Source organism: Halichoerus grypus, chromosome 9 (assembly GCF_964656455.1).
Source record: "Halichoerus grypus chromosome 9, mHalGry1.hap1.1, whole genome shotgun sequence".
Taxonomy (NCBI): Eukaryota; Metazoa; Chordata; class Mammalia; order Carnivora; family Phocidae; genus Halichoerus; species Halichoerus grypus.
Window position 1 is genome coordinate 144,123,518 of NC_135720.1, and position 71,718 is coordinate 144,195,235.

Below are 71,718 nucleotides of genomic sequence, written 5' to 3' on the forward strand. Positions count from 1 at the left end.
TCTCAGCTAGGAAGGCCACATTCCCACTCAGAAGACAATGTTTATGGTTTTAGGATCAGAGAGGTAAGGTCCTCTCCCTTGGAGAGGGACCTTAGGGGTTGGTCAGAGCTTCCCCCAGGACCAAGAACTGAGCTCACTCTTTAGCTCAGGCTGGGATATTCGTAGGAAGAGAAGACACAGAATCAGAAAGACAGCTTTTGCTCTGGAGCACTGGTCCTCAACCTCTAAAATGCACCTCAGCACCAAATGTCTTCTTTAGCAGAAGACGGGTCAAAGACATCCAATTAAATTGTGATAGATCAGTGGATGGATTGAACACTGTCTCTTACAAATAATATAAGAATGTGGGATAATGAGTCATTATATGTTCAGTCCTTAGAACAGGTCCAACCAGATAGCAAGGGCTATCTAAGTGTTTCCTTTAGCTTGACCACCATGGGAAATAGTTTATGCTATAGTGCTAAATAAAAATAAAATGATACAGGGGGTCAAGAGCTCCCCTGCCACCACTAACATGGAGACTTTGTACCGAGTCCTGTTCTTAGTGCTCAAACGCCCCAACCTGAAGCTGAAGGAACCACCCTGGATGCACTTGCTGTGGGCCATGATTGTGTATGCTCTGCTGGTGGTATTCTTACTCCCTCATCACCAGAAGAATCACTGATGATGTTACTGTTGAACCTCCAAGTGTTGGCTCTATGACCGATCAACGTGGGCGTCAGAGACCAGTAGCTTGCTTGGACAATATATTATGGAAGGACACACATCCAGCTTCCTGTCTACAATGGGAGGCTTAGGGTGCATAATCCTGGACGGATCGAATGTACCAAACATTCCAAAACTCAATAGATTTCTTTTTCTATTTATTGGATTTGTCTGTGTCCTACTGAGTTTTGTCATGGCTAGAGTATTCACAAGAATGGAACAGCAGGGCTATCTGATGAGTTAAAATGCCTTTCGAGAAGAAATCAGTGGATATTGAATTTGCTCCTCTTAAGTTTTAAAGGCTGTACCAGTCCTCTGATGTGAAATATGGAAAAGAATGAAAAGCAGAAGAAAAGTGAACACTTCCTCTAATGAAAACATAGGAAGGTATTAAAGCTTGAACTAGGATGTCTTCTTGGTATCAAAGAGACAAGCTTATCACGGTATTTTTTCCTGCTGGCCTATACTGATACACCAACGATGGTAAGTGGTACTTACGTCTTAGTTTTTCATTTCTTAAAGAAAATATACTCCAGGGATGCCTGGGTGTCCCAGTCAGTTAAGCCTCCACTCCATCTGGCTCAGGTCGTAATCTGGGGGAATTGGGATTGAGTCCCGTGTGGGGCTCTGTGCTCAGTGGGGAGTCTGCTTCTCTCCCTCTGCCTGTGACCCCACCATCCCCTGGTCTCTCTCTAAAATAAAGAAATAAATATTTTTTTTAAAAAAGGGAAGACGTGAAGAAATTTGGGGCACACCAATGAAAAATTAAAACCTTAAAAAAATATATACTCCATTTCTACAACTATAATATTGAATAAAGTGATTATTTTCTATAGCCCCCTTAACAATTTTTGGACATGACATTTCTGACTTTCAAAAATTAATGTAAAAGTCAGGAAGCCAGATCCCATAAGCTGAGAACTCTGGACAGATGATCAGCTGTACCTGTGGTCATTGCCTCTACACAGAGTGGGTGACAATACATTATTTCAGATATGTATGCAAGACTGTTTCCTGCACAATAAGATGTATTAAAGGAGCAGAGATGAAAAATTTTTCTAATTAAAAAATAACACATAAATGCATATATATGTGTGTGAGTGTATAGTTACGGACATGCCCACTCCAAAAATACTCCAATGAAAACCTTCACAGAACAAAGTCTGAAATGAGCTACGACACAAGTAAACAGTGGATGTGAGTATGAGACTTTAGAAAGTGTTCGAGTAATTATCACGTTGTTTCCTGCATTTCCTTAGCCCGTGTTGCAGCTATGATTTGAAAAACAGTTTTATTTCCGAAGGAAATACCAGCTCTCTGAAGGCTTCAGGGTAGTAAAGTACTTTACCATCCTTAGCTTGGAACCCAGCAGCGAAGGGCCGGCGGGCAGGTGGCACCTGCGCGGGAGGAAGGCCCGCGGGGATCCCCAGCTGGACCCGCCCTGAGCCCAGCGGCTGGAATTCACTCCCCCAGGTCGGACCCCCGCGAGGGTAGAACAGGTCCAACTGCAGTCGTTTGGACCAACGCGCCCTTCCTTCAAATACGAGTCTGCATGTGGACAGGCGGCGGGGAGCGGAGCGGAGCTGCGCTCCTTGGCCTCCAGCAGCGGCCGCGGGGAAACGGCTCCAGGTCCGCGAACACCGGGGATCGCCGCTCCCGGCCCCGCTCGTGGAAGGCTTGCTCGTGCCGCTGAGTTCCCGCAGCCGGAGCAGCCTCCCGCGGTGGGGGTACAGTCACGTACCTCCGCGGCCGCGCATCCGCACGGCTCCAGTGGCGCAATCGGTTAGCGCGCGGTACTTATAAGACAGTAGCTGGTGGGCGATGCCGAGGTTGTGAGTTCGAGCCTCACCTGGAGCAGCTTTTACCGCCCCTCCGACCCGTACAAATTCAAATGAGGGAGAGAGGGGGACCCCTCAAGGAAGCTTACGACCTAGCCGGAGCCCGCTTGTCTTTCGTCCTAGAACTTCCTGCTCAGGGTCCTGCGGAACAGCCCCGCGTTTTTGGCGCCTGCCTTCTCCGCACACCGGTTGCCAGGACGACTGTTCACAGCAGTCAATTCAGTGAGCAAAGGACCATCAGACAGAGACTCAGGCCCAGAGTTCAGGTATATATACAAATTCTAAAAATTACTGAAAAATTACTCCTATGCCTGATTTGTTAACTCCATGAAATGTGGACAATCTTGGTTTTTCCTAAGTATTGCAGTGGAAACTCTCCTGTCTTTAACCTGCCTCCCTCACCTCAGTCTCTCCACTCCCCTGGGCTGCGTCTGGGACCCTCATCACTCAGGTCTGCGATGCCGGTCGTTGCGACGAAGACACAGGTGGTCAGTCTCAGAAAACGAACTGACCCTTTACCATGTCCGGCTTGAGCGGGAAACTTGGGTCTAGTCAGCGCTACCGGAGGCATCCTGGAGACAGACAGAGCTCTGCAGCCCCCCAGGAGAGGGGAAATCGTCCGCGTGCAGGTGCCCGGCACCGTCAGGTCTTTTCCAGATGCTGCGCCCCGCCCTGAACTGCCCACCATGAACTGTAGGTTCAAAACGAGGTTCACAGACCAACTTAGGGGAACACTTGGTAAGGAAGTGATAATGAACACTTTACTCACCCAGATTTACAATGGACATATGAATAGAGGTTATTCACGGAGTTGTTTTCAGTTACAAAGGAGATAATCAATGATCAATTAATTAATGGCCCCAAATTCCTCCCACCTCTCTGCATGTCCCCTTGCAATGTGATTTTGCAGTATCTTCCATCAAGAGCTGGGGTCTATTTCTCCCCCTCTTGGATGTGAGCTGATCTCGTAATTGACGAAATGCAATGCTGTGGAAGTGATTTTGCAGGAGTTCCAAGATAAGGCCTGGACAGGCCTTACAACTGCCCCTCTTGCCCTTTTGGGACCCTGAGACCCACCATATGAAGAAATCCCGTCTAACCTCCTGCAGGATGGAGGAGCACACATAGAGAGAGAGAGAGAGACCTTGCCATCCTAGCCATCCCAGCCTTGCCATCAGACACCCCAGACATGTGGGTGGGAACATTTTGGACCATCCAGTCCCCGTCAGACTGCCAGATGCCTGCAATCACGTGAATGACCACAGGCAAAACCAGCAAGAGAATTGCCCAGCTGAGTGAAGCCCAAATTGTTAACCTGCAGAATTTAAATGAAAGAAACAATTATTGTTTTTAATCCACTAAATTTAGGTGAGGTTTGTTACAAAGATATAGATGACTGCTAAAAGCATTTAGCACAGAATAAGAGCCTAAGACAAGTTAGCAGATTATTACTTTGGGGGATCTTCTCTTTGTCCTAAGCATTGGGTCCTCTCTGTTCTTGCCACAGCATTGAGACTCCAAATCAAGGGGACCTTGGGCTATTTAAATTTATTCCAGGAGTAAGCTGTCTCCTTGGGTCCTTGCACCAAGCCCAGAGTTGAAAGGCCCAGAATTTCCGAATCTCTAGAGTGAGTAGAGGTATGAATGAATAGGCAGTGTCCACATTCCTTGCCTGCTTTTGCAAACAGACTAGGCTGTAGGATCCATATTTCTCCCCAGCTGCATCTTCCCAGTGCTGGCTGTCCTTTTGTTAAATGTCCTGGTTTGCCTTGTCACCCATGACAAGGAGACAAAGGGCTGATATCCACATTGAGAAACATTTGCATATTGAAGTAATTTAGAGATACCAAGCACTCACATCTGGTAGCTTGTTGCCTAATATTTTTTCAAGGAAATCCTATAACAGAAATTCATATGGGTAGTGTACTTGTTGTCATGGTGGCTGGAAGTTACATGTACAGTTCTTTTTTCAGATAGGTCTCCGGGATCTTCCCACTGGGTTAACCACCAAGATACCAGAGGTAGGCCAAACTTTTGCTTATACAAAAAAGCAATTATATAAAACAAACATGCATAATGTATTATTGGACCTATAACAGAGAAATGTAATATATTTGCCAATAACACAGAGAAAACAAAAAGTAAAAGGGTAGATATAAATACGACTATATCAAAAATAACATAAATTGTGAATGAATTAAACGACCAATCAAATGGCAGAGATTGTCATAATGGATTTTAAAAAAAAGATCCAACTGTATGTGGTCTACGGGAGATACACTTTAGATTCAAAGATAGGAAAGATTGAAAATAAAAGAATGATAAAAAGATGTATCATGCACACAGCAACCACAAGAATGCCGGAGTGTCTATGTCAACATTACACAAAATGGACTAAAACAAACAAACAAAAAAGGTTCTAGAGATAAAGAGCAACGCTTCATAATGATGAAAGGATCAATCCATCAGAAATATATAACAATTATAAATACATATGCACCCAATGAAAGAGCACCCAAATACACGAAGCAAAAACTTAAAGAAATAAAGAGATGAATAGACAATTCAACAATAATGGTTGGAGATTTCAAAATCTTACTTTCAATAATAGATGGAACTAGACAAAAGATCAACAAAAAAATAAAAGATTTGAGCCATATTATAAACCAGACTTAACAGACATCCATCAACAAATATACATTCATCTCAAATGCACATGGTACCTTCTCAAGGATAAACCATATACTCAGCCATAAAACAAACCTTGATAAATCTAAAAGGATCAAAATAATACAAAATATATTCACCAATCACAATGTATAAAATTAGAAATTAATAACAGAAAGAACTTGATAGAACTTACAATTATGTGAAAATTAAGCAATACACTCTTAAATAACAAATGGGTCAATGAAAAAAACCAAAAAAGAATAGAAAATACCTTAAGGTAAAGGAAAACAAAGGCTTAACATACCAAATCTTATGTGATGCAGCTAACACAGGGCTTAGAAGAACATGTATAGCTATAAATTCCTATGTTAAAAAAGAAAACCAATCTCCAATCAGTAATGTAACCTTCTACCTTAAGGCACGGGAAAAGAAGAGCAAACTAAATCTAAGCAAGCAGAAGTAAGGAAATAAATATTAGAGTGGAAATTAATGAAATAGAGACTAGAAAAACAATAGTGAAAATCAATGAAACCAAAAGCTGGTTTTTTGAAAAGATCAACAAGATTGACACACCTTCAGTTGATTGACTAAGGAAAAAAGAGGATGGACTGAAACTCCTAGAATTAGAAGTGAAAGAAGGGGCATTACTACAGAACCTACAGAAATAAAAAGGGTTACCAAGGGATACTGTGAATAATAGTACACCAACACATTAGATTATTTAGATGAAGTGGACACATTTCTGGAAAGACACAAACTAATGAAACTAATTCAAAAAGATTAGACAATATAAATAAATCTATAATAAGCAAACAGATTGAATTAGTAACCAAAAGAATACCCACAGAGACAAGACCATTCCCAGACATCTTCACTGCTGAATTCTACCAAACATTCAAAGAAGAATCAATATTAATTCTTTATAAACTTTTATTTTTTTAAGATTTTATTTATTTTTAAAAAGATTTTATTTATTTATTTGCTAGAGAGAGAGTACAAGGAGGGGGAGTGGCAGGCAGAGGGAGCCCGATATAGGGCTTGATCCCAGAACCCTGAGATCATGACCTGAGCCAAAGGCAGACGCTTAACCAACTGAGCCCCCCAGGCACTCCTACAACTCTTCTAAAAAATACAAGAGAAGGAAAGACTTCCTAACTGATTTTATGAGGCCATTATTACGACATCACAAGAGAACTATAGACCAATGTCTCTTATGAACATGGACACAAATCCTCAACAAAATACTAACAAAATCCAGCAACACATAAAAGGAATTATATACCATGACCAAGTGGGATTTGTCCCAGGAAAGCAAGGTTAGTTTAACACGCAAAAATCAATTATTGTAGGGTGCCTGGGTGGCTCAGTTGGTTAAGCGACTGCCTTCGGCTCAGGTCATGATCCTGGAGTCCCTGGATCAAGTCCCGCATCGGGCTCCCTGCTCGGCAGGGTGTCTGCTTCTCCCTCTGACCCTCCCCCCTCTCATGCTCTCTCTCTAATTCTCTCTCTCTCAAATAAATAAAATCTTTAAAAAAAAAATCAATTATTGTAATATACCACATCAATAGAATAAAAATAGGTAAATCATCTCAATAGATGCAGAAAAACACTTGACAAAATCCAACACCCTTTCCTGATGAAAACTCTCAACAAACCGAGAATAGAAATACACCTCCTCAACCTGACAAAGGACATCTGTGAAAAAACTCCACAGCCAACACTATAAATGCCACTTTTCCTTCATTATGGTGTCTGTGGATGAGCTAACTTAAGAAATTTTAATGCTGTCAAATTTGTCAATCTTTTTCCTTACTGCTGTCATGTTTTGCATGTTTATGAACTTCTTCCCTACCCCAAGTTTACAAATATATTCTTTTTTATAATTTTCTAAAATTTCTATATATTTGTCTTTTACATGTAAGTCTTTAACTCAAACAGATTTTTTTCTGTATGATGAAGTACAGGTCAATACATTTATGTTAATTTTTTTCTAGAACTATTTACCTAAAAATTCACTCCACCCCCCATCTCTAGTGTATCCTCTGTTCTCTATCAGGTGTCCACGTGAGCATAAGCTCTCTGTTATGTTTGATTTCTCTATTTACCTATCCTGGCCAATGCCATGCTTCTTTTAATTACTGTTGAAACTTTGAATGAGTCTTTTTTTTAAAGATTTGTTTATTTAAGAGAGACAGTAAGTGCATGAGTGAGCATGGGGTGAGGGGCAAAGGGACAGGGAGAGAGAGAATCTTAAGCAGACTCCATGCTCAGCACAGAGCCCAAGGCAGGGCTTGCTTGATCTCTCAACCCTGAGATCATAACCTGAGCCAAAATCAAGAGTCAGATGTTTAACAGCTGAGCCACCAGGCGCCCCTCTTTTTCCACTTTAAATATTATTTTTCTGGGGCACCTGCCTGTCTCAGTTGAGAGAGCATGTGACTCTTGATCTTGGGGTTATGAGTTTGAGCCCCATGTTGGACATAAAGATTATTTTAAAAATTAAAAAAAATTGTGTGATGATAAAATGAATTAATATTTTTAAAAAATAAATATTATTTTTCCTTGTTGGAAAAGACTGAAGCAAATGGGCATTAAATGGCATTGTTTTCTTCTGTCAGAGGTAATACTGCTATGGTGGCTTTATCTCTTCCTCGTTCTTTTCTGCTATAAACTTCTTAAAAGCATGTGGGGCGCCTGGGTGGTTCAGTCGGTTAAGTGGCTGCCTTGGGCTCTGGTGGTGATCTCAGGGGCCTGGGATCAGGTCCCACGTGGGGCTCCCTGCTTCTCCCTCTCCTTCTCCCCTTCCTCCTCCCCCGGCTTGTGCTCTGTCTCTCTCTCTCTCTCAAATAGATAAATAAAATCTTAAAAGAAAAAAGCATGTGTACACCAAATACCACACTTAGTGTGTGGGACAGTCATAGGGGAATTGTAGCTGCAAAGGTAGGAGTTCTGTTTATTGACATCCTTGAAATTAAGCTTCTCAAGGCAGAGACTATTGAAATTGTTCATTTTTATCCCAAGTAACAAGAAGGGCGTATGGAATTTAAAATACATCAATATTTGTTTAATTAATAAGTGATTTCTTCCTAGAAGAGGCTGAGGTCTACATGAGATCAGCCCTCACTCCACAGCCATTTATATCATGAATTCATGTTATGATGGGTTCTGAACATCTCATTATCCCCTGGGACTTTGCTCCTGAATTCCCTGCATTTCCTTCCTTCCCACCCTTTCTCCTGAACTTCGCCTCTATGTTCTGCCCTCATCCATTACTCTCTTCATGTCTTCCGTAAGTCTTTATTATTGAATAGTGAAAATAAATTGGGTTTTGGAACACTTGGGATTATTAGGAAAACAAACTGAGGCATATTATTAATTTTCTCTCTGTGTTGACTTCCTTATTGACATAATGGGCACACTGATAGCCACCGGCTCATTAGTGAAGACTAAATGTGATGTGTTTGAAGATGGCTGTCACGTGGCAGGCAGCTTGTGAATGTTAGTATTCTTTTCTTCCTGCATGCCTTTTTCTTGCCTTCTCCCCCCCCACCTCCTTCCTTTTCCTCTCCTTATTCCCCTCCTCCTCTGCCCTCTCCCCTTCCTATCTCCTAGTCCTAGACTCCCACAACACCTTCTGTCCCCATTGACTCTCTCTTGACCAGGATGTGAGCCAGAATGGATGCCTTGGCCCTGAGAGACTGAGAACTATAGGATCTGACACGTCACTATTGGCCTTGAAGTCTTTCAGTCGTAGCCTACAGGCTCCCATGAGTAGGTAAGGACCTACGTGAGTAGGCAAAGCTCTTCTAGCCTCTAGTTTTTACTCTTACCCTGGTTGCAGTATGGATGTGTCATGCTTTCAGGTGGGAGTTCTGAACTAAGCCCACCATGTTTTCTTTTGAATTTAGATTGTTTGCTCTTCTCACGCTGGAGGCGTGCTCCAAAGCTACTTTGAAACTCAGAGATCTGGGAAAGCTGAGTCTTTAGGCTACTTAGATCTGACCCGTGAGATGGGGCCCATAAAGAAAGAGTTTCCTTACCACTCAAGAGCCAATTACTACAAGGTGAGCAAAGGTTAATAGTCCTAGATGGTTAGGAATTAGTAACAAATGTGAGGGGCGGAATGATATCATAGATAGAGCCCTAAAGTAGGAATATGGAGATTAGATTCCTTCCATTGCTATTAACCACATGATTTGGTATATCAATTTCCTCTCCTGAGCTACAAACACATAATGTAAATGATAAATACAATTTATTGGTGCAGGCCAAATGTCGTGCCTCATGCTCAGTGCTTTATAGATGTGTATTAATCATATTTTTTATTTTCTGTATTTCTGATGCTTTGACATCTTGGGGCCTTGCCAACCCTAGAGAAAGACTGTCCCCGTCCCCGAGAGCTAATCAATTCCCAGAGGTAGGAAACAACCCCATGCAAACCAACCAGTCCAGAGTTCATGCTGGGCCACTATTCTCCTGCCCTAGTCATCCCAGGGCCAGGTACCAGATCACTAGGGACAGCCCTGAACCATTCAAACTGCCCAGTCCTAAGCCTGTTTACCCTGCCTCACTCATTCCTCCCACAAAAACCACAACGAAGGCTCTTGCCCAGTTCCTCCCTCACTCCCTCTGCCTCCTGCCTGACCCTGGTACTTCCCCAGATGCCACGGCTTCTGTTTCTGGGGATCTGTGAGTACAAAAACGTCTTCTTTCATGACAGCCAAATTCTGTGTGTTTCACCATATCCGATTAAAACAAACCAAGCGTATATTTCAAAACAATATGTTAACGTTTCATCTCCTGAGGCAGGTCTCCACTAGTGCGGGATTGAATGCTGTAATGTCTATGGTGACAGCCGAAGACTTTTGCATGACTGCCCTAAAGGGCTTTGGGGCTTTTGAGGCACAATTCAGTGTCCTTGTGCTATTATTCTCAGTTGAGAAGCCCTGAGAAGAGCTCAGAAGTCTAGAGAAAGAAATGGTTTCTATCTTCAAGAAAAGCTTTCAAAGTCACATAATCCACCAGCCCTGGCTCAGGATGGAAACCAACTCTGCCTGGAGTTCAGTTCCAGAAAGGACTGGAGGCACGGGGATGGAGGGGATGGGGTCAGACAGGCAGGTAGAGCAGGGGAATTTCAGCAAAGTAGAGCTGCTTTTGGTTTGGATTGTATGACATGCTCTCAGAGCTCCTCAATGAAGACTGTCGACGACTGACTAAAATAAAAAATGAGGGATGCTGGGTGGCTCAGTCAGTTAAGCGGCTGCCTTCGGCCCAGGTCATGATCCCAGGGTCCTGGGATTGAGTCCCACATCGGAATCCTTGCTCAGCAGGGAGCCTGCTTCTCCCTCTCTCTCCCTCTGCCTGTGCTCTCTCTGTCAAATAAATAAAATCTTTAAATAAATAAATAAATAAATAAAATAAAATAAAATAAAAAATGAAAACTGTGTAATAAATAAAGTTTGTCTATCAGATTCCTGGGCTTCTGTGGAGTAAAAAAGGAAAGGGCTCACTGGATATCCACGTAGCGGAGGTATATTCTCCAATCCTCTCATTTTCTCACTGTATGTAACATATCCTTCATGGTTCATCTCTTCATTTATACAGGCCATTATAATACATTACCATCTATTAGATCTTACAAGCTATTATGTTGTAATAGATCTATATAATCTAATAACTTACCTTTGTATGTAATCATATCATCTGAGAATAAGGACTGTCTTCTTGCTTCCTTTCTAGTCATGTGGCCTTGTATTCCTTTTTTGAGCATGACTAAAAAAGACAATGAGGCACACAGAAATCCATAATCTTTTTTTTTTTAAATTTTTTTATTGTTATGTTAATCCCCACAGAAATCCATAATCTTGAATAGAAGTGGTAAGAGCTAGGATCCCTTATTTGTTACCAATCTTAAACAGACTGTTTTTCATTATTCTGCATATATTTAAGATTTATGTTGACTATAATTTTTCAAAGATGCCAGGTTAAAGAAATTACCTTCTATTGCTAGGTTGCTTGGAGTTTTGATTGTGACTGAATGCTGAGTTTTAGCAAATACTTTTTCTGTCTCTATTGAGGTGATCACATGGCTTATTTCCTTCTTAATGTGCAAATTGGAATGATTTATTTTCTAATGGTAAACCAGCCTTGCAATCTTGGTATAAACTCAAGACCAAAATGACTTATAATTAATTTTAAATGTGACTGTGTTCAGTTCCTTAACTTTCAAGATAATTTGTATCTGTGTTCAAGAGTGAGATTGACCCTGATCTTCCTTTCTCATAATGTCCCTATCGGGTTTGGTATGAAGGTAATACCACCCTCAGTTTGGCAGTTTCTTTTTAAAAAATTAAATATAAAATCTTTTAAAAAAATAAAAAATAAATAAAAATAAAAAATTAAATATAGATCTACCGTATGGCCCAACCATTCCACTGGTAGGTATTTACCCAAGAGAAATGAAAGAATATATCCACACAAAGGATTATACACAAATGTTCATGGCAGCTTTATTTATAACTGGAGATAATATAAATATTCATCAACAGACAAATGGGTAAACAAATTGTGGTGCATCCATACAACAGAATACTATCTAGCAATAAAAAGAAATGAATTACTGATACGAGCATCGTGGGTGAATCTCAAAATAATAATGTCGTTGAAAGAATAAAGAGAGCCCATATTGTATGATTTCATTTACATAAAGTTCTAACTACAAGCACAAACCGTTTCATAAAACCACAGACATGACGACAGGAGGCAGCGGTTGTTGGAGGGGGATGAGCCTGTGTTCCTTATATCTGTTGCAGGGGTAGCTGCATGAGTTTATACCTGCGTCAAACTCATACCTGTGCTTAAATATATGTAGTTTATGCTAAGAAAACTGTGCCTCAATAAACCCATTTAAAAGGTACATTAACTGGGGGGAAAATCTCATGATGGCATCCTGCAAACCTAATTGTGTGTCTTTTCTTTCTCTTATTTTCCTACGCTGTGGAAGTGTTACCTACCTGGGCCCCGGGCTCGCCAGGCAGCGGAGATGGACGGGAGGCCTCGTGGGAGTCCCAGCAAGGCGTCACAGGGACTCCTGCCCCGCACCACGGAGGCCGCCGGAAGGAAGGCATTCTCGGGCTGGCTCCCCAGGGGAGGTCAGGGAGGGTTTTTACGGAGACTTAGGTGGGGAAAGGGGTCAGCACGAGCAGGTGGAGGCGGGGGTGTATCCGCACCTGCGCGCGTAAAGATCGCGCTCCTGCCCGTGTGGCAGGTCTACTTCACACGTTAAATCTGCACCCCAGGTGCGACTTCCAACGTCACCAGGAGGGAGAGTCCGCGGAAGTGCAGCGCTGGGGCCCGTCCCGGTGCAGACTGGTTTGGTCCGGCGCTCGCCAGCCGGGGGGCAGCACCCTCGCCCGCAGTCCTGCAGGGTAGCTGCTCCGGACGCGCAGAGGTTTGTGCTAATGGAGACAGCTGCGGAAGGCGGGGTTTGCGCTCGGGGTCGCGAGGACCCCAGTCCGGTCCCTCCCTGCTCTGTCTCAGAAGTTACGTCTGATCAGACTGGTTTCTTTGTTTTAAAGAAGTGTCCGGTAAACGACGGGACACGGGATTTTCTCAGTAGGAAGACTTTTGAGAACTAATTCAAATATTTCGTAGTTTAAGACTATTCATAATTGATCTTCCTTCTTGAAACTCACTTGATATGTCATATTGTTCTAACATTTTGTCCATTTCATCTTAGTATTCAGCTGTATTTGGCCAGATTCTTACACTTCTGCAGAACTGCTCGCCCTGGGCCCCGGCTCGCTGGGCTCGCCTCCCCTGGGGGCCTGGGGTCTCCGCGCGGGCAGGCGGCGCCTGCTGAGCCGAGGTGCACAGGGCGGCCGGTGGTCCCGCGGCCGCGGGGGCCGGGGGCGTCAGCCCGAGTCCGCAGATCACCACCTCTGCTCTGGCTCCCCTAAGGCAGGAGCGGTCTCCTTTCGAAAGGGGCGGCATTTAAACTGACTTCAAAGAGACAAGTCGCTCAAAATACAGGTTTTCTGTGCGTCTGAGGCACCGGGAAGGGGGAGGAGGGTCATTGCCGCCGAAGCGACCCAGCAGGACCCGCGCCGCAGAGGCCGAGAGAGCAGAGCTCCTCAGCCTTCGCGCCCCTCTCCGCGGCCCCGCACACCTGCCGGGCCGCACTGTCGCATTTTCTTCCAGACACTGGGATCTGGGATCGGAGTGTCACCGGACAGCGTGAAAAAGGGAGCCGCAACCACGAAGGGATTCGAACCCTCAATCTTCTGATCCGAAGTCAGACGCCTTATCCATTAGGCCACGTGGTCCAACGGTTTTAGCATCGCGAAAAATACCACAAGTGTTGCGAACCTGGGCTCTCTGGATTATTCACGTGTCACCCTTTGTACCCCAACAAAGTTACCGTCTCCGTTAATCCCACTTCAAAGAGAGTGTGGTGGCCACTCACAAAAGCCAAATAAGTTCCCGCAGTAACAGGCTAAGGCAAAGAGCAGTTCTGATTTCCTCCACACTCCTGCCTTTTTCTTCTTTTTTTTAATTAAAAAAAAAAAATTACGTCAGTCACCATACATCACATCATTAGTTTCTGATGTACTGATCCATGATTCATTGTCTGCGTATAACACCCAGTGCTCCATGCAGTGCGTGCCCACGCCTGCCTTTAACCTGACGCCACGTCTCCTTTGTGAACAAAAGTGCCTAACTTGCACTGCCCCGCCGGCTGCATCCAGCTGTAAAGACAGGAGGAAGAGACCACGGTCCCTCTGGGATCAGGGCCAGACTCTCAGGTCACCTTTAGAAGGACCTCAAAGAATCGAGACCCCTGGGAGTAAAGGAAAATCTCCGAGGGGGACAGTAAGCCCCTCCTGCGACCTCTCAGCTTGGCCCAGCGCTGCTGGGACAGCGTCAGGTAGGGCGGGATCCAGGGCACCTCCGAGGCCCGGCCCTCCGGGAAACCGCGCAGAAGGGAGCCGCCAGTGCCGTCCAGGGACCTTTGTATGAAGCCCCAGAAGGTCCCAGACATTCCGTGCACACCCGAGAAACAGCCGTCCTCTTGAGCAGCCACACATATAAATAGCCCTAAATCATTCAATAAATTGAATAAATCGTCAATTTTTTCCCTACAGAGAAAACTCCAAACCTAGATATTGTCATCTAGAACATCCACAAAATATTCCAAGGACAATAATTTCAACTGGACACAAACACCTCCAAATATAGTAACAGAGGGAAGCCTTTCCATCTCATTTTACAAGCATGACTTTGTCCTAATGTCAAAGCCAGACAAAGACAGCATGAGAAAGGAAAATCACAGACAAGGAAATTCCTTTAACCTGATTTTTAAAATACAAAAACAATATGCAGAAAACAACACTTAAAGGTAAAAAATTCAAAACATTCTGTTTGAGACTGGGGACACCTGGAGTAGACCAGGAATTGCCATAATTGCCATTTCTATTCCCTACCAGACAAAAGGAAAAAAAAAAAAAAAAAGTGTAATGACTAGAAAGAAAGAAACAGAGCTGTCTTTAAAAAAAAAAAAACAAAAACAGATTGTATGCTTGTGTACAAGATCAACTAAATAAACAAAAATAAACTATTATAATTAGTAAAAGAGTTTTAACACATCTTCCTGATGGCAGTTACAATTTACAAAAGCAATTACATGCAATAAAGAAAACTCTAGAAACCACACAAAATGAGATAGTAACATGATAATATTTCAATAACAAGAAAATATCTCAAAACAAGATAGCATGGTTTCATTTATAGAAATTACAAACTAAGCATACTAAATAATCTATTTTTTATGGATACATAGTAGTACATAAAAGAAAGAGAATGATTATCACAAGTATTATTATACTGGTTATCTCAGAGTGAAAGAGCTATAAAATGGAAATGTTCTCTTCCTTAATTAGTGGCTTTTTCTTTTTTTAATTGAAGTGTAACAAACATGTAAGAAAGTGTTCAAACATACGTATATACAGATCACTGACTATTTACAAAGAGAGCATACCTATGAACTTCCACCCAGATCTTTTGTTCCACTTGCCACTGTTTCCATCAAATGAGACCCAGAACTAAGTTTGTCACTTGGGCTATGTCAGGAGATAGAATATCACTGGCACACCAGGAGCCCTCCTCATGCACCTTGTAATCACTTTCTTCATAAGAGTAACCACTGTCTTGACTTCTGACATCATTTATTAGTTTTGCACATTTTGTAACTTATATAAATAGAATTATATAATATGTACTGTTATGCCTGGCTGCTCTTGTGTAGCAACAGGTGAGATTCATCCATGTTGCATTTAACAATGTTCTTTTTTGTTGAATTGTACGAATATGTCACAATTTATTTATCCATTCTGCTGATGATGGACATTTGGTTTGTTTTCAATTTGGGGATATCATGAATTCAGCTATTAAGAACACCGTTGTAGGGCACTGGGTGGCTCAGTCTGTTAAGCATCGATTCTTGATTTTGACTCAGGTCATGATTCAGTGTCATGAGATCAAACCCTGTGTCACCGGCTTAAGATTCTCTGTCTCTCTCTCCTTCTGCTCCTCCCCCGCTCTCTCTCTCCCCTCTCTCTAAAAGAAAAAAAAATCCACCACTCTTGTAAATTTTTTTTTGTATATGTGGACTTGTGCACAAATTTTTTTGGTATTGTAATTAAGAGGTTGACTATTACTGATGTTTGCTGATAGCTTCCAAGACTCATCACTGCTTACTCACATCTAAACCAGCTCATGAGAAAGAGCACAAGGTCCCTCTCTTGGCACCAGTGGGAAGGTCAGACTGCACGTCCCTGGTTCCCACTCAAGAACCTTCACCCCAGCCCCACCCTCCAACCACAATCACAGCCGAAGCTACTCACCCCTTCTTGCTCTCTCAAACCATTTTTGGACCTGTTTGGGAGATTTGTCTGCTCTCCCCAGAAAGCCTCATTATATAATAAACTTTTTCATATCCTCCTGGTGCATGTGTAGTATTATCAGTCCTATGATTTAAACCAAATGGGATGGAGCACTTACTTTCAGCCGAATGATTACAGGAGAGATGTGTACTTAGGACTGGACTTGCTGAGTCATGGCAAGGGTGTTTAACTCTCCTAAAAATACTGTTGCAAGCAGCATATGTGATTTCCATACATCTGTAATTACACAGAAAAGAAATGGACAAGCTGAAAACAGCAAAGGATGAAATATGACAAACTAGATAAAAAGGTAGATGAGAAACAACTTCCCAACAAACTCAGCTGTTAAACACAAGCCTTTATTTCAACACTGTGGAAACGCCAGAGCCACGGAGGCCAGTGGAATTTCTACTCACTTGCTCAAGGACCGATTTTCTTACAATAGGATGATTGTTCCTCTGTAAGTTCAGTCCTTTCAACTGTGGCGTCTTAGCACAGACAACACAGGGAACAAAGCTCACAGCAACAATCTGAAGCAGAAGCATGGCCCACAGTCAGTTGAGAAAGCTCCTTATGTGGTGGTTGATTTGGAAGGATGGGAAAGTGATCTTTCATAGGTAGGAATTGAGTGGACAGTCCAAATGCATATTCCATAGAGAGGGGGCAAAAAACCCAAACAACAACAACAGCAACAAAAACGTATGGGCTTTCAACCCAGCCTTCGTACAAAATACATTCTCGCATCTTTTAAAAGGTAAAACTACTTGCATACATTTCTCCAACATGGTAGAACGTCAAATGACCCAAGTCTCTGGATTACGCTCCAGTCTCTTTAAGGACATCAGTTTCCATCCTACTGCAGTCAATGTTCTTGTGCATTTTGTGTAATTAAAGCAACTATTTTCCCAGATAAAAATCGGTCTCAAAAAGACAGAAAGGAATTCGATTTGAAGTAACTGGCTTGGTGGTACAGCATTCTTAAGTAGTTAAGTAGATGAGCATTTTTTTAAAAGATTTTATTTATTTGTCAGAGTGAGGGAGAGAGAGAGATGAGCACACGAACAAGGGGAGCTACAGAGGGAGAGGGAGAAGCAGGTTCCCTGCCGAACAAGGAGCCCGATGGGGGACTTGGGACTCGATCTCAGGACCCTGACATCATGACCTGAAGGCAGATGCTTAACTGACTGAGCCACCCAGGTGCCCCTCAAAATACATATCTGATAAAGAACCAATATTCAAAATATACAAAGAACTCTTAAAATTCAAAAACAAAAGAACTCGATTTAAAAATAGGTCAAAGACCTTAAAAGACATCTCACTAAAGAGATACAGATGGCAAACAAGCATACGAGAAAAAATGCTCCACATTGTATGTCACCGGGTAAATACAAATTAAAGCAACAATGAGATACTAAGTACCGCATCCCAGTTAGCATGGCCGAAATCCAGAACACTGACAACAGCAAATAGCTGGCAAGGATGTGAAGCGACGGGAGATCTCCTTCATTCTCGGTGGGAAGGCAGAACGTGCAGCTGCTTTAGAAGACAAAACTAAACATACTCTTACCATATGATCTAGCAATCACACTCATTGTTCTTTACCCAAAGGAACTGAAAACTTACGTCCATCCAAAAAGCTGCACGTAGGTGTTGATGGTAGCTTTACTCATAATTTCCAAACTTGGAAGCAATCAAGATGTCCTTCAGTAGGTGACTGGTAAAAAAATCTGTGCTGCTTCCAGACAATGGAGTATTATTCAGAGATAAAAAGAAATGAGCTATCAAGCCATGAAAAGATATTGAGGAACCTGAAATGCATATGACTACGTGAAAGAAGCCTGTCTTAAAGTCTGCATACTGCCCGATTTCAACTACAGGACAATCTGGAAAAGGCAAAACCATGGAGACAGTCAAGAGTTCAGTGGTTGCCAGGCTTTCTCGGTAGAGAGGAGGGATGGATAGGTGAATCACTGCTGCACAGCGTGCTTGTCGAGAGACGAAACGATCACTCAGAGTCCGGTAACTTGGAGCAATGAGAGGCCCGAAGGGGCTGTACCACCAGGACCAGCAAGAAGAGCCGGCAGGGAGCTGAAGCCCGAGTCTGGGCGGATTCGGTCCCATTATCATGGAATGTAAAGTATGCGGAAGCAAGGAGGAACAAACCGCTCGAGAAAGCCATGACGTGAGGGGCAGCAGGGAACTGTGTCTGTGTGCCTATTAGCACAGATCCTAGGGAGGCGTTAACTAGGGGACTGTGGGGGATGGGAGAACGGACCTCAGCAGGCCTCTCTTGTCCACCGTCACCATCACAGGCTGATGGCCGGAATAACTGGCTTTTCTCACTCACATAGAGCTGTTGCCATTCATGCGTGTTCCCATTCTTATGGTCTCTTTTACCCACTGAGGTCCTCCTTTCCCACAAAGCACCAAGAATTTTTAGGGCAGTGAAAAAGTACTCTCTATGATACCATAATGACGGGTACATGTCACATTTGTCCAAACCCATAGAATGTATAAAAAGAGCGAATTGCAATGTAAATGATGAACTTTGGGTAATAATGTGTGGATGTAGTTTCATTAATTCAAACAAATGTATCACTCAGGTGCAGGATGTTGATCACTGGGGAACCTATGCATGGCTAGGGGAAGGAATCTTATGGGAAATCTCTGTATCTTCCCCTCAATTTTCCTGTGAACCTAAAACTGTCCCCCCCCCAAAAAAGTCTTAATTTAAAAGAGTACTTTTGGGGCGCCTGGGTGGCTCAGTCGGTTAAGCGGCTGACTTCAGCTCGGGTCATGATCCTGGGGTCCTGGAATCAAGCCCCACATCCGGCTCCTGCTCGGCGGAGAGCCTGCTTCTCCCTCTCCCTCTGCCTACCACTCTGCCTACTTATGCTCTCTGTCAAATAAATAAATAAAATCTTTAAAAAAATAATAAAAATAAATAAAAAAGAGTACTTTTTCACATTTTTTTCCTGATGTGCTCTTGTCTATATGCGAATCATTTGTTCTTCATAATATTCAAATTGATGTTAAATCAAAGTAGTAAGAACTCAGTCTTATAATATGCTTGATAAGATTAATAATATTTTAAAGGGTAACATTTAAAGCCTACATAATGTTATTATCTATTGTTATTTATTTTGTGTATATATAATAAAATACATATCACACATTGTTTTATAAAAGAAGCTTGTGTATAAGAAAGGGAAGAGGGCTGGTGACCGAAAGGCAAGTGGCCATCAAGCTTTGCTTTCTGCTCTTCCATGCGGGCTGGGGTTCAGTCTCACCTGATCTGAGTGTGTCCTCTCAAAAGAGACAGTCACTTCCATGTTCCTGTACTGCGGTACATTTTATAACATGTTGTGAGCAAATAGGATAATACGGAGTTCCTCACATTTGGAGAAGCTGAAAATCCTGGTTTGCAACATTATTTTCTGTTATTTTTTTGATATATAAGCATGGATACTCTCATTAGTGACAGATAAAGCGATCGTAATGTTTGTTCTTAGGCACTTGTGCTCCTGTCTGACATCTTTTTCTCAGGCTGTTTTCTCCCCCCACAACTTCAGAGACCAGTGAGGTGCCCTTGACCTCACCCCATCTTGGGTGCTATCTAGACGGCCAGTTGGTGACACCCAAGTACCGCTCCTTCTCTTCTAGTCCACACTTGGTGCTCAAAATCAATGGAGGATGCTGGAATATGGGAACACTCCATATCTTCATTATTAACCCAACAGTATTATATTAGCTGCCCTGTTCCTTGAGCTCTGAGCCCGGGGAGGATTGTCAATTCATAGAGAAGAGGGAAAGTGCCATTGATAGGCGTATTTTTCAGGTGACCATATCCTATTTCAGGTTCAGCAGAAGTGTACCTGTATTCACGTACATCCCATTTTCAGATCAGTGGAAGTTGTACCTGTACACAAGCTCACACGGGAACTGTCAGAAAATTTACTTCTAATAAGACTTTATCTTTAGGTTTAAAATACTTTTGGCATCAGGCATCAGGCATCAGGCATCAGGCGGGCCAGGTGGCATCAGGATGGAATGCAAGACATTCGAAATTCATGTTGTCCGCAACATGCCTTTCCTTCAAGCTGCCCATCGATTGACACGTGTGGAGCGCGGTGCGTAATCCCATCTGCTGGGTCCCCACTAAAGGACCGTATTCTCCTACCGTCCAATGCTGTCACTGCAGTAAGGGAAGGACAACCACTGAATCTTCATCAGCAGGTTTCTAATCTTCTCATACTTGAGGGTAGATGCGTCGTTGTAGGGCAAAAACCGGGTCTTCCGGTAAAAAAACAACAACAACACATCATCATCATCATCATCATCGTCATCATCATCAAAGGGAAAAAAGCCTTGGAGTTTCAATGGGAAAGACTGTACCAGGAATTCCTGTTTATATTGCAGGGGGAAACTCACAGTATTATATGCTGTTCGAATTTTGTTTAAGAAATAGGAAATGAAAATGCAGCCCGATCTCATTCTGCAGAAATAGCCGGGATCCTGTAATCGTTGGTATTCTTTTTGTTCATATTTTTTGCTTTACTAAATACATGTGTATCCACAAACAATAGTTTCGTGTTTTTCAATTTACAGAAATAAAATCATACCGGAGTGAGTATTCTGAGTTGCTGTAGTTCATTCAACGTTACATTGGGAAATTAAATATTATATTCTGTTGTTACTATAATATTGTCATTGCGACTTTAAACGAATTGTTATTTAAAAGGAAACTTCCACGGTCTGGGGGCAGCGAGGGCCAGCTGCGCGCCCCGCCTCGGGCGGTGGGGACCCCGGTACGGGGAGCGGGGTCGCGGCAGAGGGAGCTGGCCCGGCGCCCCCCAGGCCCGCTCCCGCCCCTCGCGGACCCTCGCGTACTTCCTGCCTCCCCCCGCCCTGTGCCCCCGGTCTCGAGCGGGTCTCCCCCAAGGGTGTCCAGCTCGTCAGCCAATCACGAAGGAGGGACGACAGCGGGGGAGGGGGAGCGCTAGCGGGAAGGAGAGGAGTAGGGGCGGGGCCGCAGAGAGGGAGGGGAGGGGAGAGGCTGCCTGCGGATCCGGAAGGAAACGTGCGGACGAGACCTTGAGACGTCGTCCCTTCCTTGGTCCAAGGTCATTTATTCATTCGACAAACACGGCCGGGAGGCTGGCTCGTGCCCGGCACCACACAGCCGCGGTAGGGCGCGTGTGGGGTCCCCGAGGACCGGCGGGGGCAGACCAGAGCGCACCGCGTCCCCTGCGTGTCCTGGCCGCGCGGAGGCGCCGGGATTACCTCCCGCGACACCTACTCCCGATCATCAGTGTTGGTTCGCGCGTCAGAGAAATGTTTCGCAAAAACCTCAGAAATGGTGATAGCTCTTTCTTGTTTGAGGCGGACTCCACCCCTGGCTGCGGAGGGGGCGCTCTCCCCTGGGGGGGAATCTCTCCCGGGGGGTGCTCTCTCCCGGGGGAGGGACTCTCTCCGGGGTGGGGGGCTCTCTCCCGGGGAGGACTCTCTCCCGGGGGGGCCTCTCCGGGGGGGGGGCTCTCTCCCGGGGGAGGGACTCTCTCCGGGGTGGGGGGCTCTCTCCCGGGGGGGACTCTCTCCCGGGGGGGCTGTCTCCCGGGGAGGGGCTCTCTCCTGGGGGAGGGACTCTCTCCCGGGGGGGCTGTCTCCCGGGGGGTGCTCTCTCCGGGGGAGGGGCTCTCTCCCGGGGAGACCTCTCTCCGGGGGAGGGGCTCTCTCCGGGGGGGCGCTCTCCCCTGGGGGAGGGACTCTCTCCCGGGGGGTGCTCTCTCCGGGGGAGGGGCTCTCTCCCGGGGGGGGCCTCTCTCCGGGGGGGCCTCTCTCCGGGGGGGGCTCTCTCCGGGGTGGGGGGCTCTCTCCGGAGTGGGGGGCTCTCTCCCGGGGGAGGGACTCTCTCCGGAGGGGGGGCTCTCTCCCGGGGGAGGGGGCTCTCTCTCGGGGGAGGGGCTCTCTCCCGGGGTAGGGGGCTCTCTCCCGGGGGAGGGGCTCTCTCCCGGGGGGGGCCTCTCTCCGGGGGGGGGGGCTCTCTCCCGGGGGAGGGACTCTCTCCGGGGTGGGGGGCTCTCTCCCGGGGGGGCTGTCTCCCGGGGGGGGGGGCTCTCCCCTGGGGGGGAATCTCTCCCGGGGGGGCCTCTCTCCGGGGGAGGGGCTCTCTCCCGGGGGGGGGCCTCTCTCCGGGGGAGGGGCTCTCTCCCGGGGGGGGGCCTCTCTCCGGGGGAGGGGCTCTCTCCCGGGGGGGGCCTCTCTCCGGGGGGGGCTCTCTCCCGGGGGAGGGACTCTCTCCGGGGTGGGGGGCTCTCTCCCGGGGGGGACTCTCTCCCGGGGGGGCCTCTCTCCGGGGGGGGGCTCTCTCCCGGGGGAGGGACTCTCTCCGGGGTGGGGGGCTCTCTCCCGGGGGGGACTCTCTCCCGGGGGGGCTGTCTCCCGGGGGGGGGGCTCTCTCCTGGGGGAGGGACTCTCTCCCGGGGGGGCTGTCTCCCGGGGGGTGCTCTCTCCGGGGGAGGGGCTCTCTCCCGGGGGGGCCTCTCTCCGGGGGAGGGGCTCTCTCCCGGGGGGGGCCTCTCTCCGGAGGGGGCCTCTCTCCGGGGGGGGCTCTCTCCGGGGTGGGGGGCTCTCTCCGGAGTGGGGGGCTCTCTCCCGGGGGAGGGACTCTCTCCGGAGTGGGGGGCTCTCTCCCGGGGGAGGGGGCTCTCTCCCGGAGGAGGGACTCTCTCCCGGGGGGGGGCTCTCTCCCGGAGGAGGGACTCTCTCCCGGGGGGGGCTCTCTCCCGGGGGAGGGGGCTCTCTCTCGGGGGAGGGACTCTCTCCCGGGGGGGGGCTCTCTCCCGGGGGAGGGGGCTCTCTCTCGGGGGAGGGACTCTCTCCCGGGGGGGGCTCTCTCCCGGGGGAGGGGGCTCTCTCGGGGGAGGGACTCTCTCCCGGGGGGTGCTCTCTCCGGGGGAGGGGCTCTCTCCCGGGGGGGGCCTCTCTCCGGGGGGGGCTCTCTCCCGGGGGAGGGACTCTCTCCGGGGTGGGGGGCTCTCTCCCGGGGGGGCTCTCTCCTGGGGGAGGGACTCTCTCCCGGGGGGGCTGTCTCCCGGGGGGGGCTCTCTCCTGGGGTAGGGACTCTCTCCCGGGGGGGCTGTCTCCCGGGGAGGGGCTCTCTCCTGGGGGAGGGGGCTCTCTCCCGGAGGAGGGACTCTCTCCCGGGGGGGGGGCTCTCTCCTGGGGGGGCTCTCCCGCGAGAGGGGGGGGCTCTGGGCTCTCCAGCTCCGCCCCGCCCGCGGCAGGGGACGCGCCCGAGCGCCACCCGCGCTGCACCTGCCAGAGCCCCTCCGGGGGCCACTGTCCCGTGCAGGAGGCGGAGACAGCCGAATTTCCCCGGAAAACGACCTTTTGTGATGGGAAGAAGAATCGCCGAGGTTTCAGCTTAGAGTCCGGTCTTTTCTGGGGGCGGAGGAGCTGGGCGCGGGGCGCTGTCGTACCGTCATTGGGACCACTTCTCCATCCCTCCCCCGGCCACCGAGACGTTCGCTAAAAGGGGCACCTCGGCGGAGGCCCCGCCGGGAGTCGACCCCAGGGTCTCCTGTTTACAAGACAGGCGCTTTGACCAGCGAAGCCACGGAGCCCAACAAAATGCCCGCTTCAAAAAGGACCTTTTAATGCATCGTTTTTTCCGTTCCGCTTTGAGCAACAAGACCTTCTCTGGAGGCCAGTTTGAATGAGTGCCTGTCGGTGGCTGAGCCAAGGGCGCACAGCGGTTCAGGGGCTACAACGGCCCCCGTCGCTGAGCCCAGACTTGATGTGAACGTGATCCCATAAGGGTCTCGCGTTTCTATAGCGCTTCAGCATTTCCCGGAAGCTTTTTTTTTTTTTTTTAAAGATTTTATTTATTTGATAGAAAGAGAGCACGAGTAGGCAGAGCGGCAGGCAGAGAGAGAGGGAGAAGCAGGCTCTCCCCTGAACGGGGAGCCAGATGTGGGGCTCGATCCCAGGACGCCGGGATCATGACCTGAGCCGAAGGCAGCGGCTTAACCGACTGAGCCACCCAGGCGCCCCCTGAGCCACCCAGGCGCCCCATTTACCGGAAGCTTTTAAACTCACTTCCTCCTTGAACTCCGACGGCAACCCCAAGATGCGGAGCATATAAAGAACGGTCCCTGTTTTACATTCGACGCCAGCCAAATTAAGGGGCCTGTTCAGGTTCGCTCGGATAACCAAGCAGTGGAGTCAGGACGTGAACTCACTTTCTGATGTTAGCCCAGTCACATGATGGGTACAGCGTGTCCCAAGTGCTGTGAGAGCGAACCACCCCAGGAGTCCGAGCGACTTGCCAAACAAAGACCCACTTGTTGCCGAAGCTATCTGTCCATCCCGGTCTGGCCCAGGGGGGTGGAGCCGTCTCTACCTGAAGCGCGGTGGTCCCGACAGGAGAAGAAAGAGACAGCAAGTCACGGACCGTAACGTGTCAATTCTGCGCATTTCATTATCCAGGGTGAAGTGAATGAGGCAAATCTGAGGCCTGTGGAACAGGGGGAGTAATGATCTCACCCCAGGAAGTAATCTTACCCCTGGGAGTAATAATCTTACCCCAGGAAAAGGCAGCAAATACTTGTGAATAATAATCATCTACCACAAGGACCGTCCAGTATTGTCTCTCATTTGCAAAACCCAGGCATTTTCTTTTTTTAAAATTTTTCTTCATTTGCTCATCTTCTCCCTGTGTTGAACATGTTCAGTTCTGTGGCTTTTAAGCTTTATTCTCTTTTACTGGACAACAGCTGTCTTTATATAAAAGAGAAGCTCTCACGTTTTTTGGCGGGCCTTAGACCAACATCCAAGATGTGTCCTATCCCCTTCAGTGAAGATTTGTGTAGGGTAATTATGTGACCCAGTTGTGGCTGTTTAGTTGAAGGGGGAATCACTGGAAGCTTTTGGGAAAGACTTTTTCTTGCTGATGAGAGTTTTGAGAAAGGTTCTTTCCTACTTAGCTGCTGTTCTGTGAATGACACTGGGAAGGTCAGCTGTGACCTCTGATGACACACCTCAGGAAGAAGACCAACAGAGGAAGGGTAAGAACATGAAAAACCTGGGTCCCTGACAACATTTCTGGGCTACCTTTTTTTTTTCTTTAGAGAGAGAAAGACAATGGCAGGGGAGGGGCAGAGAGAGAATCTCAAGCAGACTCCCCGAGGATCACAGAGCCTGATGCAGGGCTCAATCCCATGACCCTGAGATCATGAACTGAGCCAAAACCGAGTCAGTTGCGTAACTAACTGCCACTCAGACACCCCTCTGGGTGGGCTGTTGAAATAATCTTGAGACCACTTTATCTTGCAATGTAAAAAAAATGTGTTTATGATTTAAAAGACTTTTAGTTGAATATTCTGGAGTTTTTTGTTTGTTTTTTGCCTTTGCTATGTCTTCCCTAAGGATGAGGTATACTTTCCTAATCCAGTGACACTGGGTTTAGCAACAGGGCTTGATGTGACTGCGGAATGTGGCTGGGAGGCGAGTGTGTGGCTGTAGCTGAGGCGAAGTTCTCCTGCCCACGGGCATGAGCCCACCTGCCCACAGGCATGAGCCCATCTGCCCACCTGCATGAGCCCACCTGCCCACCTGCATGAGGCCAGGAGAGGAGCATACCATATGGCTGCTGGTCTGGAATGAGAAGACATATGGAGACACATAAATAACGCAACATCTTCAAAGACAAGGGAAACAAAGGCAAAAATGAACTATTGGAACTTAAGATAAAAAGCTTTTGTACAGCGAAGGAAACAGTTGACAAAACCAAAAGACAACTGACAAAATGGGAGAGTTTTGCAAATGACATATCAGATAAGGGGCTAGTATTCAAAATCTATAAAGAACTTACTAAACTCAACACCCAAAGAACAAATAATCCAATCAAGAAATGGGCAGAAGACATGAACAGACATTTTTCCAAAGAAGACATCCAAATGGCCAACAGACACATGAAAAAATGCTCAACATCACTCGGTATCAGGGAAATCCAAATCAAAACCACAATGAGATACCACCTCACACCAGTCAGAAGGGCTCAAATAAACAAGTCAGGATCTCACAGATGTTGGTGAGGATGCAGAGAAAGGGGAACCCTCCTACACTGTTGGTGGGAATGCAAGCTGGTGCAGCCACTCTGGAAAACAGTATGGAGGTTCCTCAAGAAGTTAAAAATAGAGCTACTCTATGACCCAGCAATTGCACTACTGGGTATTTACCCCAAAGATACAAATGTAGTGATCCGAAGGGGCATGTGCACCCCAATGTTCATAGCAGCAATGTCCACAATAGCCAAATCATGGAAAGAGTCCAGATGTCCATCAATTGATGAATGGATAAAGATGTAGTATATATATACAATGGACAATTACACAGCCATCAAAAAATGCAATGATGTGGATGGAACTAGAGGATATTATGCTAAGTGAAATAAGTAAATCACAGAAAGACAATTATCATGTGATCTCACTCATATGTGGAATTTAAGAAACAAAACAGAGGATCATAGGGAAAGAGGAAAAAATAAAACAAGATGAAACCAGAGAGGGAGATAAACCATAAGAGACTCTTAATCATAGGAAACAAACTGAGGGTTGCTGGAGGGGAGAGGGGTGGTTGGATGGGGTAACTGGATGATGGACATTGAGGGCACGTGATGTAATGAGCACTGTGTGTTATACAAGACTGATGAATCACTGACCTCTACCTCTGAAACCAATAAAACCTTATATGTTAATTAATTGAATTTAAATAAAAAATGTTTAAAAAACAGAAAAGAGGGATGACTCAGTGCTTTTGATAATATAAAGTCACTATTCTTTGTTGTGAAGAAAGATTGGGATATATTAACGGGCCAATTACTACATAGGTACAAAAACCACTTACCAGGGGCGCCTGGGTGGCTCAGTCAGTTAAGCGTCTGCCTTTGGCTGGGGTCATGATCCCAGGGTCCTGGGATCGAGCCCCGCATCAGGCTCCTTGCCTGGCTGGGAGCCTGCTTCTCCCTCTTCCTCTGCCCAATACTCTGCCTATTTGTGCTCTCTCTCTGTCAAATAAATAAATAAATAAATCTTAAAAAAAAAAAAAAAAGCACTTACCAGATGGGTTAATGTCAGATTAGGTTAGATATGTGCATACTCTGCATCTTGTCATCATGAATTTGAATTTCTGGCTCATTTCTTTGCTCAGATGAGCAAGAAGCTCTCCTACCAAATTCAAAGACGTTCATAGTAATTGCCATTAGGACTTTCAATGAAATATCTTGTCACTAGGAAATTGCATTTGTTGGATATAAGTCAAAAGAAAATTGAGTTTGTTCCTTATAGTTTAAATCATCCTTAAAAAAAATTCTTATCACTCTGCTCTGCCCAACTTACTTGTTGTTTAGTGTTTTAAGTTCCTTCTTGTGTTTTAACCCCAATAATTCCACAACATTACTAACATTATTTTACAGTAGTAAATGTTTCTTTAGAGTTCCCAGGTGTTTATTATTTTCTTTATCATTCCTTGTTGAGCTTAGTTTTTCCTTCATGGTTTCATTTTATTTTCTTAATTGTGTCCTTAATAGTTTGTTTTAGTGAAAGTTTGTTGGTATCATGTCTCTCATGAGATTTGTGAAAATATTTTTATTTTCTGTCATTCTTGAACACCACAATGAGCAGTGGGTTTCATCTATATTTGGCTGATAGTTATTTTTTCTCAGCTCTTTGAAAATGTTTTTCAAGTTTTTCTGGCTTCTGTTATGGCTGTTGAAAAACCTACCATAAGTCAATTCTATTTGTTATTTTTAAATCTCTTTTAATCTATTTTTCTCACTATGATGGGTCTATGTATAAATTTAGTTTTATTTATCTTGCTTTGGGCTGGTTTTGTGGCTTGATATTGGGGGCTCAGGCCTTTCTCAATTCTAGAATATTCTTATGCTTCATCTCTTCAAAGACTGCCCACTCTTTCTATTCTCTTCTCATAAACAGACGTTGAAACTTCCCGGTCTTTCCTTCATAACGTCAGTCCTTTCATAATTTTTCATTTTTAAAATCTTTTCATCCTGTCTTCAGCATCACTTTTGTCAGATTTATATTCTATTAACTAATTATTTTATACCTCAACCTTTGAAAAGATGTCAATATTTATAACATGTGTACAAGGCATTAAAACAAAAACCACTGTGAAAGTTGAACACCAGCGTCCTCACCACCAAGAGTGTTAGGAAGCCAGCTCCGACTGGCATGGCCCTCCCGAAGTTACAACCTTCATCCCTCCCTCACCGGACACAGGGGCCTCCCCGGAGTTCTGCTCCCAGATTCTGTGGTGTTCTCCTTCTTTATATTTGTACCACAGCATCTCTCTCACTCGTGGTGTTTAGGTTTTCAGGCTTTCAAGCCTTTTTATGAAGCGTTTTGGATATGGATGGAGCAACACTTGAGAATTGCTGGGCAACCCTGCTTTCTCCTTCAACACCGCACCCTGGAATTAAACCCATGTTGACACAGCTACGGGTCACTCGTTTGTAAAGCAAACTTTATTGAGGCATACGGTACGTGCAACAAAATGCACCCATCCTAATTACATAATTTGATGAGCTTTGACAGATACAGATATATTTCATCAAACCCCCCAATTCTCAGTGATGACTCAATGTTACTACTGTATCTAGTTGTTGAATAACAGTACATTTTACTCTGTGAATGGACATTTGGGTTGTCCCGTCTTCAGCTTCACTGGGTCATGTCAAATTGTTTCCCAAAGTGGTTACACCAACACGTACAGAAAATCCACAGTATTGATCCAGATTCTTACCAACACCTGATACTTTAGTCTGGTAGGTGTAAAACAGTATTTCATTGTAGGGGCGTCTGGATGGCTGTCAGTTGACTGTCCAGCTCTTGATTTCAGGGTCCTGGGGTCGAGCCCCCCATCAGGCTCCCCACTCAGTGGGGACTCTGCTTGGGAATTCTTTCTCCCTATGCCCCGCCCCCCCGCTTGCTCGTGTGTGTGCTCTCTCTCTCTAAAATAAAAAATCTTAGGGGCGCCTGAGTGGCTCAGAGGGTTGGGCCTCAGGCTCGGGTCATGATCCCAGGGTCCTGGGATCGAGTCCTGCATTGGGCTCCCTGCTTGGCGGGGAGCCTGTTTCTCCCTCTGCCTCTGCACTTCCCCCTGCTTGTGCTCTCTCTCTCTGTATCTGTCTGTCTCAAATGAATAAATTTAAAAAAAAATCTTTAAAATAAAAAATCTTAAAAAAACAGTATTTTGGGGCTGAGTAGCTCAGTCGTTAAGCGTCTGCCTTCGGCTCAGGTCATGATCCCACTGTCCTGGGATCGAGCCCCGCATCGGGCTCCCTGCTCGGTGGGAAGCCTGCTTCTCCCTCTCCCACTCCCCCTGCTTGTGTTCCCTCTCTTGCTGCGTCTCTCTCTCTCTGTCAAATAAATAAAATCTTTAGGAAAAAAACAAACAAACAGTATTTCATTGCAATTTAAATATACATTTCCATGATTACAAATGATTTTGAGTATCTTTTTATGTCTGTTGGGCATTCAGTTTCTCTCTTCTTTGAAGTGCTTATTTTGCTAACTTTTCTATTTAGTTGCTTGTCTTTTCCTCACTGATTTGGGAGTAATTCTTTATATTTTATGTAATAATCCTTTGTCAAGTAAATGTGTTCACATATCCACTCCCAGTTTTGCTTAGTGACTTAACATTTTATGGTGTCTTAAGATAAACAAAAGGTAATAATTTAAGTAAAGCTAGGTTCATTTTTTATGGTTTGTATTTTTACATCCTAAGAAATCAGTTGCTTCTTCAAGTTAAAAAACGGATCCTCCCATATTTTCTTCTGTGAATGGACAGTTGGGTTGTTTTCCATGTGGGCTCTTGGGAGCACTGTTGTCATCAGCATTCAGAGGCTCCTCCAGATGCTTGACATACAGCCAACAGTGGACCTGAGAGACTGGGGGCAGGCCCGTCTTCAACTTCACTGGGTAGTAACTTATAAAAAAAAAAGTTCTACAGCTTTGCATTTCACATTTATATCTTTAATATATTTAGAATGTAGGGATCCAATTTCATTTTCTCCCAAATGGATAATCAATTTTTTCTTTTCTCCACTGAGCAGGAATAGCCCTGTCATATCAAGTTTCCATGGATCAGTGGGATCCCTATTCTAGTCCAATGGTTTGTCTATCTCTGCTCTCATACCACCCTGTCCTACACACTGTGGCTTAATAAGGTTCAATGTTTGAGGTGAGAATAAGCAAGTTTTCTCACCTTTTTTTTTTAATGTTTTTGCAAGTCTGACCCTTTGCTCATATATATATATATATATATTAGATAGCTGTTACACGGCATGAAACCTCTATCAGTAAATTCAATAGGATTGGAAACTGGCATGCTTACAATACTGAGACTTTCAGATACGTCCCTTTTCTTTCATCCCTACTGCCATGCCCCCAGCCACACTACGACCACCAATCTAGCCCATGACAGGACGCAGCCTCCTTGCCTCTAGCACTCCAGGTTATTGGCCACATTGTGGGCAGAGAAATCTTGCTAAAATGTAATTCAAGTCACCTTCTATTTATCATCCGTTAGTGCTTCCCAGTGTCTTCCGGATGAAGACTACACTTCTTACCTGGGTTTGTCCTCATGAATCGGCTTCTGTTCTCTGCAGCCCCATCTCCGGCCACGTTTCCCACCTACAGTGCCCTGCGTTCCTTCGTACTCCGGTCACTCTGAGTTCACTTTTGGTTCCTTACGTTAACTATGAGAGAAGATGTTTCAGATAGGAAAACAGCAATTTGGAAAATCTGCCCTCCTAAAGACGTAAAAGAGATTTCAGTCAGAAATTAGTGTTTACTAAGATAAAGCACATTATAATCATAATCACACTCTTAAAAGTCATACAATCCAAATGGCCTCATGCTCTTTCCCTTTTTATATTTTTTAATGAACCCAAGGCTTAATTAATTAAAACCATAATTGTATCAATCAATAACCAACAATAAATTGACTGTAAATTCAACTTAACACAAGTATATCAGAATACAAAGCACATAGTATGTTCTTTGAACCAGTAAATATGTTTTATTTCCTCATCATGATTTCTAATTCTAGGGGTATCTGGGTGGCTCAGTCGGTTGAGCGTCTGCCTCTTGGTTTTGGCTCAGGTCATGGTCTCAAGGTCGTGAGATCAAGCCCCGCGACAGGCTCTGCACTCAGCTTAGACTCTGCTTAAGACTCTCTCCCTCCTCCCCACCAGGCCCTCCCCACTGCTCACTCACTCTCAAGTAAATAAGCAACAAACAAAGGTGTTATGTGTAATGATGTCTATAATTAAAAATATGTATTATCTAATTCTATAGTTTTTGGAACATTCACAATAATGTATCTTGGTGAACACCAGAAAAGACATCCTGCAAGTTATTATTTAGGAGAGCCCCACGGGCATAAAGTTGAGCAGGCCACTTGGCCGTCACCTGCACGTCCCTCTAACCTTCTTCCCCCAAACTCAGCCCTATTCATGACAATAACCCTTGCTAAGAGGCCGGGGTTCATCTAAAGAGGTCAACGTACACACACATGAAGTGTAAATTGGTAACATGCTCTCTGATTAAACCCTGGAATTCTAGCTTTCTTTTTTTTTTTTTTTTAAGATTTTATTTATTTGACAGAGACACAGCGAGAGAGGGAACACAAGCAGGGGGAGTGGGAGAGGGAGAAGCAGGCTTCCCGCTGAGCAGGGAGCCCGATGCAGGGCTTGACCCCAGGACCCTGGGATTATGACCTGACCCGAAGGCAGACACTCAACAACTGAGCCACCCAGGTGCCCCGAATTCTAGCTTTCTTATGGGGAACACGTGAGATTTTCTCAGGACATTTGCCCACAAATGTGTGTATAGAAAAATAATTTACCTTCAGCTCCCAGCAGCTATAAACGTCAGCAGCCTTAGTTGGCGATCTCTCCTGGCTGGAGGACCATTTTCCCGCGTGGGACACTAGCTGAGGGCTCAGACTTACACTCCTTGGTGTCAACTGACCCACAGGGAACTTGCATATCTCTGTCCCAAACTGTGGGACCGTGGGCCGATCTACTGCAGGTCTAAACAGCTCTCCCCAACTTCTTTTTCCTGCTTGGGGAGCCACAGAGCCCGTGAGCACATCCCCTGCCTAGACTAACACCCGGTCTGGAAGTGAAACGCAAGTCTCCTCTTCCTGAAGGCGTCACAAGTGACTTGTTACACTGGAAGGCGTGTCTGTGTGCTGTGCTGTGTGAAGGGCGGGAGGCTTCTGGGTCTAGCATGCCAACAGTTCTTTAGAATAGGGGGTACTTAGCATCTCCTTGACCCACCTTTGGCCCCTCTGTAATTGCCATTCTTCGAGTAAAAGGAAAAGTTCAACACAACATCCTGGTATACATAAATAGCTATAAATACAACTTAAAAACAACACATACATAAAATAAGTGGGACCAAACACAATAGTCATTATGTGCACACAAGAGAATATGCAGTTACCTCTGTGGTGTATGCATACACCACGTATACACACATGTGAACTCACTGCTAAACTAGGAGAAAATAGGGAGAAAAAGATCATTTACAGAATCACTACTCATCAAATTCATGTTTTCATGTAAACTATAGCTCAATAAAGCTGTTGAAGAAAAAAATGTACAGTAAGACAATAAAACACAGGGAGGAAGAAATGGAGGAAAGACAAATATTCCTAAAAAAAAAAAAAAAAAGAAGGTAGAGGGAAAGCAATTCAGCCTCCTAGTACTGAGTCATTTGCAGGAAAAATAGGCAGGCATCTAATGCAAATATCTGAGAAGGCCAAAAATCACACCAAAAATTTTGTCCAGATGATTCTAATTCTGTTCTCAGATATCCAATACTTTGTATTTATTAGGGAGAAAATATGGGAATTTAGTTCTCTTTTAAAATGTACTCTTTATGTCCCTCAGTTTATTTTCTCCCAGACACTTCAGGCATTTATAGAAATAAGTATAAAATCACCATACATACATTGCTTTTTAAAATTGAAAACTGGAAGCACAGTATTCAATCAACAAATGGTAAAATTTGAAAAATATAAGTCCCTTAGTTCCAAAATATAGTCAGGTAGGAGAGAGGACACAGAAATGTAGGTGGACAAAATTAAACCACTGTCATGGATATCTGTCCACCACTATCACCTTATTTTTGAAAAGCTGTAAGATTTTATTAAACATACACACTGAAATATAATCCTACTAAAGCTTCAGAATTGAATGTGGAAAACATTTCCTCTACTTTCTAAGATGTTTGGGATCATTCCGATGAAACTTTCTAACCAATAAAGTGGTAGTGACATTCGGTATTACTAAATATCCTTCCCTTCTTCAACCTTCAACGGTACATTTCTTTGAACAGAAGCATTACAGTTATGTTGCTTCCCTGCCTAGGAAAAGACACTTTCTCCAAGGATCTTGGCATGTTTTACCCTAAAGAACCTGCCTTGTGCTAATCGTTTGTTTTCGGTAATTCTGAGCGAATGCAGATGTGTGGCGTTTTCCTGAACTGTCTCCACCCAGTAGAGGTTACTACATCTACCCTAGGTGCTAAAATACCTGGCTTTGACCCACAGAACCTTGACAGCAATCGGCTCCAGCAAAATCTAAAGATCTGTACCTGATCTAAACTCTGTGGCTTGAGGGGCCCGATCCCCCACCATAATGAAATTGGAACTTACCAACGAGAATCCAAAGCCATGACACCATGACGAGGTGTTTCCCCCACCTCAGCCATGTAAACATTGTGTCTAAACACGCACCCACGGAGGAAACTTAAGGTCAGCTTCCACCCAGGACTAGCTGCAGAAGCCCACCCCCCCCCCTTCCTGACCCTGACACTCCGATTCTTTTTTTTTTTTTTTTTTTAAAGATTTTATTTATTTATTTGACAGAGAGAGACACAGTGAGAGAGGGAACACAAGCAGGGGGAGTGGGAGAGGGAGAAGCAGGCTTCCTGCAGAGCAGAGAGCCCGATGCGGGGCTCGATCCCAGGACCCTGGGATCATGACCTGAGCCAAAGGCAGACGCTTAACGACTGAGCCACCCAGGCGCCCCTGGCACTCCGATTCTAATTCCAGCCCCGAGCTCACTTCCCGCCAGTGGTCTAAGACGTCATTTCAAAGAAATCACTACCATCCTGAAGTGGTGCTACAATCTAAATACGCTAATGAAGTACAACAATAACAAAGACGTACAAAATGTAAGACCAAATTTTTTAATATTAGAAGCAACAGATTTAAAGTTACATTTTAATAAATATAACAAATATAACAAGAAAAAACAATTATAAAAACTGTACATTTAACTGAAAGTGTACATATAGACAATTGATATAGAAAACTGCTATTTTAATCATAACTTTTCCTATTCCATGATGCGTATATGCATACTTTGACTGGACACCTTCAAGTTTTTAATGTGATAAGTGAGCTTGCTTCTTGCTTGTTAACTTGTCTAACCTAGGCTGGATTGATGACAGTGCTACTCTCAGGGGATAATGGATATTTAAACTGTTCCTGTGTTTTGTTTTAATGACACTCAAAGTAGAGAACCCAGTCTCACAGAGGGATGTTGAGGGGAATAGAAGGAGGGATTTTAAAGCAACCTCAGCAAGCTCAGGATACTCATTTTTAACTTTTATCCAAAATGAAGCAAGTGATGCTGTATTTTCAAAATTCATTTTCAATCCTTCATCAGTAGCCAGCTTCAACAAGTTATCCTGCAGAGTTACAGTTAAATTTAAATTATCTTTTGGTGAAAGAAATGGATTTTGGATCCATGAGTTTCCTACACGTGGATCTTCTTTTGATGGAAAATACAATTCAAAACAATCCAACAAATTTGTAAGATGTTCGTTGATAATTTTTCGCAGATGGGCAATGTCAAGGTCATCACCTACTTCATGGATAACTGTTGTTAAATTATGGAACATGTCATAACAATCTGTAGAAACTCTGTTTTTCCAAGCTTCTAACTTTTGTTTTTGTCCTTCAATCTTATCAGCCATTGAAAAACAGGTTGCATTCTTTCCTTGCATGGAAACGTTAAGGTCATTAAAAATACTGAAGATATCAGATAAATAAGCAAGTCTGGCTGTCCAATTCACATCTCTGAAAAGCTGGGACCAAACTGGTTTCTTGCTCTGCAGAAATACTAAGAGTTCATTTCGTATTTCAAACATTCTTGATAGAACTTTTCCCCGAGATAACCACCGAATCTCAGCATGCAATAACAGCTGCTTATGATCAGCTTCCATATTGTCACATAATAAAGAGAACAATCTTGAATTTAACGAGTTAGACTTGACATAATTCACAATTTTTACTGTGTCAGTAAGCACACTGTTTAGTTCTGCTGACACCTTTTTCATAGCCAGACTTTCTCGATGAATGAAGCAGTGTGTTATTCTGCATTCTGGTGCAAGCTCCTTAATCTGGGTAACCACTTCGGAATGCATTCCTGTCATTGAGGCTGCGCCATCTGAACACAGTCCTACACAAAACCTAAATTCCAGACCACACTTGTTGACAACGTAATTCTTCAGAGCTTCATACAGTTCTGAGCTAGTCGTGTTTGTCGGTAAAGAGGCTGAAAAGAAGAATTCTTCCTTTATATCATCATCGTGTTCGAACCGCACATACACTAAAAGAATGATCATGTTAGCAATATCTCTGCATTCATCCAGTTGCAACGAGTAGTACTTTGCCTCTTTAATCTGCTCTATGAGTTGGTCTTCCATGTCGCTAGCCAGCTCCTGAATGCGTCGAGCCATGGTGTCATTGGAAAGGGGCACCTGCGCCACCTTCTTCGCTGCGGACTCACCCAGCATCTCCAGGCAGACTTCTCTGATGCAGTCTTTCACCAGCGTCTCCGCGATCGTGTACGGCGTTTTAGACTTGGCAACCGGGAGCGCCACTTTGTAGGAAGCCCGAAGAGCACTGATGTTTATATGAGACACGTTGAACACCTGCTTTGGCCGGCTTTTTAATTCGCTACTCTTTCTCTCAAAGAATTCTTTTGGTTGTGAACTTATTTCTTTATGTTTTGAATATAAATGCCGCTTAAGTTTTGATGGTTTCATCGCTTCATTAGCCAGTATGTCTCCACAGATAATACACTGCGGTTTCAGCACTTCACCGTCAATTACGGCTACAAACCCAAACTCGATATACGAGGGATCATACTTCCGAGTAAAACTTGTGTGAACTCTTCTGGTTTTCACCTGCTCTGGGCGACTTCCATCGGTACCATTTCTCTTACTACTGCTGCTATGTTCAGAAAAGGTATGTTTTTTCTTGACAAAAAAGTCCAGTGAAGCTTGTTTTGCCATCTGCAAATTAGGAATAAAAATAAATAATACAAATTTTACTTTCCTCCTTTTTCTGATAACAAACTACAAGTTAAAAACTAGGCTTGATTAAAAACTTAGAAATGGGTTTAAAATTAAGTGATAGAGATAAAGGTTTACATTCTTCCGAGTCACGGCAGACAAAGTAGCCACCAAACACCACACGTTGTAACTGTGCTTGATTGGTGTGCAGCTCGCAGCACAAGGACCGGCCTCGACAGCTTAGTGACGCCCAAACCGGCCCGCGTTCTATTCAAAACCACGAGTTCATGAATCATATGCCTGGGTGCTACAGCAACGTCAAATTGTCATAACTCCTGATGAGGGTACTTACCCCTTTGTGGACTAGTAGAAACAGTCTGCAGACCACCGGTCTGCAGATCACACTCCGGGTACCACTGGCCCAAATCAGGTGTAACCTCCGTATTTCAAAACTCTAAACTCAACACACATTAACTCTACTTTATAAAACCTACTGATTTAAAACACATCTCTTTGGCCTTATCTCATGCTCTCCATTTAAATCTGAAAACTGAGCTTTTTCTCAACACAAACCCGTATCTCCAATCAGACTGATCGTGTTCCCCTAAATACTTCTTCACTTGACCAAGATGCCCTTTCTTAGCCTACCTCCCCACCCAAACTCACATACAATTAAAACAAAGTAACATTAAGTTCGGCTTTTCCCACATTCATCCTCCTGGAGAAACACACCCTCACACACACCATCCTAGCTTTCGCACTTCCCCCAGGAGATGCCTGGTACCAGAAAGGAGTAAAAGATACTGTCATGACCCCAGACAACAAATAAAGCAGCATTCAAGGTTATAACTTCCAACTTGAAAAAAGGAGGGGGGGGGCGGGTTAAAAGTAATGGGCTTTTCTCTGGAGAAAACAGACCCAAGTTGGCCCAATGGTGCTTTAGTATGTCGACCACGCCAGAACATCCTCACCCATCACGAGCACAGTGACGTGTAACGAAGCTCTTCCCGGCTCTGCTCTGCAGCAGGTACTCAGACTCTTACCCAATCTCCTACTTTGTCTGATGAAAATGGTGTCTCTGACGGCTTCAGCATTTTGGAAGGCTGACCAGTCAAACTTCTTTGGGTCTCATCACGTTTCCTTTTCGTTGTCGTGGTCTCACAGCAGAGACCGCACGTTACTCTGTGACGACAGCCCTCAGGGTTACGTTGAGGGGGCGCTCCACAGACCGCATGGACGTTCCCACCACATGATACACAACCGTGAGCGCCTGAGCGTTCTTTCTCACAAACTACACAGGATACAAATTCTACTCTGTTTTTGGGAGGGTTCTTCATGGCCCCGGGAGGAGTAGAAAGATGCTCTTCAATATCACTGCTATCCGTGCCAGTCTCGATGTTCTCTTCATATGGTGCTCCCGGCATACTTTCTGATTCTCTGTCAGCCTGTTCTAATTCGTCTTCTGGATTCAGGCTAGCAATGAGTTCTTCAGTTAACTGAGAATGACACAGGCCTAGTTTAGCTTCAGAGCTAAATGTGCCTTCAAATGGAGTCTGCTGCATGCCTCGGTGATAGGGTTGATTTTGGGTCATCTGAATGAACCATAAAAATTCAGCCCAGTGTGATGAATGGTTAGTTTGCATCCAGGAGATAATCCTATTTTGGATATCCTCATTAGTTTGATTCATAGAACTTTGGCTTTGACAGGGCGGAGGCTTCCCATGGACAATTTTCAATTCTGGCCAAATATTACTGAGTTCATTGACAATCTGGCTTGAAAATTCCCTCCCATTGTCTGACTGTAGGACACTGGGTGCTCCAATAATTGTAAAAATATCTAAAAGAGCATGTGCAACTTCCTTAGGCTTTTTGGATTTTAGTGACCGCAAAAAACTCAACTTTGTACGAAGGTCTTGATAATGCATAATAAATTTATACTCCCCATCAGGATTCAATTGCATGTCTATAAGATCCACTTGGCATCTTGAATTCACTTCCTTCATTGGCTTTGATGTTAGAACTTTCTGGAGTTTTGAATTCTTCTGTTGGCATGGTCTGCAGAGTGTCAAGTACAGCATTATGACTTCCTTCGTGATGTTCTTGTATTTTGCTTGTAACTCTTTTTCCATGCGGGTCCGCCCACCATGTCCAATGCTGAGATGGGTATCATGCAGAATGTCAAATAACTCCTCGCTGTGTAAGTAATACCGTACTTTATCTGTTTCCCCATTTATAGCTTCAATCAGCTTCTCATTTCCTTGTACAAGGATCACATCAAATCTAGCTAAGCGACGGTAGTCAACGGATTCCTTTCTTGCCTTCGCTTTAGCCTCTTTCACTTCCCTTATTAACTGACAGTACTTTGCTTTAGAAAATATCTTGGTATTATTGCTTTTGTTTTCCAGTAACACTGCTAAGCTTCTGAAGAACTTCTCTCTCATCTTTTCTGGTTCAATTTCTGACTCATTAGTGTCTAAACTACTGGGGTTATCATCACCCATGCTTTGAGACATCATGGAAAGCCACAAAAATGACCCTAAAATATAAAGAAAAAACAATTAATTTGAAATATATATTGCCCAAGTAGCCACTAGAGTTTGGGGTAGAAGTAGAGGCTATGAGCACACAAGTTGGGGGGAGTACAGTTTTGGTTAGGGAGTTCAGCCTTGGAGGAATAGAAGGTAAATGAAGAACCCCAGTCAGGAACAAAAAATTCTGATATAGTAAAGAGTAGAAAGCCAGGATGTGACTTTCCAGAGCAGTATCTGGGATTAGCCTTAAAGTAAAGCACTGTTTTATATAAAACAAGAAGTAAATTGATGTTATTTATTAATACTACAAAAGATAAATTTTTTTGGCTAGAAAAGCCTCAGCAATACAGTAATAGATTTTTAAAAAGATTTATTTATTCATCTCAAAGAGAGAGCAAGCAGGGGGAAGGTCAGAAGGAGAAGCAGACCCCCAGCTGAGCAGGGAGCCCAATGCAGGACTCAATCCCAGGACCCCGGGATCATGACCTGAGCCCAAGGCAGACGCTTCACCGACCAGGCGCCCCTCATTTTCTTTAACAGAATTTCTAAGTAGAATTTCCAAATGTTAAACATCATACTGACAAAAATTGGGGCAGAGGCTACAGAAATGGGACCTACGGCTACACTGACAAATGCTCACCACAGATGCACCTCTGATTTACCCACAGGTACTTAATTCCATTGCAAGATATCCATGGAAAACCATGGAACTATTGGCTGTATTCAACTTTTTCTTACATTATTACGTGGCTGCTGGATTCAACTCCTTTAACAGCATCACACGACACTGGCTGAGTTTTCCTTCAGCTATGTTCAGTAGGCTGCAACGGAATGAGGTTTGATAACTTCTCAGTGACCAGACCCTTCCCGCTCTCAAATCTCATCCTCTTTCCAGACTAGATTATCCTCACCATTATCCTGCAGTGGGTGTGGCTCCGGAGAGTCACATTCCATTCTGTCTTCCACGGGCTGGAGCTGGGCACCTAAGGGCTCCTTTGCAGTCTCCACAGGAGTCATTTCCTCCATAGGAATTTCCGGCCCATCTGTGCCCTGTGGGACCTGAGGACAAACAGGTACATCTGGAAATTAATATACACGATCACTGCACAAACCTCAGAACAGTCTTCTACTGAAATAGTACGTAAGAAGATAAAGTCTTCACTGAATTCTTAAGAGGAGTCCCATATGGAATAAGAAGAAATAAAAAATGCTGGGACTAATAAAGCCAGTCATGCAGCAGAAACTGTCTCCACTGGACAGATACTCATCCCTGGGGTTTCTGTTTGGGGGAATAACAACAAGAACACATGAAAGGAATCCTCCCTAAACTGCGATAATTAAAAGAAAATTGTAAGTAGATTTCAGTGTGAGCAATTAAAAATAAATATCTGGGGTGAGGTTATGCAAATTATCTAAGAGTTACTCATGAGCTATTCAACGCAGAAAGGAATCTGACAGTTGTTTTAGAATAAATGTGGAAAACATCACCCCAGTGTTATGGACGGGGAAAGAAGCCAATCATTTTGTATGACTGTGCTGGGTAAAAAAGAAAACATTATCTTCTTACACTAATCATCTCATATATGGTTTATAATTAAGTTTCCCTAACTGTCCCCAAAATATACTTTATGATTTTTTTTAACTTTGTGAAACAGTACTTATACATTGTTTTCGGTTATTATGTCTTTTGATTCTTTTAATCTAAAAGTTTCCTGCCTTTTTATGACATTCAGTTTTTGAAAACTCAGAGCCAGTTATGTTACAGAATACCCCACATTAGGGATTTGTCTTCCTCCTTCTTCACAGATGGACTCTGGTGAGGAACTTCTGGAAGAACACTACGTAAGTGCTGTGTCCTTGCGGTGGTACATCCCAGGGCACACACTACCAAGTTATCTCATTACTGATAATGCCAAACTTGACCACACAGTTCAGGTAGTGACCTACCAGCCCTATCCATTCACGTTTCCCACTGTAATTAATAAGTCAGCTATGGGTAATAGTATGGAACTACATAAATAGCCTATTCCCCAATGGTTTTAGCATTCACTGATGATTCTGATCAATTTTTATACTGGGGGTTGCAAAATGGTGACTGCCTGCCTTTATAATTCCTTCTACATTGACTAGCTAGCAATTTTCTGTGAAGAGCTCTCTCTCATGTGTGTGCACTGCATGGGGAGGACAGAGGGAGAGTCTTAAGCAGGCTCCGCGCTCAGCACAGAGCCTGAGGTGGGCTCCACCTCACAACCCCAAGACCATGACCTGAGCCAAAATCAAGTCAGACGCTTAACCGACGGAGCCACCCGGGCGCCTCCTCTGGCTCTCATCTTGAATATCACTACAGACTTATTCTGTAATCCATTCCATCCTTACTCACCTCGATCTTAAACTGTCTCCCATTTAGCCCCAGCGGCCCTTTCATCAGGTTCCTGCATCCTTGGAACATGACCCCCACTAGTGTTTTTAGCACATCTGTGCTTTCCAGAACAATAAACACAAGGACCACACTGTACTTGCCCTGTCCCAGATCTAGTTTCAACCGTTTCCCCAAGAAGGCTTGATTCGTTTTAGAGCAACAGTGTTGGAAACAAAGACTGAGTAGTAGGTGGGCTCATTGTTAATGGTGCGTCATCCCCTCCAGGCCCTTTTATGGATAGAGCTGGTAAACGTATTTCTAGATTATCATGAATTCCATTCCATTTCAATGCCATATCTCACCTTTCCATATTCCATTTTAACATATCTTTCTCCCACAGTGAAACAAACAAAACCCAGTTCAATACAATGTTATGTACTCGTTTGCTCTAACCTACAATAAACACTCAAGTTTCAGAATTACAGTGTTGTGTGTTACAGAACACTCCCAACAACATACCTATAAAATCAATTATCTCTGTGGCTTTCTTTGCCCAGACAGTACCCCACTAAGAGTATATAGTCAGAACACCGTGTTCAAGTCACCTCAATTATTGTTTTGCTGTTATTGTAATTTCATGTACAGCTGAGTTCATCTGTTTGTGTTTAATCATTTTGAATTTAACATTGCTTTTTAAAGACTTAAAACATTTACATGATATTAAAAAAATCAAAATATATACTCAGAGAAGTCTTGCTCATATTCTACTCCACCCCCACTCCCATAAGAAACCATTTTTGGGGACGCCTGGGTGGCTCAGTCGATTAACCGTCTGCCTTCGGCTCAGGTCATGCTCCCGGGGGCCTGGGATCGAGCCCGCACTGGGCTCCCTGCTCAGCAGAGAGCCTGCTTCTCCTTCTGCCCACTGCTCCCCCTGGCTGTGCATGTGCTCTCCCTCACAAATAAGTGAAAATCTTTAAAAAGAATAAAACAGAGCAAGGATGAAAGTTAATTTAAAAAAAAAAAAAAGCAAGTTGTCATCTCCCTAACAACAGAAATTCTGATTTGTATTTATTTCATATACCTTACAGTGAAAAGAACGCAAACAAGAGGCTCGGACTCCCCGGCTGGAGGCTCTCGGAGCGGGCTCCATACAGTGAGGAGGCCCGGCCCCTTCACATCCTGCCAAGCCTGCGTTCTTGCACAACAGCCTCGTGGAAGCCACCCTGCAGTCAGACCAAACATTTCAACAGTCTGCCAAATATTCTTGAGGACAAAACAAGGAAAAAATCCAATCTATCGATACAGAAGAACCTGGTATGGAAACCTGATCAATCCATGCTCTGCCATACACCTGGCATCGATTACCCATGCTCTGCATCTAACTTGCAAAATCCAAGGAAAAATTTAGCTTATCCTTTGGTGGGCATTTACAAACTTGGTTAATTCTGAAAATTTCCCTCACTAGGTCTTGGTTTTACACAAATAATTCCTCATTCATATGACATATAATCTAAAAATGTGCACATAGTCAAATACCCTAGCCAGCATGCAGGAGACATCACAATGGGATAAAAATCTTTAATACAATTTTTTAAGATTTATTTCAGAGAAAGAGAGAGAGAAAGCGTGTGATCGGGGGGAGGCGCAGAGGGAGAGGGAGAGGGAGAGGGAGAGAGAGAATCTCAAGCAGACTCCACACTCAGCGCGGAGCCCACATGGGGCTCGATCTCACCACCCGGAGATCAAGAGTCAGCCCTCAACCAGCTGAGCCACCCAGGTGCCCCATAATTAATACAATTTTTAATTGGATTATATGCTTAGAAAAAAGTACTCAGCTCATAAGCATAGAGCTTGATGATTTATCACAAAGTGAACCTCCCAGAACATGATCAGCATCTCAGAAGGCTACTTGTGCCCCTCTCTTCCCCAAAATTAATTACTACTCTGACATAGATCACCACAGAGTCATGTTGCTTTCTGAACTTTATATAAGGAAAATCATACAACATGTATTTATTTTTGTCTGGCTTCTTTGCTCAACATTGTGTTTGTGAAATTCATCCACACTGTTGAATGTAGTTGTTCCTTTATTTTCATTGTTGCACAGTATCCAACAGTACAAATACACCATAATTATGTTCACCCATCCCACTTTTAATAGTCATTTCAGTTGTTTATAGAGTTTCTGGTAATTATAATGCTGCTGCTCTCTGAAAGTGTTTCTTGTAGATACATACCTGGAAGTAGGTTTGTTGGATCACAGAGTATGGTTATGCATGGGAGATATTTCCAAAGTGGTCAAAACAACTTATTCCTAGGATATAAGCATTCTAGTGGCTCAACATCCTTACCAAAATTTGGTCATGTCAGCACTTTTAATCCACACTAGTTGGAATAAAATGGTACCACATATTGTTTTAATTTGCAGTTTTCTGATTAGTAAGATTGAGTCATTGTTTTACAGTTTTATTGGCTAATTACCCTTTTTTTGTACAGTGCATGGTCAAATCTTTTGTTGATTTCTTTATTGGGGTATGTGTCCTTTTGCTTATTGGTTTGTAGTACATTATACATTCAGATATGAGATTTTTGTACGTAGTTTGGATCTGGCATAGGGAAAATATAAGTCTGGAAAATAGTGTCATTGACGTCTGAGCTTGTGCTGAGATTTTCAATGCTAAGGTGTGACAAGCTAAGCAATGGAAAACAATTACTACGGCAAATTAAACAAGCCACACATATTTAAAAAAAAAACTTTTTATCCATGTTACTATAAAAGGTGGCATAAAATGAGCATAAAAGTCCATTATAATGCACATATAAGTTCTTAATACTGCCCTAGAAATATTCATTGATCAATCTAGATGATAAAATTCCTAGTGAAGTTGTGACACAACCCCAATTACCATAAAATACTGTTGATCTGCATGTCCTGATTTATTTTAGCTAATTGGCTAACTCCCCATATGTATATACTGAAAAGAAATGCTAGCTTAAGCCATCAAAAAAACCGAAATCTTGCCATTTGCAACAATGTGGATGCAACTAGAGGGTATTATATGCTAAACGAAATAAGTCAATCAGAGAAAGACAAGTATCATATGATCTGATATGTGGAATTTAAGAAAACAAGGCAGAGGATCATAGGGGAAGGGAGGGAAAAATGAAACAAGATGAAACCAGAGAGGGAGACAAACTGTAAGAGACTCTTAATCTCAGGAAACAAACTGAGGGTTGCTGGAGTGGTGGGGGGTGGGAGGATGGGTTAGCCTGGTGATGGGTATTAAAGAGGGCACGTTCTGCATGGAGCACTGGGTGTTATACACAAACAATGGATCATAGAACACTACCTCAAAAACTAATGATGTAATGTATGGTGACTAACATAATAAAATAAAATTAAAAAAAAAAAAAAGAGGGGCGCCTGGGTGGCTCAGTCGTTAAGCGTCTGCCTTCGGCTCAGGTCATGATCCCACGGTCCTGGGATCAAGCCCCACATCGGGCTCCCTGCCCAGCGGGAAGCCTGCTTCTCCCTCTCCCACTCCCCCTGCTTGTGTTCCCTCTCTCACTCTCTCTCTAATAAATAAATAAATCTTAAAAAAAAAAAAAAGAAATGCTAGCTTAAATAATCAAAGAGTTATCCTATAATTGACAATAAAACTTAGAATTAAGTGGGGGTTTTTTGCTAATTTTTGTTGGATTAATAAAGCATATATAAAGGCATATATATAAATATATATGAAATATTATATAACATTATATTCACTTCACCAGCTATTAGTGGTATCTCATCATTTCCTATGCTAAATGCTGTTTTTTTAAAATAAAAATGAAAGAAAAAGAGTCCATACCAACATTCAGATGTCAGCTAGTGAAATATTATGCTTTAAAAGGTACAGATTATAGATAATTTTATATTCATCAGCAATATCCATGGATAGAAACAATTTTGTTTGTAGTATTGTCAACCTACTCTCTAAAATTTATCAACTGAAAAAAGAAGTTTCTGAAATGGCTCCAGACACCACATTTATGTTCAAAACAGGAAGTGGGAAAATACAGAACTAAACACATCTGTCCCATTTTATAAGGAAAGTAAAAGCTTTCCCAGAAACTCCCAGAAAGCATGCCTATTTCTCCCTGGCCAGAGCCATGCTGCACAGCCAACTCGAGTACAAGAAGAGCTGGAAGGAATCATCCTGTTTTAAGGAAGGAGGAGGGGAGAACACACAGGTTTTCCCGCTGTGCAGTAGAGCGTTCCTATGAAAACTACTGCAAGCGAAATGGCATACAGCAAAGTCTCCCCCATTTTCTGTAAGTTCGCGTGGGGCCACTTCGCCCGTAAAAGGACTGCATTCGTTCCTGGGTTTGCTCACCAGAAGAAATCCAGAGGGGATTTTCATTTTTATGCAAAGGAGCCATTCCTGTACTAACGCAGGTGTTTTGTAAGAGCAAGTGAGTACAGTGAAGTGGGTTAGAGAGAAACTTTCTGAAGCAGGGACACCTGTGTCCAGCTGGCAGCTGAAAATGTCTGCAACAGTGCCATTTCCCCCTTTTTCCAGAAATCACACAGAAACAAGAAAAATGAGAACCACGTACGCAAACATAATATTCTCTAAGACTAGGGAGATTCCTATAATCCTGAATCGTATGAAAAACTATCAAATGTGAACATTACCCAGAACTGACCGAACACCAAATCCTACCAATGGCTACATTTCTTAACAAAGCTAAAAGAGGGAAATTCTAAAGTAACAGGCACGTCTTAAGGGAAAAACCAATATTGTTTTTTTGAAACGAAGGGAGAAGATGTACTGGCTAGAGGTAAGAGACTGCTTATATAGGCATCTACGTAAGAATACGTGAACTCATGAAAAAACATGCTTTCTGCAAAACTGCACAAAAAAATAACAAGGTTTATGGAAAAAATAAAGTTACGGGGGGGGCGCCTGGTGGCTCAGTCGTTAAGCGTCTGCCTTCGGCTCAGGTCATGATCTCAGGGTCCTGGGATCGAGCCCCGCATCCGGCTCCCTGCTCTGCAGGAAGCCTGCTTCTCCCTCTCCCACTCCCCCTGCTTGTGTTCCCTCTCTTGCTGTGTCTCTCTGTCAAATAAATAAAATCTTTAAAAAAAAAAAAAAAAGTTACAGGATAGACTACTGAACATCTACACTACTTTGTCACTAGAGCGCTAATAAAACTATAGCAATTCTACTAAAAATAAAAGCATAGTCAAAAAGACATATTATAAAGAATGATCACATTTCATATAGGACTTGACCTTACAAAGGTGAAACTATTGTGTTAGAAAGAGGTACGAGGAAAGGATGGAGCAAGGGTAGAGATGCTGCTTTCACAAGTCCAGGTGGAGAAGCATTTGCACATTTTCCAAGAAATGCAGTGATTTTAGAAGAAATATAGTAATGGTTCTGGCTCATCATCTTGTTTTTACTTCTTTGGCATTGACTTATAAAAAGATACCCAGTTTTTGCTGCTTAAACATTTTCCTTCGTTCATAAAGCAGCAGCTTCTATGGTTCCGAATAGGACCTTACGCAGAAGTGCGATCCTGCTGCGTTCTGCATTACCTTTGGCCCATTGCCACGCCCTCTCCAATGCACCTAAAGCAGAAAGTGAGGGAGAAATGAACAGCTCTTTCGGGGCAGCTTCTTCCACACCTTCCACTTGTGCCTGAGCAACTAACTGTTGCAGCTCTTATGTGGAGAGATCTTCTGCACAGGATTGCAGCAGCTTCCCAATACCCTCACTCCCAACTTCCCAGATTCAGCCTCCTCTGCCAGAGCAACACAGCTTGCTTTGCTTTGGGAGCGCTCTTGTGAAGGCTCAAGGCCTTCGGAATCATGAATTAAATCAGGGAGAATTTTATGCTATACTCCAGGCAAGCAGGCTTCCGTGACCATCATGCCAAACCTCTTCAATAGTATCAATGGCAAGTTTAACGTTGAACTGATTCCAGAATGCAAAAATTGTGTGTGCATTTCACCCCCTGTAGGTGCAATAAACATCTTCAATGTCCTCCTTAAGTAATAAGCTTTAAAGGCTGAGATCACACCCTGATCAAGGGGCTGGACTAAAGAAGTTGTATTAGGAGGGGAAAAGAGAACTTTAATATTTGAAGAAAGCTCAGCAACTACTGGAGAATGGCTTGGATGGCTTATAATTCTTAAGAATTAAAAGAATTTTGAAAGACAATTTTTTTCCTCTTACAGTTACTTTCTTAAATCATCTACAAAAACATCACCTAAAAGATCAGTAAGTATCTGCCCTGTTATGCAGCCTCTCTTGCTAGAACCACAGTAGGCTAGTCTGGGCACCTCCTCTCAGAGCTTGTGGGTGGGCGACGGGGTGAACCACAACAGGCTTTAGCTGGACATCCTCACGGGCATCTGCATGCAGCATCACACCAGATGATCTTCTGGAGCCTTCAGCCCTTCAGTGTGTGCTTCTTCCTTCGAGAGACAGGCTCTTGAGGGAATTTGCTTCCAACAGAGACTGGTTTCATCAAAATTAAAAATCTGATCCCACACACAGCCTTCTTCATCAAATTTCCTAACACTGGGGGAACCGTCTACACTTCTCTCATCTGCACTCACAGCTTCACCAGAGAGCTGAACATTGCGGAAGGCATGGCGGTTCTTCAAGTCACGGAACAGACACTACCGCTAGATGAAGGCACATGTGCAGGATCTCCAGCTTTTTTCTTAAGGTCTTCATGTCCTGCTAAGACCTTCTCTTTACTCTGAGAAAGGCTGCCTCTGATTGCTTCTGTGTTTGGTATTCAATCCACACACTTGACAGATGTGCCATTTCTTCCATTTCCTCACGCCTTGTTCTAACGAACCCTGTAGCACTGGTTCCAGCAAGGTAACTTTCTTTCATTTTCCCAGCAGTCTCTGACTCCTTTATGCCAGGTGCACAATCAGTGTCACAGGTTCTTCCATTTTTTTCAAAGCATTTTCTGATTTCGAGCTTTTCTTTGATTGTTAAAGCTTTTCTTCTTTTACACTTACTAGCAGAAATTTTATCACCGGCACGTTCCTGTGGCACTTGTAAACCCCTGTGCTTGCTCATTTTCTGGAATACAAGAAAGTTTAACAAAAAATGCACAAAGATGGGAGGGAACCATACAAATGCATTTCCAAAACAGAGAGTGTGGCCGAGAGAGCCCAGAGGAAGGGTGTGGAGGTGAGTGGGCCTTCGGCACAGTACTGTAAGTCTTCACAACGTGCTGCATTCCACGATCATCAGATACTTTGCATTCAGCTGCTCTTACCTGGTGGCCCAAAACATGTACTTGCTGGTAAAATTCATGTATGAGTCAGCACAATTTCAGCATTATATGGACTCATGTCCCTATTTATCAGTCTCATATGAAAGACATGCATTTCAGAAAAATGTGTTCTAACAGATCAGACTGTATACATAAAATGTTCCTATTTTAAGGGTTCAGATAGATGTATGGGTAGTATCATTACAGAAATGTAAGAGTGTTGGGCAATATCCATCACAGTCTAAAATTACTGTCCTAGAAGGCAAGTATACTCCCTTAAAAATAATCTCTAGTGTGATGGTGAAAGACCAAATACTGAGCTCGATACACTTCCACACCAACAACTACAAGTAATGGAAAGTATCTAGAAAATGAGGCAATCAATCTCTTTGGTGTACAGATGACGACATTAAAGCCCAGGGAAGGCGTGATACGTCCAAGGTTACACAGCTCATTGGTGACAGGGCCTAGTATGGAATCCAAATCTCATCATTCACCGTTTCCAGTATTTCTATTACATTTGGCTACTTCTCTGTTTGCCTCTCCTAGAAGGTATCCCTTATACTCTCATACCGACTTGTTTTCATATGTGCTTACCGTAGTGGGTGCCATAAGGAGAGACAGCTACTTTAATCTCACAGTCACTAAATAAGATGTACTTCCTACCGGTAAGCAATAGATCACGGTTTCCCATCTGGTTACATCATCTACTTATTTGGATCAGCTGTCACATCAACAGTCGTCCCACAGGCATGAATGTGTTCAAACGGTAACGCAGCCACCCGTGGGAGGCTGATGGCACGTACTCCACCTTCGACGCACGCACTCAAATTCTCCAGGGAAGCTGGCACCTGCCATTTCTCACCTGCTGTCGAGGCTCATCCAGCTCCCTCTCCAGATCCTCCAGCACAGTCACCACCTCGTCCCCGCTCTCCGGGTGCCGCTCCCGCACCCAGGCCTGCAGCTCCTCGGGCAGGATGGTCAGGAACTGCTCCAGCACCAGCAGCTCCACGATCTGCTCCTTGCTGTGCGTCTCGGGCCGCAGCCACTGACGGCAGAGCTCCCGGAGCCGGCTCAGCGCCTCGCGGGGCCCAGGAGTTTCCTGGTAGCAGAACTGCCGGAAGCGCCGGCGACAGAGCTCCCGGGTGTGAGACACGTTCTTCTTTAGGCAGGACTCCTGATCCCAAACGTGGTCTTCTTCTTTAACCTGCACTCTGATAATCTCCGCCTGGTCCCCCGCAGCCTGGCCAGCCGGGGCCGGGAGGACGCCGGAGGCCGCGGCCATCCTGAGCCCCGACAGCTCCGGCCCGGGTCTGGGCAGGTGCGCGGTCGGCCTGGCGCGCCGCCCCCCACGCCGGGCGGGAAGTTCTCGTGAACACGGAAGGACGGCGGCCGCGGCGCAGGACCTGTGTCCGAGACAACACGGGGCACTCCTGGGGCGAGTCCCTGGGACGGGAAGCCAGGCTCCGCGCGGACCCGCACGGCGAGCACAGGACCCAGCGCGCAGCACGCGCCCCGCCACGCCGAAACCCGACGTGACCGACGCCGCTGCGGGCCTCCTGACGCCCGGGCCCCGGAGCCGGACGGCCACGGCGCGGGCAAGATCGCTCCGGAGCCGAGCACGGCGGCCAGCACGGCGGCCGCTCGCACACCCGCGTCCCTCAGCCGCGGCTCCCGCCTCCAAGGAGCGCAGGGCGGCCGCGCGACGCCCCAGCCGCGGGCCCAGGGCCACCCTCCCGGCCAGCGGGGCTCCCCGACGCGCCCGCCGCCGCCCGCGCGCGCACTTCCGGTCCGCTCTAGGACTCCGGGCGGTGCGAGCTCTCGGTGGTCGTGGCCGCGCGACGCCCCAGCCGCGGGCCCCCACCCTCCCGGCCGGCGGGGTCTCCGGCGCGACGGCCGTCGCCCGCACGTCCCCGCCGGCCGGGTGCGCACTTCCGGTCCGCTCTAGGACTCCGGGCGGTGCGAGCTCTCGGTGGTCGTGGCCGCGGGCGGCTGCGCCCCGGAGCGAGCGCTCGGGAAAGCGGGCGCCGCCGCCGTCCGCGGGGCGTTCCACCGGCTCCGCGGCTCCGGGTTTTCTTGGCAGTCGGACGCGGGTGCGAGGGCACCCCTGCGGCGCCCGCCACGGCCGCGAATTTGTGGGCTGCACCCCGCCTCCCTCCCCGGTCGCCGCAAGCCAGGCTTGAGAAGGCACTGTGACATCCGGTGTCATCTCTCCATTTTACGGGTGCGGAAGCAGCGCGACCCACAGAGAGGGCGCTTCCCCCGGCGGCGGCGGCGGCTCCGCCCTGAGCCGACGCCGGAGCCACCGTGCGCGCTCCCCGAGCGCGGGGACGTCCCGCCCGCCGCGTGCTCCCTCGAGCCGCGCGCTCCGCGGCCACGGCGTCGGCAGGTGCGCGCAACGGCGGGGCTGGAGAAGGCGCGGCGCCAGGTCCGGGGGCCCGGGAGCACCGGCGGCACCACGGTACCCGCCCCGGTTCCTCCTCCTCCTCCGCACCCAGCCGGCCCGGCCTGGCCAACAGCCTCGGCGGATGATACACCCCCGAGGGGAGTTTGCTGAACGGCTGCGTGGCTCCCTCTCCCGGTTCTCGCTTCCCTTCCGCTTCGGTCCCTCCTGATGACTCACGCCTTGGCATCTCCGATTCAAGAGGCTTTGAAGAGTCAGGACATTTCTTTTGGAAATCTCTAAATTAAAAGTTGTTACCCTTGGGTTCTGTGAATGGTCTTGGGTGAGTCCCTAAACCCAGTGAGATTGTATATAAAATGGTGGCTTCTGTGCCCTCGTCACGGATCTTCAGAGGAGCCTCCAGGTTCCTGGCCGCTGTGAACGCGCGGCACTTACCTTGCGTGGTCTTCCCCTCGCCGACGGCTCCTCCGCTGCAGGCACGGATCCACCTTCTATCCCGTTCGTTTTCTGTGCGCTACGATCACGGCCAACATGGAGCAAACAGGACTTCTAAATGCTCTATGGAAGGGTGTTGATTTCTTGGTAGATTGTCACTTTTAGTATCAAAAGTGATAGCACCTGTAAACAGAAGAAAAATTGTATCACAAAGGTGAACATGGCAAAAAAATGAAAAACTCCTTTATCCCCCAACTCCATTTCTCAGAAAAATTCATACCGAGTTCGGTGTATATTCCTCAAATCTATTTTAAAATGAATATATAAACTCACAAATTAAGATTTATAAAAATTACATCATGCTATATTACAATTGAGAAATTGCTGGGTTTTGTTTGTTTTAAAGTAAATCCTCTCCCAAAACTGCCAAGCCAACATGTGGGTACCTACCTCTGTCCCAGTGTTTTTAGTAGCAGCTATTATTTCTGTTAAGTGGATGGGCACATTGTCAACTTTCTGATATTGCAAAATGTTGCAATGAACATTCTTAAACAAGTATTTTTAATTTTTTTGTGCTTAAGGAAAAAATTGTTGAGGGGGATTATTTTGAAAGATATTGCCAAACAGCCCCTCAGAGAAGTATTTATCATGACCCCTCACTTGCACACGCTCTTTGTGAGACCCTGGAGAGGGTAGCCCTGTATGAAACATGTTTTGTAAAAGTGCCAAAGTATATTATAATGGAAATTAGTTAAGACTGCTGCCTCTTTCATCAAAATGAATATAACCTAGGAATAGATGTTTGATTAGAAATTGCAGCTTACTGTGTTATTAGGGGTGTTAAGAAAGTCTTATTCTTTATTTTACTATTTTGATTGTCATCATCTGTGCAAATCCTGAAAACCACTAACTTTCTCAAACTTAAAGTCTTAAAGTTTCATAAAATCAACCTAAATAATTACCTTATTAAGGCAATTTATGAAACTTTAATAGGGTCTTACAGTGCCAAGGATATGTATTATTGTGAAAGTAAAGCCTCACAAAGCTAAATAAATTTTTTTCCATACCTTGAAAAAAAAAAAAAAAGACTGCTGCCTCTTTCTACGGCAGCTTATCCTCAGATACATCATAGACACCTTGGAGTGGCTGTATCTAATTTTGTGTTGATAACGTCTATTCTTTTTCTAAAACAGGACTGGCTAAGTTGTGTAGGCTGCAGACCTCACAAAATCTGGATAGCAACAGAAGCGGGGTGGAGAGTGCCCCAACTGCCTTGAGTTATATTTTGCTCATCACCTCTTCAGCAACAACACAGCGTCAGATTTCACTATCAGCTTGGTCCCATGGAAGCCTGACCCACCTCTGGGTTGGAGCTACTGCATTTACTCCGAGGAGATACTTAACCACGACTACGGAGAGGTGTCTGGACTTGGAATCCTCAAGCTGGGTTTGATCTGGCTCGATGCCACCTCTTATTACTTTATAGTTCGTGGGATGGCATCCGAACACACAGCAGTATTCAACTTCCCAACTAGAATCAAACAGAAGAACCAGGGAATTAAATTCCATTTTCCAAAGTTCACCTTCCTGGGGCACCCAGCACCTTCAACATCTCCAAGTACAAAGCTGTCCCCTGGAGCTCTCGGTCTGTGCCCTGCACAGAGGCAGAGACGCCAAGCCCCACACCCAGGGAATTTCTCACTCTCGCAACTAGAACACTCATCCACCCTCTGCCTCCCTCCTCATTCCCACCACCTACCTCAAGTTCCTGGAGGGCAGCCTGGAGGCGGCAGGATGCTCCCTGACTGGCGCCCCAGTCCGACACAGGCAGCGCAGGGTGGGGCGTCCTCACACCAACAAACGTTACAACTGAACCACCCTGGCTGAGACTCAGGGACAAAAAGTCTGCTCGAGGAGCATTGTTCTCACTGTGTAGACAGGATAGAGTTGGACGTAAAGACCAAACCTAGAAAGTCCGTACACTCATTTTACCTTTAGAATGAAGAGAAAAACAGGCCACAGGAAGGAAAGATTTCCTTCCAACAAGACAGGAGCTAAATTAGGAAGAGATAGGTATTAAAAAAAAAAAGGAAAAGACAGGTATCTGTGTTTTGTACAGGTGAATCTCTTCTATGTCACAAGGGGCAACCTTTAAATCCAGTGACCTATTTTCAGATTCCTTTTTATTTCAACATTTTAATGTTCTCATAACAAAGTCAAGTCCTACTCTCCTCAATTCCAGTAATTCGTTAGACTACAAATATTTATCAGCTCCTATTATGAATTACCATTGGTTACACAGAAATTATATAACAAATGAAGGCTACTAAGTTTATGAGAACACTCTTCTGGTTCCCACCGGGGTGCTTGAGGGTACCTCCACTCACGTGGTCTGTGCTAACTGCAAAGGGAAATAACCTCTTCCGCTCCGGCTGTTGCCACAGCAGGTGTGGTCCTGCCTTCTTTCCACCTTGTGGATGCTAGTGTGATGAGACCTCCCCCAAAGTGTCCTCTCTCTTGCGAAATGGCCCGAAGGCCTTCCCCGTCTGGGAAGACTGTACCTGCAGTCCTTCTCCGAACCAGCACCACCTCCAGCCCGTGGTCTCTCAGCCATGCAGCACCGACGTCCTCACCAAAACAAACTCAATAGCACAAATAGACCCCAGACTTCCAGCTGCCCTCCTGGAACTTTATGAGTGACAGGAACAGAAGGAAGAAATACTTCTTGAATATTGAAAGAGAATTTAATGACGTAATCATTGTGATCATATCCAGCATCGCGGACCCACTTGTCTTAGCTCAAATCCACGAATTCAGACTTTATTCCAATCCTCTAAATTAAGGTAATGGAAAAGGCCTTGGGTGGAGGGGTGTCTGCGCCCGAGTGACCCAGGCCTGGGGAGAAGGCCCCGGAGCAGGTGCCACAGGGAGCCAGAACCGGCCAGACACACGAGAGAGGCTGGGAGGGCACGTGGATACTTCTGCTGGTTCCTCACAGGTTCCGTGGCTCTCCTGTGCCTTTAGGAAGCTGAGGGAACCTCTAGGGGTGTTGACAAGGACTCCCTCCTTGACCAAACAAGTGAGGTTCTTCTGAGCCTTCTTCTGAAAGAGGCTCGCTCCATCCTCGGCCTGTCAAGCCCAGGTTAAGAAAGAATCCTATGGAGTCCAGTTTGGGCAAGAATCCTGCTAAACCAGTTTAGGTGGGAAACCCCTACCCTTGATATCAAATCAAGTTCCTTCTACTCCACTAAATATTTAATCAAGTTTTTTTGTGTGTTTGTTTTTTTGTTTTTTAGCAATTTTCCATCCAGTGACTCTCTTTCCCTGCCCACTGGCTGTTAAGAACCTAGCTGCCCCAGTTGTATTCCAAGTTGAGTTCAATCTCTGTCTTCTATTGCAATAGTCTTCACTTAAGCCTGTTTAACTCCATCTGGTGCAATTTTTCTTTGATAATTCCCTCAAAGAACTTACAGACACATCCTGGGAAAATGTCTTTTCCAGAGAAGAGACCTAACTCAGGATTTGAGGATGCAATCAGCTATGTAGAGGTGTGTCCAGAGTAGAGTGAATGAATTAATGGTGGCCAATCATCTGAGGATATGGAAACAGCTTTTAAAATCTGAACAAAATAGGAGAGATGTGGCTGGAAAGACTGAAGATAGGAGCAGCTTTCCTGGGCTGAACATTTACAGAAATAGAATTCTGGGTGGTGAGATGTAACATGTAGACACCTAAGCCAGGTACAAGGCTTTAAGGTCAACAGAAGAGACATCTGAATGCTTTATTAAATCACAGATTCGAAAGCACAGTCCCGGAGATCATAATTTAATAGATCAAGAGTGAGGCCCAGAATTCTTCATTCACAACAAGCACTTGAAGCAGCCCAGAGATCATACTTCAAATACTGCTCTCAGCTCAAATAAATAAATAAATAAATAAATAAATAAATAAATAAATAAAAATTCAGATGAATTAAAACAAAAACAATTCTATTTTTTTTATAAATGTAAGAGGTATTCTGACGTAATAAGTGAAATGGAAGTTAAATTGTACTGTAATATCACTTTCACCTACTAAATGAACAGACAACTGAAAGTTGACAACATACCATCCTGGGGAGGGTGAGGGGACAAGGACTTCAATCATTGTTGGTTGGGAGTGTAGACTAATAAAATTCCTTTGGTGGGCAATTTGGCACTATGTCTAAATATTTCAAATGCATATATGCTGGGACGCAGCAAACTCATTTCTAAAAACATGTTACAGTTTTACAGATAAACACATTCAAAATTACATGTTGGGGGCGAGGGGACACTAAATTAGCAAACATGTTGAAAATTGCAGTACAGTTAAAATCCGGCTGAAAATATCGTGCTAAGTACAGTATAAGCGAGTCATTTACCTATCTCTGCGATGACTTTATCACTTAAGTGAGGCACTGTTTTCTATGCCCTCCAGTTAACTATCCAGCTGCTTCTTCGGAGACCCGGGGACTCCCGGGGTGGCTGTGAATCTCTCCCCGCCCTCAAGAAGGTCGGGAGTAAAGACAAGTGACAGGTGACCCACTGTGACGACCGGCTGCTTGTGCCGCGGGGGAAACTCGGCCGCTGCCAGCCACTCGCGCCGGTGAGGGGGGCACCGGGATGAACGCAGGCGGCCCCCCCGAGCCACCCCGCGTGCAGGGCGAGGAAAACCTCTCGACGAGGGTGGGATTCGAACCCACGCGTGCAGAGCACAATGGATTAGCAGTCCATCGCCTTAACCACTCGGCCACCTCGTCGGGCGCCTCCCCGGCGCGCCCAGGCTCTTCACCCCGCGCTCGGGCCGGCCGTGATCCGCGACACCGGCTTCCTCCGGCCTCGTGCCGGCTCCGTCCCCCCGGCCGTCCCCCCGTCAGCTGTCTCCAGGTCCCTTCCCGGCGCCCGGCAGGCCGAGCGGAGCTGTGCGCGCACCTGGCGGCCTCCCCGCCGCAGCGCCCGGGACTCCGCCGTGCCCGCCGCTCCGGGAAGGGCTGCGACCCCGAGGACGGGCCCCCAGCGCGTCGGCCTGCGCGCCGCGCCTGCCCGTCTCTCCCGCTCGCTTCTCCGGGGCTTGGCCCCGCACGGGGGAGCCGGCGGCCGCAAGCTGAACGCGAGCGCCCGGACGAGCCCGCGCTGGCGCCGGAGGGAGCGCGATCCTAGCGAGGCGGGCGCAGCGGGGCCCCCTCCGCACCGCGCACGGCCGGGGGCGGGGGGCGGGGACCCGGGAGCCGGGGTCCCGCGTGCCGGGGGCGGGGGCCGCATCGCGCTCCCGGGGCTTCGGGGGGCCAGCTCGCCGGCTCCCTCTCCAGCGCGCTCCCCACCTCCGTGGTGCTTCTTCCCAGGGGAAACTTGGCAGCTTCGGGAAACCCAGGATTCTGGAGAGAAATGGGAAGATGAGATTCTGACTGGCCGAGACGCTTTTTCCTGCCCATGAAGCCTCCAGCTCTGTTCTTAGCTTTGAACGGGAGACCCTCTTCTCTCCCTGTCAGGTTCCTTTACTGAATTTCATCACCTCGCCTCCAGCGTACACCACCCATCATGGGAAACTCACCTACACTCCATAGGTTAAAGCACTAAGGATTTATTCATTCAGTGAGTCAAACAACCATATTATCAGTGTTAGGATTTTCCTTAAGCCTTGAGTTAGGACTCCTGTTTTGTTCAAATCAATCAGGTTCACTTCTTGTGTGTCCCTCATTACAGTTCCCAGGAAACCCAATTTATACCGGTGACTTCAGAATTATTTCTCAATACAAATTTTGAGTCGGAAATTTCCCTGTTAGATTAACAAAGATTTTTTTTTTTTTTTTTTTTTTTTACTGTTTTCCCTCCAATGCTCCCCAGAGGGCAGGGATCATAGTTCATTATTCATCACATTACATCCGGCGAGTAGTAGGCACACACAATAGCTATTCTTGAGTGAATGAATGAAACAAATCTATATTTTAATAAAAGAACTACTAAACACCAAGAAGCAAGGTACACAGAGAGACTGTTTTCAATTATTTCAGTTTGTTGGGCTCATGAGTAACACTGCAGGGCTGCTGTAAGGATTGAATGAATATGCAAAGTGCTTTAAAATGCCTGACCCTCGGAATCACCATTGGTTGACAAAGCTCCGCATTATCATTATTATCCCTAAGAAAAGAGAACCAGCAGAAAAAAAAAAAAAAATGAACCAGTAATATATGTAGGCAATCCACAGAAGTAGGAAAAAACCAGACAATAAACGTCCTAAAAGAAGCTCCACTTCGGGGCGCCTGGGTGGCTCCCTTGGTTAAGCGACTGCCTTCGGCTCAGGTCATGATCCTGGAGTCCCGCATCGGGCTCCCTGCTCGGCGGGGAGCCTGCTTCTCCCTCTGACCCTCCCCCCTCTCACGTGCTCTCTCTCTCTCTCTCTCATTCTGTCTCAAATAAATAAATAAAATCTTTAAAAAAAAAAAAAAAAGAAGCTCCACTTCATGTATATCTAAAGATAGCTAATTAAAATAGTAATAAATTCTCCCTTCCATCAGATTGACAAATATTTATAAAATTAATAATAACAAATCTGGGCCAGATGTTGGAAAGCGTGTTTTGAAATACTGCGGTGAGAATGTAAACTGGCAGAAACACATTAAAAGATAATCTTTTTTAAGTCCTATTAAAATTTAAAAACTTACATCCTTATTCCCTTCTTAAAACCCAACTATCAAGTGGAGGTGGGAGGGATGCAAGTTCAAGTGTAGTATGCACAGTCTTGTTATTATTATTATTTTAAATACATATGAAGGTAGATCGATAAAGAGTTTTAGATAATATCAGTGAGGCCCATTTAGCCTCAGCCTCAATTGCATGAAGGCTCAAATTCACACCTTTCTTGATACCTCCAAAGTACATTATACATACAGTTACTGTATATTTATTTGGTGTTAACAGAGTTCATCTTTCAGTATAATCATTTCAAATATATCCCAATTTTTAGAATCTTCCTTTTGTATTTATTTTGATGTGCTGTAAGACTAAAAAAAGTGGAAATTGCCCTGGGCCTTTTACAACTTTTGAAAAACCATGATGGGCACTGACATCAAAAATACCTGCAAGAAATGACATATCAGATAAAGGGCTAGGACCCAAGATCTATAAAGAACTTATCAAACTCAACACCCAAAGAACAAATGATCCAGTCAGGAAATGGGCAGAAGACATGAACAGACATTTTTCCAAAGAAGACACCCAAATGGCCAACAGACACATGAAAAAGTGCTCAACATCACTCATCCTCAGGGAAATCCATATCAAAACCTCAATGAGATACCTCCTCACACCAGTCAGAATGGCTAAAATTAACAAGTCAGGATCTCACAGATGTTGGCGGGGATGCAGAGAAAGGGGAACCCTCCTACACTGTTGGTGGGAATGCAAGCTGGTGCAGCCACTCTGGAAAACAGTATGGAGGTTCCTCAAGACGTTAAAAATAGAGCTACCCTACAACCTAGCAATTTCACTACTAGGTATTTACCCCAAAAATACAGATGTAGTGATCCAAAGGGGCACCTGCACCCCAATGTTTATAGCAGCAATGTCCACAATAGCCAAACTATGGAAAGAGCCGAGATGTCCATCGACAGATGAATGGATAAAGAAGATGTGGTTCATACATACAATGGAATATTACTCAGCCATCAGAAAAGATGAATACTTATCATTCCATCCATGTGGATGGAATTGGAGGTTATTATGCTAAGCGAAATAAGCCAATCAGAGAAAGACAATTATCATATTATCTCACTCATATGTGGAATTTAAGAAACAAAATGAGGATCATAGGGAAAGGGAAGGAAAAATAAAATAAGATAAAAACAGAGGGAGACAAACCATAAGAGACTCTTAATCACAGGAAACAAACTGAGGGTTGCTGGAGGGGAGGTGGGGTGATGGGGTAACTGGGTGATGGGCATTAAGGAGGGCACGTCATGTAATGATAATGAGCACCAGATGTTATATACAACTGATGAATCACTGAATTCTATCTCTGAAACTAATAATACACTATACGTTAATTGAATTGAAACAAAATAAACAAAAACAAAAAAAAGTCTGCAAGAAGTACATCATTTAGAAGTTATTTTAATAATTAACCTATCATTTACCTTGCCTTTGTAAAGATATCCAATAAATGATTAAGAAAAGTTACCATTTGTAGAATATTTACAGATAGAAATGCAAAAGAAATGCTTTAAAAATCATTTTAGGGGCGCCTGGGTTGTTCAGCCGTTAAGCGTCTGCCTTCGGCTCAGTTCATGATCCTAGGGTCCTGGGATCCTGGGATCGGAGCCCTGCATCAGGCTTCCTGCTCGGCAGGAAGCCTGCTTCTCCCTCTCCCACTCCCCCTGCTTGTGTTCCTGCTCTCGCTCTCTCTCTGTCAAATAAATAAATAAATAATCTTTTTTAAAAAATCATCATTTTATAACTGTTAACGCATAATGAATGTAGGAAGTAATAATTGGTGGTTGAAGAAACCACTGGGTGGAAGGAAAGGGGTGGACCATCTTAGCATAATTAGAAGTGGAAAACCTAAGTTATATGCCACCTGATGTGATACTAGAGGAAATACATAGTGAAACTTTTTTTTAAAGATTTTATTTGAGAGAGAGTGAGCATGAGCAGGGGGAGAAGGAGAAGCAGACTCTCCACTGAGCAGGGAGCAGGACGCTGAGATCATGACATAAGCCCAGGACCCCAGGATCATGACCCAAGCCAAGGGCAGATGTTTAGCCAACTGAGCCACCCAGGCACCCCTTACATAGTGAAACTTATAATGAATTCTAGCTGAGAACAACTGAATGTGAATCCCCAGTTTATAAGAGATAGAGAGAGTAAGAAAACACATTAAGTGATACCACAAGGATGAAATCAACCAAACTTAGAACATAAGAGATTCTAGAGGACAGATCACCCAGTTACATAAACAAGTGAATGGCATTAAAAAAATAAAAGAGGCAATGTTACACGGTGAGAATTTTAAGAGATTTTATCAACCATAAGCAATGTGTGGACCTTATTTGGATTATGAATCAAATCAACTATAAAAAGGCATTTTTACAAAACTGAGAAAATTGAACTTGGACTGAGTATTAGTATTAAGAATTTTAGTTAGGGGTGCCTGGGTGGCTCAGTTAAGTGTTGGATTCTTGAATTTGGCTCATGTCATGATCTCAGGGTTGTGAGATTGAGCCCCACATTGGGCTTCGAGCTGGGTGTGGAGTCTGCCCGAGATTCTCTCTCCCTTTGCCCCTCCGTAAAAAAAGAAACATTAGAAAAAAAAGAATTTGAGTTAAATTTTTTAGATGTGATAAAGTTATTGAAATTACTTTTTTAATGTCTTTATCTATTAGAGGTATATACTGAAATATTTAAAGATCAAACTGCATGATGCTTGAAAATAGCTTGAAATACTTCAGAAAAAATGGGGAGGGATGAATGAAATAAGAATAGTGTGTGTTAATCATTGTTGAACCAGGCTGAGATGGACGTGGACATTCATTATACTATTCTAACTATGCAAGTTTGAATGTTTTAATAATACAAATTAAAAGAATTTGTTTGATGCGGGTCTTTTGGTTGTCAGCTCCTGGTTTTTATTTGTAACTGTGGTCAGGGCACCTGGTGGCTCAGTTGGCTGAGCATCGAACTCTCCGATTTCAGCTCAGGGTGTGATTTCAGGGTTGTGAGATCGAGCCCCACCCCAGCTCTGCTTGCTCAGAGCAGAGTCTGCTTGGAGTTCTCTCTCTCCCCCTCCCCCTCCCACCCCACTCCCTCTCTTAAATAAATAAATCTTTATTTGTAAACGGTGTAAAATCTCCCATTCTTAAAGGTTAGTTTGATGAGTACACAACTCTAGACTGACAATTATTTTATTTCAATACTTCTAAAATAGATTTCCCTTTTCCTGGATTGTATCATGAAATTAAGGTTCTTGTTAACATTTTAATTGTTCCTCCTTTGCAGAAGATCTGCCCATTTTCTCTGGCTGATTTCAGATCTCTTTGGTGTAACATACTTTCAGTAGGAGGTGTGAAGATATAGTTGTTCACTTTACCTTGCTCGTGATGCACTGTGCTTTCTGAATCTTTTATGCATGAAAATTCCTCTCCAGTTCTGGGAAATTCTCAGCTATTATGTTTTCAAATATTACCTCACCTACATTTTTCTCTTCTTTTATTCCTGGCTCTAATTATATACACTTCAGAATTTATTACTTGATCCTACATCTCTATTGCATTCTTTTATCCATCTTCTGTGGCTGTGTTATAAACTACCCTGAAACTCAGGGGCTTAAAACAACACCCACTTATTTTCTCACAGTTCTATGGGGTAGCAATATGGGTAGGGCTCAAGTGGGCTGTATCAACCCTTCTCTTTGTGGGGTCAGTGGACTAATTTCTTTGTGGCCAGTTGGTAGGTCAGCTGGAGACTGTTCTTGGATGGCCTCAATAACGTATCTGACGGTAGGCAGGGACTATTTCTGGGATTTGATCAGGTTTCCTCAGTGTGATCTTTCTAGCAGGATGGTCCAGCCTTCTTTCACAATGATAGTAGTATTCCAGGAAAGTTGGGGGGCACGACAAGGTTTCTGGAGACCAGGCTTGGAAGTGGCACATCATCACCTCATTGTACTCCACTGGTCAGAGCAGCTCAGATTCAAGGTTTAGAGGAATAAATTAGACTCCACCCCCTGATGCGAGGAGGTGCAAATGACCTGTGGTCAGGTTCATCTGTCACAGCTTGCTTCGAATGTTCCATGTTCTTAACTATTTTTGTCGTATTCTGGATCAGCGTTTTGGCTTTATCTCTCAACGTAGTAATTCTTTCTTCGGCTGTAGCTAATATACTGTTTAGTCTTACCTACTCAGAATTTTTAATTTCAACTATTGTATCTTTATTTCTTGAGTTCTAAATGTTATATCATTCTATTCATTCTTCTTGCATACTCTGTATCCTTGATTTATTGATACATATCCTACATAGCTATTCTTTATCTTGTATCTTAAAATTTCAACATCTGCAGTTCCTTAGGTCTATATATGTCACATTTTGTATCTGCTGAACCATAAGCATAGTGGTTTATCTTCTTGTGTGTGTAGTCACCCTTACTGTTGAGCTGGTTGTGTGATCTTAATATGAATGAGTCCTGCAGGCCTAACTTGGGGAAGTTTTCTATCAAAGAGGGTATGTTTCTACTTCTTCCCAGAACTGGGGACAAAGCTGACCCTGAGCCACCCACATCCCACTACAGGTTTCAGCCCATAACAAGCGTCAGGCTCTGCTCTTCCACATCCCCACTCTTATGACATGAAATCATTCACCCCTACGGTTGCGTCAGCACCTGGCTTCAGGATAACCTGCTCCTGGACTGACCCAGGTGTGTTTCCTATACTGCTTGTTCCCAGCTGCTCTGACTCCCAGGCGCTCCAGGCAGGGCTCCCACATCTAAAGCTTGGATCACTAATTGCCCTGACTTGGGCTCCAGGGGCTCCTGAATTACTGTAGAGCCAGATAACATTTATTTGTTTTGAGTGACCCCTTAGAGAATTCTCCAACTCTTTGTGAGACTGGAAATGTCACAATGGATGTACTATCCAAGGACTAATGGTTGGGAAGTAGGAGTTTCTAATCAGTCATAATTGGTGAAGATTAAAAAAAAAAAAACCAACAAGAACCAAAAGGCACAACCAAATCATTGAAAATGGACAGTCCTGTCATGAGAAGTGATTTTCAATCAATAAAGAATGCCACAGATGAAATTCGTGAACATGTAATAGACTGGAAGGAGATTTTTTGCAACAACTAAGACTGACAAGAAATTAATATATACTATATAAAAGACCCCTTGCAAAAGAGCAATTAAAAAACAAAAATTTAAAAATTTAAAAATACCACCTGGCTGGCTCAGTTGGTAGAGCACGCGACTCGATCTTAGGGTTGTAAGTTCAAGCCCCACGTTGGCTGTAGAGATTGCTTAAAAAAAAAAAAAACCTTACTAAAAAAATAAAATACCATCAGAAAAAGAGGCAACACAAAAGAAAAATGGGACAAGGAAATAAATAATTCAGAAAAGTAATGCCTAAATGACTTATAATATTAAGAGATGTTGAACCTCCCTAGAAATCAGAGAAATGCCAATCAGGAAGAGTAACACAAAAGCCTGCCTACAAAGGAATGGCGCAGACCATAAAGGTGGAGAAGAGCAGGTGTTGTTAAAGATGCCGGGGAATGGAAACTTCTATGTGCTTCTGGCAGGAGGGAAATCACCACAGCTGTCCTCCAATGCCGACTTGCAAAACAGTGCAATCAAGTATCACATGGCCGCTGTAACAAATTACCACAAACTCTGGGTGGCGTACAGCAATACACATTTATTCTCTTGCACTTTTAGAGGTGTTGGTGGGGCTGCACTCCTTCCAGCGGCTGCAGGGGAGAATCCGTTTTGTTTAATTTTCCAGTTTTTAGAGCTGCACTGTTTTCATTTCTGAGCCCGCGGTTGCTTACTGTGCGTTCAAAGCCTCAGGGCAGCATCTACCTTCAGCAAACACACTGTCTTCTCTTTGCTTTCCCCTCATGGAGGACAGGGGTGATTACATTCGGGGCCCATCCCGAGGACCCAGGATGACTTCCCAGCTCAGAACCCCTACCTCCATCACGTCTGCACTCTCTCGCTGTCCGAGGTAACACTCACAGGCTCCAGGGACTGAGACCTGCATGCATTGGAGGGCTGTGTGATCTAGCTGACCACAGCACGTGTATTTTTGGACCCTGGGTGTATCTCCCAGCCAATTCTCCCTCAAATCTTCAGGGAAAACTTTACAAAGATGCTTTCTGTAAGCAGGCACGGCATCTAATTTTAAGCCTTTAAATCTGGTCCTTATCCCTCTTCTTTTCTCGTCTCTGCTCTTTTCATTCTAACTACTGTGAACGAGTGAGTTCTCCCACTAAACACCAGAGGATTTGGGCTCGGTGCTGTCACTCATCCATGCGAGGCGGCCTCCGGATACGATCACTACACAACACCGGCTACGAAGTATTCAGCTGGGAAATGCACCCCCTGAAACTAACCATGAGAAAACTACAGTCAGACCCAAAGTGAAAAACGTTCTATTAAAAAAAAAAAAAAAAGGTCGTGGGAATGTTCCAGATTAAAGAAAACTAAACTAAATGCGATGCCTGACCTCTAACTGGACGCTGCACCAGAGGGAAATCGGGTCAGTCGGTCGAACCGGCCTGCCGACCGCAGATGAAGCAGCCACGGCGTCAGCGTGAAATCCCCGACGCCGCTCACGGCGCCTGGTTACCGAGCCAAGCCCGTGAGGGTAACTGACCAGCACGCACCGCAACTTACTCTCGAATCGGAGAAAGGGGCAGCAAAGGTTCAGGCAAATGGAGTAAAATATTAACAATGGCTAAAACTGGGTTAAAGACATTTTTGTACTATTTTTATTTTTTATTTTTCAATTTTCTAGTAAGTTTGAAATTGTCTCAGAGGCAGAGAGAGACTGCACCGGATGCTCCAGAGACATCGACGGCTGCGAGTTGGGGCTGGACCGGGCCAACTCTTTAAGGTAGAAGCCCCCCCCAAACCGTCCAAGGAACCAGTGATTCTTCATGGCTCCCGAGGTCCCCACGGGCTGGTCGTGGGGCAGCAGAAGCCAGGGCCGTCTGGCTTGCTCACCTGACACCGCAGCAACAGTCCCCCCACCCCCGCCCCGAGCCCGGCACAGCGGGGGCCGCCAGGGGGCTGCGGACAGGGACACCTGTCACCCAGGCTCGGGCTCCCAGCTTGTCCTTGTGATCCATGCGGGACACCGTGAGCCCGCGGGGGCGTCCCCTGCCACCAGCACGGAGCGTTCAGCGGCCGTTTTCGGCTCCCGGAAACCGAGGTGGCGTGAGGGTCTCGGGCCCGCCCCCCCCCGCCGCGCCGCCACCTGCCGCCACCTGCCGCCACCTGCCGCGGCCTCCCGGGGCGTGAGGGTCTCGGGCCCGCCCCCCGCCGCGCCGCCACCTGCCGCCACCTGCCGCGGCCTCCCGGGGCGTGAGGGTCTCGGGCCCGCCCCCCACCCCCCGCCGCGGCCTCCCGGGGCGTGAGGGTCTCGGCCCCGCCCCCCCCCCCCCCCCCCGCCGCGCCGCCACCTGCCGCCACCTGCCGCGGCCTCCCGGGGCTTCTCAGCGCAGAAAGCAGGAAACGCGGCGGGAAAGCGCGAGACCACACACGGTCTCTTCAGCCTCCTTCCTCCGAAATCTCGTTCTGTGGTTTTTGGGTTTTTTGTTTTGTTTCGCTTTTTTCGAAGCCAGCGCGCGGCCTGTTCCGCACCCGAGGAAGTCTGCACCCCCGTTTCCTCTGCAGTGTCCCAGATCTCTCCGAGGCGGAGGAATAATGGCTATAAATCACGAGAGCCATCCGGGGCGCCGCAGCCGCAGTCGGGGGTGTAGCTCAGTGGTAGAGCGCGTGCTTAGCATGTACGAGGTCCCGGGTTCAATCCCCGGCACCTCCACCAGTTTTGGGCGGCTGCGCCTGGGACCGACCCGCCCCCGCTTCCGTGTCTCCTGCCGAACCCGGGCCCTCGCCCGCTCCGTTTTCCACCTGCGGCCGCTGTGGCGACAGCCAACGTCCGTGCCGAGGACGCCGCCGCCGCCGCGGTCCCGGGTCCCGCGCGACAGAAAGCACCTGCCCCTCGGCCTCGTTCGCTCCTGATTTGAAAAGCTCTTGGGGCGAAGAACACACCGCGGCTGGAACAGCAGAAGAAGATCGTATTGATTCTGTTCCTTCTGAACCTGCGAACTACTTCACCCTTTTGCGTCACCGGACGTGGACCGAGCGGGCCCAGTCGTAACTGTGGCATTTTACGCACACGAGGGACAGAAGTGCCGTCCCCGTACGCGGCGCCCTGCGAGCCCGGACCGTGAACGATCGAGACCGAGTGAAGACTGTTGGCTGACGGGGCCCAGAGTCTCTGCCTCTTCAATAAATAGCTCTTCAGTCAAATAAACGACATGTCAGGCTCATTTTAGAAATGACTAGGGGACCATTTCCACTGCCCCCAAACCAACAAGCATCCCACGAGTAACACCTGCAGACCCTAGCCAATTCACAACTCTAAGCTGATTTGCCAGTCTGCAATATTAGTTGAATATATACTATGGGAGAGAGCCATCACTTTAAATTTATTAATTTCTAGGGATTATTTCTTATTCTGGAAGACAATTCTGTGTAATATATATTGTTAGGAGATTTTTGTGATCTCTACCACCTATTTAAGTCTCTTTAAGGTATTTTGTGTCAAACAGATTTAATATTTTTTATGACAAGACAAGGATGTCTATTATCTTCATTACTATTTAATGCTGTGATGGAGGTATTTCTTCTTTTTTTTTAGAGAGAGAGAGATGGGGAAAGGGGCAGAGGGAGAGGGAGAGAGAGAATCTTAAGCAGACTCCACACCCAGAGCTGAGCCAGATGTGGGGCTCCATGCTGGGCTCAATCTCAGGACCCTGAGATCATGATCCAAGCCAAAATCAAGAGTCCAAACCTTAACCGAATGAGCCACCCAGGTAGATGCCTCTGTGATGGAGGTATTAATCAAGGCATTCAGATATGAAAAAATAGAGGATTAAGTATTGGATAGTAAGTGATAAAGCTATCTCCATATATCTTGGAAGGATTATACATCTGGGAATCATCTTTCAAAGTGGAAAAGCTACTACAAATAGAGAATTTAGAGGACCTAGTTGTAAAACCAACACAGACTCACATGCAATAGTCCAACCTTTGGAGGTTTTCGGATGGCACTCATTATTTTGAAAGCTGACCAATGAAGGAAACAAATCAAGTATTTATCCTATATGAATAATATGGGATTTTTAAAAAAGATTTTATGGATTTATTTGAGAGGGAGAGACAGCATGAGAGCAGGGAGGGGCAGAGGGAGAAGGAGAGGCAGACTCCCTGCCCCCAGCAGGGAGCCAGACAGGGTGCTTGATCCCAGGACCCCAGGATCACAACCCCAGCTGAAGGCAGATGCCTAACTGACTGAGCCACCCAGGCGCCCCTGGAATGTTTTTAAGATAAACATATAGTTGATAAGGCAAAGATTTTCTCCAAAGAAGAGTCACAGCTGATAAATGCAGGAGGAATGATTAAAATTAGAGTCAACAGTTTACAACAGATATGATGCATCCAGGTCACAATCATCAATGGTGGCTACAACCATGAGGAGAAATTGGATGGGGAACTCTAGAATGGACGGAATAGGTTGACATCACCTAAAACCAACGATTAATTCCATGACACTAAAAGTAAGAGAACTACACATCATGTGCGTCTGGATGCAGTGAAATAGAACATACCCCACTCCACCAACGAAACACCTGAGTTAAAAAATTAATGCTTTATCCAGTCAAACCAATGGAGCCATCTATTGACAGTAAGTATTGGGAATACAAGAATCTGTTTAATAACACATGCAATCAGCCAGATCCAGAGTGTGAAAAATTCGCCTGGGTAAACTGACCCTCAGAGAATAAATGGCATCGGGGGGGAAAGGAAGTAGAACTCATACAGATGAAATGACATACAAGGAGATTAAATGCAATATGTTTGGATCTGGATTCAAACAAAATAAATGGAAAATGAAACAACTGAACATGAACTGAGCATTAGATTATATTAAGAAGTTTCTTTAATTCTGCTGGTTGTGATACTATTATGGTAATGTTTTTAAAAGTTATCCATGTGAAAATATTTATGGCTGAAATTAATATAATGTTTGGAATTTGATTTGTTTTCCAGGGGGAAGCAAAAATAAAAAGTGAAAGTTGGTAAAAATTGAACAAGAACAACAAAGTGATGGTTAAATGCTGAAATTGTGTGACTGAATGCAGCTGTATTCATTATAGTATAAGCTCTATTTTAAAATGTCTGAAACAGAGGTGCTTGACTGGCTCAGTTGTATGACTCTTGGTCTTGGGATTGTGAGTTCAAGCCCCCACACTGGGGGTAGAGATTATATACAAAAAAAAAAAAAATCTTAAAAATAAAATGTCCAAAACAGAAAGTTAAAAATGTTTACATTTAATATTTGTTATTTACATTATATATTTAAATATATTTTTAATTTAATTTTCATTTTTCTCAAAGAAATGGGCAGAAGACATGAACAGACACTTCTCCAAAGAAGACATACAAATGGCCAACAGACACATGAAAAAGTGCTCAACATCACTCATCCTCAGGGAAATACAAATCAAAACCACATTCTGACCTCACACTGGTCAGAATGGCTAAAATTAACAAGTCAGGAAACGACAGATGCTGGCGAGGATGTGGAGAAAGGGGAACCCTCCTACACTGTTGGTAGGAATGCAAGCTGGTGCAGCCACTCTGGGAAAACAGTATGGAGGTTCCTCAAAAAGTTGAAAATAGAGCTACCCTATGACCCAGCAATTGCACTACTGAGTATTTACCCCAAAGATACAAATGTAGTGATCCAAAGGGGCACATGCACCCCAGTGTTTATAGCAGCAATGTCCATAATAGCCCAACTATGGAAAGAGCCTAGATGTCCATCGACAGATGAATGGATAAAGAAGATGTGGTACACACACACACACACACACACACACACACACACACACTGGAATATTACTCAGCCATAAAAAATGAAATCTTGCCATTTGCAAACGACGTGGATGGAACTAGAGGGTATTATGCTAAGCGAAATAAGTCAATCAGAGAAAGGCAATTATCAGATGATCTCACTGATATGTGGAATTTGAGAAACAAGACAGAGGATCATAGGGGAAGGGAGGGAAAAATGAAACAAGACGGAACCAGAGAGGGAGACAAACCATAAGAGACTCTTAATCTCAGGAAACACACTGAGGGTTGCTGGAGGAGAGGGGGTGTTAAATTTAATTTTCATTTTTCTCAAAGAATGGCTTCTGTTTCTTGAAAATCATTGCAGTGTGGGGCGCCTGGGTGGCTCAGTTGTTAGGCATCTGCCTTCGGCTCAGGTCATGGTCCCAGAGTCCTGGGATCGAGCCCCGCGTCGGACTCTCTGCTCAGCGGAAAGGCTGCTTCTCCCTCTCCCACTCCCCCTGTTTGTGTTCCCTTTCTCGCTGTGTCTCTCCCTGTCAAATAAATAAATAAAATCTTAAAAAAAAAAAATCATTGGGCGCCTGGGTGGCTCAGTTGGTTAAGCGACTGCCTTCGGCTCAGGTCATGATCTTGGAGTCCCGGGATCGAGTCCCGCATCGGGCTCCCTGCTCGGCAGGGAGTCTGCTTCTCCCTCTGACCCTCCTCCCTCTCATGCTCTCTGTCTCTCATTCTCTCTCTCTCAAATAAATAAATAAAATCTTTAAAAAAAAAAATCATTGCAGTGTATAGTTTTTAATTAGGCATAATTTACAAATAAAATTGTAATATATTTAAAATGGGGATATAGGTGGCTCAGTCAGTTGAGGAGCCAATTCTTGACTGTGACTCAGGTCATGATCTCAGGGTTGTAAGATCAGGCTGCATCTCTGTGGGCAGTCTGCTTGAGATTCTCTCCCTCTCCCTCTGCCCTTCCCCCACCCCTCTGTCAAATAAATAAATAATTCTTTAAAAATGTACAATGTGGTGATATATGTACAATGTAAATCAAAACTACAATGAGATACCATGTCGCACCTGTTAGGATGGCTATTATTTTAAAAAAGATAACAAATGTTGGTGAGAATATGGAGAAATTAGAACCCTTGTGTACTGTCTGTGAGAATGTAAAATGGTGCAGCAGCTATGGAAAACAGTATGGATGCTCCTCAAAAAAAGGAAAAACAAAACTCCAAAATGATCCAGCAATCCCACTTCTGGATACATATCCCAAAGAATTGAAAACAGGATTTTGAAAAGACATCTGAGAGTCAAGATATGGAAACCACCAAAGCATCCACTGACAGGTGAATGGATAAAGAAACTCTGGCATATATATATACAAAAATATTGTTCAGCCTTAAAAAAAAAAAAAAAAAAAAAAAAGGAAATCCTGCCATTTGTGACAACAGGGATGGACGTGGAAGACACTGTGCTAAAGGAAATAAGCCATCCTGAAGGACGATTCCTGCATGAGGCATCTGTGTGCAACAGTCAAACTCATGGAAGCAGAGAATGTGGTCGGGATTGCCAGGACCGGTGGAGGGGAGGAGAGAGCGAGCTACTGCTCAGTGAGTGTAAGGTTTCAGTTGTGCTAGATGAATATGACAGAAGTCGGCCCACAGTCAGCAAGAAGGTATCCTGCACTTCAGAGTTTAAGAGGGTAGGTCTCTCTCTCTCACACACACACTCAAAAAACAAAAGGACACAAACTTTGGGAGGTAGTGCATATTGAGACCTTGTGTGTGGTGATGGTATAATGGGTATTTGCTTATGTCCAAACTCATCACACTATACACATCGAGTAGGTGTAGTTCTTTGTCCATCAAATGTACCTCAATGTAGGCATTAAATCTGAGTAATGTCAAGAGTTGACAGGTTTATTATTGATTTGCAGTTGTTCTCTGAATATTCTAGAAATTATTTCATTTTTTAATGAAATTTTAATTATTGCAAGTAACTTCTCCCACTCTGTTGTTGTATTAGGTGGTGCTCATATATACGTGGTGTAGTTTGATGGCCTGAGGGATGAAGGGGGATGATAGAGATTCTGGTTCCAGGCTGATCACCTGAGACCAGGAGCCCTGAAGGCAGGAGCTCAATGTCCCAGCTCCCACAGTCAGGCAGAGAGGAGGTGAACCCAACCTTCTGCCTTTTTGTTCGATTCTGGCCTTCAACAGATTGGATGATGCCCAGCCGTATCAGGGAGGGCTATCTGCTTTACTCAGTCTACCAGTTCCAACGGGAATCTCTCCTGGAAAAAGCCACAGGCATACCCAGAGATGTTTAATCGGACATCAGGACACCGATGGCCCAGTGAAGTTGTCAGAAAAGCTAATCATCACAGTCATCGATGTGTTAATTTTTGCTAAGGTATCCTTTGTCTCTAAGGTATCCTAAATCTTTAACAATCTTTAGTTTCTTTATAACTAAAGAATACAATTAAAATAAATGTTTAGTTT

The 71,718-nt window shown here is 44.9% G+C and overlaps 1 protein-coding gene, 5 non-coding genes and 1 pseudogene across 6 annotated transcripts; 3 read left to right on the forward strand and 4 right to left on the reverse strand.

The window, feature by feature from the left end:
- Window positions 1-514: 514 nt before the first annotated feature.
- On the forward strand, window positions 515-949 carry LOC118533788 (oligosaccharyltransferase complex subunit OSTC pseudogene; annotated as a pseudogene).
- A 1,520-nt stretch (window positions 950-2,469) lies between these two features.
- Window positions 2,470-2,562, forward strand: TRNAI-UAU (transfer RNA isoleucine (anticodon UAU)). Its single transcript is given in 2 exon segments — window positions 2,470-2,507; window positions 2,527-2,562. It is a non-coding gene; the product is annotated as a tRNA-Ile (tRNA).
- A 10,902-nt stretch (window positions 2,563-13,464) lies between these two features.
- Window positions 13,465-13,537, reverse strand: TRNAR-UCG (transfer RNA arginine (anticodon UCG)). The gene has a single exon. It is a non-coding gene; the product is annotated as a tRNA-Arg (tRNA).
- A 10,167-nt stretch (window positions 13,538-23,704) lies between these two features.
- Window positions 23,705-23,778, reverse strand: TRNAT-UGU (transfer RNA threonine (anticodon UGU)). Its single transcript has one exon. It is a non-coding gene; the product is annotated as a tRNA-Thr (tRNA).
- A 10,645-nt stretch (window positions 23,779-34,423) lies between these two features.
- Window positions 34,424-51,031, reverse strand: SCAND3 (SCAN domain containing 3). The gene is made up of 4 exons (XM_036089232.2): window positions 49,598-51,031; window positions 39,995-40,142; window positions 37,596-39,088; window positions 34,424-36,552 (listed from the first exon to the last, which is right to left on the reverse strand). The coding sequence occupies exons 1-4, from the start codon at window positions 50,939-50,941 to the stop codon at window positions 34,636-34,638; spliced, it is 4,902 nt and encodes a 1,633-aa protein (XP_035945125.2). The 5' UTR covers window positions 50,942-51,031; the 3' UTR covers window positions 34,424-34,635.
- Window positions 51,032-56,269: 5,238 nt separating this feature from the next.
- Window positions 56,270-56,351, reverse strand: TRNAS-GCU (transfer RNA serine (anticodon GCU)). Its single transcript has one exon. It is a non-coding gene; the product is annotated as a tRNA-Ser (tRNA).
- A 9,696-nt stretch (window positions 56,352-66,047) lies between these two features.
- TRNAA-AGC (transfer RNA alanine (anticodon AGC)) lies at window positions 66,048-66,119 on the forward strand. Its single transcript has one exon. It is a non-coding gene; the product is annotated as a tRNA-Ala (tRNA).
- Window positions 66,120-71,718: the final 5,599 nt, after the last annotated feature.

What these genes read in the sequence shown, in the direction of transcription:
- SCAND3 (XM_036089232.2), bottom strand. Translation starts at nt 50,941, where the DNA reads ATGACACCGGATGTCACAGTGCCTTCTCAAGCCTGGCTTGCGGCGACC. An exon ending in TGGATGAGCCTCGACAGCAG is followed by an intron (nt 40,143 to 49,597) that starts GTGAGAAATGGC and finishes GTTTGTCCTCAG; the next exon opens with GTCCCACAGGGCACAGATGG. An exon ending in ACACCCACTGCAGGATAATG is followed by an intron (nt 39,089 to 39,994) that starts GTGAGGATAATC and finishes TTTATATTTTAG; the next exon opens with GGTCATTTTTGTGGCTTTCC.